Source organism: Vipera berus (genome assembly GCF_964194415.1).
Source record: "Vipera berus genome assembly, chromosome: 3".
In the NCBI taxonomy this organism is placed as follows: Eukaryota; Metazoa; Chordata; class Lepidosauria; order Squamata; family Viperidae; genus Vipera; species Vipera berus.
The window spans coordinates 17022041-17094129 of NC_138204.1; the positions used below are offsets into that span (position 1 = coordinate 17022041).

At 39.3% G+C, this 72089-nt stretch overlaps 1 protein-coding gene across 1 annotated transcript; it reads left to right on the top strand.

Annotated features, from left to right (window-relative positions):
* Positions 1 to 22575: 22575 nt before the first annotated feature.
* Positions 22576 to 53711, top strand: CBLN4 (cerebellin 4 precursor; the record flags this gene model as incomplete). The annotated part of the gene is made up of 3 exons (XM_081322440.1): positions 22576 to 22866; positions 30828 to 30944; positions 53514 to 53711. The coding sequence occupies 3 exons, from the start codon at positions 22576 to 22578 to the stop codon at positions 53709 to 53711; spliced, it is 606 nt and encodes a 201-aa protein (XP_081178566.1).
* Positions 53712 to 72089: the final 18378 nt, after the last annotated feature.

Below are 72089 nucleotides of genomic sequence, written 5' to 3' on the forward strand. Positions count from 1 at the left end.
CCCCAAGGACAGCAAAGTAAATAAATCTCAGCTAAGTAAAACTGTTGTTGGCTTTAATGTTATGCATTTGGGGGAACAATCTGTTTCATACAAGCTAATTAAAAGAAGCCTAAAATGAGTATGAATTGCAAAATCATATACCTAAGTTCAATACAAATCTTCATTACATTTGAGAGTTAATTAAAAACTTTGTTAGATACAAAGATATCTCAGTTTTCTATCTTACAGGCACATCTTGTAAAATGCTATTTCATACACAAAAGAGATGAGTAGACTCACATTTATAAACACACCAGAGTATTAAAGATTTCAACTTTGTGTTCAGCTTTAATGCAATATTTAATAGCCTACATCTTGAAATAAGTTCAGAATATATACTTATTAAAATACTTCCATTTGGGGGACTGATAAAATAAAAAAAGAAATGGGGAATGTAGTGTATGTGGGAACTTACAATGAATTGCTCTAACTGAGATAACAAAAAAGAGGAAAATATTGTCAGTATATTGCTACAATCAGCAACCAAAACTAGTATCAAAGATTATTTAGATAGGGTTCAAATATAATGCTTATATATAATGTCATTGTTTACTTTTGGCTTACATCCATATCTTATGGCATAACATTATGTCTGAATGAATCTCTATTTCTGCTTGTTTTGTTAAATGAACTATGGTTAAAAATATGGATTAGAATAGTCCCACAGCATCTGAATAGAATCTTATTTCATGGATAAAAATGAATAGCACATGATCAAATGACTGTTATTGTCTATTAGCTAATATGTACCATCTACCTTAGATGATACCACTCTAATGGCAGAAAGTGAAGAAGAACTAAAGAGCCTCTTGTTGTGGATGAAGAAGGAGAGTGCAAAACTTAGGTTGAAACTTAACATTAAGAAAACCAAGATCATGGCATCCGGCCCTCTCAATTCCTGGCAAATAGATGGGGAAGAAATGGAAGTAGTGACAGATTTTATTTTCCTGGGCTCCAAGATCACTGCAGATGGGGACTGTAGCCAAGAAATTAAAAGACACTTGCTCCTGGGGAGGAAAGCCATGGCAAATCTAGACAGCACACTAAATAGCAGAGACATCACCCTGTCAACAAAAGTGTCTATAGTCAAGGCTATGGTCTTCCCAGTTGCAATGTATGGCAGTGAAAGTTGGACCATAAAAAAGGCTGAGCGCCAAAGAATTGAGGCCTTTGAACTGTGGTGCTGGAGAAGACTCCTGCAAGTCCCTTGGACTGCAAGGTGATCAAACCGGTTAGTCCTAGAGGAGATCAACCCTGACTGCTCTTTAGAAGGCCAGATCCTGAAGCTAAAACTCAAATACTTTGGCCACCTAATGAGAAGGAAGGACTCACTGGAGAAGAGCCTAATGCTGGGAAAGATTGAGGGCAAGAGAAGAAGGGGACGACAGAGAATGAGGTGGCTGGATGGAGTCACTGAAGCAGTAGATGTGAGCTTAAATAGACTCCAGAAGATGGTAGAGGACAGGAAGGCCTGGAGAAACATTGCCCATGGGGTCGCAATGGGTCAGACACGACTTTGCAGCTAACAACAACAACACCATCTACCTACTATCTAGGGAACAAAGGAAAACAGCTTTTGTAATTTTAATTTTTTAGCAATTTGAAAGTATTTAGGTAAAAACACTTAGCCAATCTTTGGTTAGTATTAGGACAGAAGACTATGGCAATATTCCTCACCTATAGGCTAGACTGGGATTTTTTTAAAAAAAAACATAAACAACAAATCGTTTTATATCACTGGCAGAAAACTATGAGGACATGACCATAAAATGAAAAGAAAGCTGGATGTGAGAAATACATTACTCTGTTATGCATCTGGGACTGATCTTGAAATCAAATCCGGGTTGGTCACTAGGACCAGTGATTTACTCTTCCAAGATCTAAAGATTTACTCTTGATCTCAAAATGTTAGAGATATTACAAAGAAGTTTCAGGCCTGAGACTAGGTTGGGGAGTGAAGCAAAATCTCTTAAATGTCTATGGAGATTCTCAGTCATCCAGGTCATGGTTGTCCCAAAGGTGCTTTTTTCACGAGGCAACTGGACTTCCTTGTCTTTCTTTGAAGAAATTTCACTTCTCATCCAAGAAGCTTCTTCAATTCTGACTGGATGGTGGGGAATGGCAGGATTTATACTCCGTGCAGACAGCATTCTTTTAGCGAGTCGTTGAAGCCCCTGGAGCTACAGATATTCTCTTCTATTGGAATGCTTGAAGCTGCTTTAGTCAGCATGGACCAAAGTCCTGACTCTAACTCCATACTCTGTCTACCTAATCCCTAACCAGCTCCCTAATTTCTAATCTAGCTTCTCTCCTCATCTAACCAACAACATCCTTGGAAAAGAAGGGGTTCATTGGGATGCTAATGGAGGCTGGTAAGAGTGATCGACAAGATCATGCCCACTTGGAAAAGATCACCTCCCAAATAGCAGAAATTGGCAATAGTCCAGAGGGCAGGATGGCCTATTGACATTCACTGCCAGAAAGACACACAAGCCACAGACAAAAACAGGAAATACACTTACAACTTTGGCAACTTATTCCTATTTTTGCAGTAGTAATACTTTTGGCTGGTATGTGTAAGCTTAGCTTAGCATCCATTGTCCTCGTATTCAAGTAATGTAAAGCTGTTCCACTTGTGCAGAATTCTGTAGTTAGGTTAATACTGAACCCCTATGTGGAATATTGAGAGCTGAATTAAATTTTCAGATGTATTGAAATAAACCAACATCGGGGTGTAATTTTCATTAGTGCAAGAGAGAATAAAGTAAGTGCCTCTGACTGGCCACATTAAAGAAGCTGAGAGCTAGAAAAGTGAATGAATCCTAAAGTGTTGCTAGCCTTGCCACCCCAAAAGAGCTCTGATAGACAGAGTTTAATGTGGTGATAAATCTCATTGGCTGGTAGGTCATGTCAAAGTCACACAGCTGATTGCACCACTCAACCAATCTCTCCATTTCCCCATATACAGAAATGAAGTTCCAACATGTCACTTGTTAGTGTTAACACATCTAAAACATGAAGAGAACCAGTGGTGGCATTCAGCCAGTTCTCACCAGTTCGGTAGAACTGGTAGCTAATTTTTTGTTGCCCAGGCCCAGAATGAACTTCTGGAAGTGGCATCCACACAGAGAACTGGTTGTTCACATCTTTGAATCCCACCACTGAAGAGAACCCACTAAATTGATTAAGCACCTCCAAAACACTTTAATGGGATTCACATCTGATTTGTTCTTTCAAAATGATTCCTGCTTCAGTTCATGAATCTGCCTTAAAGTGACGATACGATGAAAATTCCCTGAACTCAATCACCCGTTTGAAATTTTGCAAAGCCCCATTGTGTATATGTGTTTCTTTTCAGCACATTCTATTTTCCCCCCACTAGAGGCACCTAATGCTATTGAAGGGCAATGGGGAGCCTACTTAGAGAAGCAAGTTGACGTATCCAGCCATTTCCTACTGCTTAGAGAGCATCAGAAGAGCCATGTAATTTTATTTAGCATGTAAAATGCTCCTTTGTAGTTGTAATCCCTCACAAGCGAGTATACATTTCAATGATTACCTTGCCTCATCTTCCCAAGACTAGGTATTTTCATTTTTCAACATTCTTTCTTGGTTTCATTGCTCTACTTAGGGCTAGATAGGGCCAATAACCAAAGTTAAGCTGATTTAGATGAAAGCTATTTTTTCTTATTCCTGTTAAGTTCTTCATGGTAAACGACTCTTCATTTTTATGTGAATTGTATAAAACAACAATGAACCCAAGTGATATTTCTATGATATCAGAACCCTAATGCTATAGCCCTTCCTTCCTTCCTTCCTTCCTTCCTTCCTTCCTTCCTTCCTTCCTTCCTTCCTTCCTCCCTCCCTCCCTCCCTCCCTCCCTCCCTCCCTCCCCTCCCAGCCAGTGTATATATTTCATTCTAAGAGACAGAATAAGTAAAAATATATGTGCTTCTATAAACATATTGTACTATAGCAATAAGAATTGGCAAAAGGACATAAAGCAAAACCAGATAGCACAGCTCAGCTCAAAGTTTCCTTTTTCCTGCCTGCCAAAGAATTCATCACTCCCTCTCCAAGTAGCTAGAGCAATGCAGCTCACGCAGCACCAGGTCGCCAACTTTCCTCAAAGTCCCCAAGAAAGCCACATGTCGCAAACATCAATGCTGCTTGTGAGGTTTCCCGCAGTTTAAGGTGTGTCATTTCAGCTATGACATGCGAGTGTTTCTACTTCTCAGGAGGCAGTTGAGGGTCAACCAGAAGCTCCCCAACGCAGCTCACAAATTAAAAATGGATGTCAACAGCAGAGAGAAAGAAGGAGGGAGAAAGGGAAGGGGGGCAGAGTCAGGAGGAGGGAAAACAACGCATCCAGTATCTGGAGGAACTGAAGGACCATTCTGAAAAATAAAAGGATTGCTTTTTCATTGTTTGCTACCTTTTCTTCCAGAAAGGATGCCACACAAAGCGATCATTCATTTATCTAGGAGAAACAAAAGGGGAGAGAGAGAGAGAGAGAAAAAGCATTCCATTGGGAATGTAATCAAGACTGTGTTATTATCAGATTCTCAGTCTCCAATCTATTATAAGCGCTCCTATCTTTTTCTTTAAAAAAAAGATTTTAAAGATGCATACCATTAGAATATGCCTGAGTTGTGCCCAGAGCATATTAAAGCTTCTCCCACTGATTAGGAGAGGAGAAATAGCATCCCGCACTAGCCCTATCCGTGCTAGAGATGATCCATGGGTCCTATTTTCTTCTGGCTATCCATGCAGCATTAATGGTAAATCTGGCCCTCTTTGAAATGTTAAGCTATAAGCATTTAAGACTGCATGACAGGCTGGGGGATCCTGGTCTATTCTTATTGCAAGAAAGAGTGCTTTGTTGATCTATTTGCTGGGCGAGGTTTCTTCCAGCTGGCTCCCTCACAATGTGTTCAAGCTGCAACTCTCAGAATCCTAAGAAAGCCTGGAGGGAGGAGGGAGATTTTTGAACATGTGCTGTGTATGGTAGAGCAGCATACACCAGTTAGGAAAAACACCAGATTTCAACCCCAGATTTATTTATTTTTTAACGATGGCATTGTTGATTTGGGAATGATCAGAAATGAAGGCCACAGAGCTGGAGTCAGGTGGCACAACTTGCATTCAGAGTTTAGACTCATATCAGGGAACTGTGGTCTGAAATGTGGGATAGACTGCGTTATTGGATGCCTTCAAATCATGGACAGAGAAGGACCACTTGCAGCTCAGCCCCCTCGCTGTTGATTAAATAACAAATTATTGAGGCTGACCTGGCATTTAGGAGCAACAGCTGAAAGCTAGGCCCTCTGAAGTCCTGCTGACTGGGCTACGGGGCTGAGACTGGGACTGAGACTAACCTGGGGCATAAGAAGAGATAGAGGGACAGAGGGACAGAGAAGAGCAACAAAGATGATTAGGGGACTGGAGGCTAAAACATATAAGGAACGGTTGCTGGAATTGGTCATGTCTAGTTTAATGAAAAAAAGGACGAGGGTGACATGATAGCGGTGTTCCAATATCTCAGGGGCTGCCACAAAGAAGAGGGAGTCAAGCTATTTTCCAAAGCGTCTGAAGGCAGGACAAGAAGCAACGGATGGAAACTAATCAAGGAGAGAAGCAATCTAGAAGTAAGAAGAAATTTCCCGACAGTTAGAACAATTAATCAGTGGAACAACCTGCCTCCAGAAGCTGTGAATGCTCCAACACTGGAAGTTTTTAAGAAGAGACTGGACAGCCATTTGTCTGAAATGGTATAGGGTTTCCTGCCTGAGCAGGGGGTTGGAATAGATGACCTCCAAAGTCCCTTCCAACATTATTATTATTATTATTATTATTATTATTATTATTATTATTACTATTATTACTATTATTACTATTATTATTATTATTATTATTATTATTATTATTATTATTATTATTATTATTATTATTATTAAACTGGTACAAGACATCAGCCTTGCATTGTTTGAGAATGGCCCACTTCCTGTCTCCCACTCTATCTCCACATACCTGTAATCACCATAACACTTTAGTATATCCCCATCTCCTTAAAGTCAACACCGTCCCCCAATCTCGGCTCTCCAATTCTCTGGTGGTGATCTCCCTCCAGCTGTTCTCAACATTACCAACCCAGGGCCAAGCACAGGAAGGTGCTTTAGCTAAATATTGGCTAAATATTCCGTTTTGGTTAGGCTTTAATAAAGTTTTAAACTTACAAGCTTCCCTGGGTACTTTTAGTAGGGGGATTAATGCTGAAAAAGCAAACCAGAAAGCAAACCTTCTAATGAAGCCTGGAGGAAATAGCAATTAATCTATTGCAGTAACATAACAATGCACCTTCATTACTTCGAGTGTATCCAATTTGCTTCTTGTCCATGGGACTGAAATACTCTGCAGCTAGAAGGCAGTTGCAAAGCAACAGGAATTTTAAACCAGGAATTTTATCCTTGAAGTTATCTAAAAAGCTCCTAGAGGCATTACAGCTAAGGTCCCGAGCATCCTTGCTTTGAAAGGAGATTCAGTCTTTTTCAATAGGAATTATTTTCCAAACACGTTTCAGATTGCAATTTATAGCTTGGTAATGCAAACAACATAGTATGTTTTGTAAGATAATATTCAATCATGGGAAAGATAGCTAAGGGTTAAAGTATCATTGGTATGGCAATAAGTAGGATGTGCCTACAGACTCAAATCAAAACACAGTTGGTGCCTTCAAAAGGACACTGAGTTTGCATACTTCTGTTTCTAATCACATTTGGAAAATTGTCAACTATTTTCCAGCTATTAGAAATTCTGGATTGTCAACTTTACAGTATCAAATGAGTTTTATTTAATCCTTAGTGAAAGAAGTTTTAAGCACAAGTTCAAAAACTTTTTTATTCTGGAATAAAGAGCAAAAAGTTGATTTTATAAAGTTACAAATAGACTATGATTCTAGATTAATTTGAAATAAAATTTTAGAATTAGCTATAAAGAATATGTCACATGGGAAAAATGCTTTTGTTTAGCATTTTTTTAAAAAAAAATAAGATTAGACTTCAAAAATTTATTACAATTTTAAAGATTACAATTAAAATTAAAAACTCAAATTTGACTTACTAAAATGAAGCAAAATATTTTACCTTACATGAATGATATTGATTTAAAGTGGATTTAAAAATGACAGGCTACAAGAATGATATGGAAAAAGATGTTACATCGGACATACCAAAGAAACCAATTCATATTTTAATAATTAAAAAGAGTGACCTGGATAATTTTCCTATATTGGATCTATAAAAGAGGCTAAATTTGAAGAATTTTGTAACTGGGAAAAAAATAAAAAGTTGATTTATTTGATCAAGCTTAAAATAGATGTGTTGTCATCTCTGTTAAGCCTGGAAGGATTTTTGCTGATGTCAGGACTGAAATGATGAGGCTTTCTGGATTTGTTTATAGATACTGTAAGATATAGAAAATGGAGATCATTTGTTGCATTTGACAAGATGGTACATTACTAAAATTGTTTACACTTGTTGTAAAGAAGAAGGAAGTCATTCTTTTATATATATTCATTTTCTTTTTCTTCACTATATTCTTTTTTCTTTTTCTTTTTTCTTTTTTTTTTACTTTACATTAGTTTTTATTGTTGCAAATTGTAATCTTTATTAAAATTTCTTTATAAGAGGGAGAAAACAAATAGCATGCCTTTCTAGTTTGTTTCATGCTAATGCTTTCTTTAGAGTGGAAGCAAAAAACATTAACATGAAGAAAAAAAAATGCACAAATATGCCTGCATACTATAATCGCCCAGATTCTTGAATTTTTGAACAGCTCTTTAATGCTATTCATATGAATGAAATGCTCAAATATGTATATATTATTTCCTTGGCATTAAGTGTTTTAACCATGGAAAACTCTGGCATTTTATTAATATTCAGCATCAGAAATATACCAGTCTTTAATGGTTGCCAGGGATTAGTACATTTTTGAAAATCTTTCACCATATTTCCCTAAATGAGCCACTTTCTTTTTGATACATGTCTCTAGTTATTTTCCTATCCCATAAACCTAAAATTATAATACTAATATTAGATGGAAATAATCTCTGCAAACAATAAGAAATAAAGATTATCATAGCATTTTGTGAATACTAAAAGGCACCTTCCTGATCTTTGTAAACTGCTGAATGCAGTTGAGGCACCTTAAGGAAAATGGTTTCTCTGCATTTATTGGGCATAGACTGCTGATTATGTCAAAAAGGAAGAAAAAAAATCACCATCTTATCGGTCCTTTGGATTAAACTTTATATTAACTCAGATGTAATTACTTGATTCATAACAGCAGCTCCGGATGGGACTATGAATTCCCATCTGCATCAGACTCTTCAGCAAATTGTTTTAATAATGATAACTGACTGAAGAGTTGCCTCAGTGATTGACATTTGTTGTCATAATAGATGAATAGATGGAACTGTCCTGATTGCATGAAATGCAGCATTAAATATATGCTACAATGCAAGTTGTCTATTGCTGTGTCATGCCCTCGGCCTTTACTGTCAATTTTGGTAGAGATTCTCTACTTGTCAACAGCAGCCACAGCAAACTGCTGTGATGGCAAAAGGTTGACAATTGCATAATGACATAAAACACACGTTTGCATATTTGGTTAAAATGTTGATGAAGGCACACAAGTTGTACACATGTGTGATTACTTGATCATGCACATGTTATAGTTTGCCCATTTTGGACTTTCTGCAGGCAAGAGATGAACATTGCAATTGATCTATGTTTTAATTTACAAGAACAACTGCTTGATATTACAACCTTAAGTGATATGTGTGCACAGGTGAACCATCCTTATTTTAAGAAAGTTTTATTTGAAAGAAGTGCTTGAATCATTGCTTATGAAAAAATGTCTATCTTATTAAATATTATGATTGTTGTTGTTATATTATTATTCTAATAACCTAATATTAACAAGTATATAATGCAAATTAATTTAACATTAATAAAATACAATGGAAATAAAGGTGAAAGGAATAAAATGGCACTTATGAAAACTGCCTTCAAGGAAGTGATTCCGTCAAAAAATGTCTCATGCAATCAAAGAAGATGTATTTATTGGATATTGGAAGCTCTTTATTACTTTATTTTCTCAGTACCTTCTTTCCAATGCCAATTCTTTCTGATCAATTTAGCCTTCTCTTGTAAACTATAAGGGACGCGGTGGCTCAGTGGGCTAGGACGCTGAGCTTGTCGATCAGAAGGTCGGCAGTTTGGCGGGTCGAATCCCGAGTGCCGCATAACAGAGTGAGCGCCTGTTACTTGTCCCAGCTTCTGCCAACCTAGCAGTTCGAAAGCACGTAGAAATGCAAGTAGAAAAATAGGGACCACTACGGTGGGAAGGTAACAGCGTTCCGTGCGCCTTTGGCATCTAGTCATGCCGGCCACATGACCACGGAGACGTCCTCGGACAAGCACTGGCTCTTCGGCTTTGAAACGGAGATGAGCACCGGCCCCTAGAGTCGGAAACGACTAGCACGCATGTGCGGGGGAACCTTTACCTTTACCTTTACTGTAAACTATATTATTTTGCAGTGTGCTCATGTGTGTCTCTTTCTGTGTTCTCAGCAACTGTGAAATAGAAAAGATTAAACATCATAATTTAGCTCTTGAATCTAATGTTGTCATCAATGTCTTGGACATCAATTTTAGAAGTGGCAGGTTTGATACCCCCTTGCATAGGATAGATCATTAGAAAGCATACTGAGTCCTTCTCTTGACAGGAATCTTAAACCATATGAATTCATTAGGTTTCCATATGGTGGTTCATAAGAGAAGTAATTGATAAGCTGACTGGGTTTCTTCTCCTTCCAGAATGGAAATCTTAAAGAACAGAAAATTGGATAATTAAGGCAGTTATTCAGCAGCTGATTTGTTGCAGGTATCTATAGTGGTGATGATGATGACAGCTATCTTCATCACCACCTCAGTTCCCGTGAGATCATTATATTTTACAAGATTTTGGAATTTGATGCTCTAGTTCTTGAGGATCTTGTTCATGAATACCAAGATTTTGCTAAGGTCATCTAAAATCTCAAGCAATTTTGCACTTAGGCAAATTCTTGCCTAGTTGCAAAAATGCTGAAATCTCACAAGATGAAATGTTGGTCCTCTTTAATTTTGCAAATAGTATTTTTTATTGTTAGACATCTGCAGATGCCATTTAGGAGTGCCACATTCCTGCTGGGTGGGTATGAGCTCCTCCATAACTCCTTAGTACATCCGCTTCCAGGAACTCTTCCTCAAATTTCTCTCTCATGCTCACTTCCTTCAAATCTCTTTTCACATTACTCCTCTCTTCTATGTCTTTTAAAGCAGAGGTCTTAACCTAATTCCAGTTCTTCCTTTCAAGCATTGTTAGTTAAAAATGTGTCACTATGGATTCCTTGATACTGAGTGTGGTTGTTTGCTTGTAGTCATTTCATTATCCAACTAGCAACATTGTCAGGTAATTGGGTAATCTTCTGATGATGTTACCTAGATGGACAATGAAACATTTGCAAACATCCACACTCAGAAAACACCAAGGATCCCACAGTTCAACTCTGAGCTACAAATATTTCTTCTGTTGAAATATGTAACTATCTTTGTTTATAGCTAAATATCTATAGAGATCATCAGTCATCCAAATCATGGTTGTCCAAAAAGTGCTTTTTCAAAAGGCAACTGGACTTTGTTTTTCCTTGAAGATATTTCACTTCTTATCCAGGAAGCTGAAGAAACGTCTTGTATGAGAAGTGAAACATCTTCAAGGAAAAACAAAGTCCAGTTGTCTTTTGAAAAAGCATCCTTGGGATATCTCTGTTTATGTTAATCTCTTAAAGTCTTTCTCTCTTTTTCCTCTTTTTTTTCCTCTGAAACCCAAGGCATTTATATTTTAACCTTGTAACTTAACATAATGGATTTTTGCCATGCACACAATGGAAAAATAGTACAAACAGACCTGTCTTTTTTAAAGGCATTAGTTATTTGTATATATAAATGAAAATAAGAATTAAGAATTTGGTATGGAATGCTATTAAAATTTTAGGGAGGCCTATTTTGACCTAGAAGTTGCAAGAGAACAACAACAATATGAACAATATGATCTCCTGTTAATAATAATAATAATAATAATAATAATAATAATAATAATAATAATAATAATAATAATAATAATAATAATAATAATAATAATAAGAAGAAGAAGTTGGAAGGGACCTTGGAGGTCATCTAGTCCAACCCCCTGCTCAGGCAGGAAACCCTATACCATTTCAGGCAAATGGCTGTCCAGTCTCTTCTTAAAAACTTCCAGTGTTGGAGCATTCACCACTTCTGGAGGCAGGTTGTTCCACTGGTTAGTTGTTCTAACTGTCAGGAAGTTTCTCCTTAGTTCTAGGTTGCTTCTCTCCTTGACTAGTTTCCATCCGTTGCTTCTTGTCCTGCTTTCAGATGCTTTTGAATTTCACCACTGAATTTCATTTTGTTAGATAGCGCCCAATGTTCAAGTCTGTCCAGAGTCTCCTGCATCTTAAGCCTGTCTTCTGGAGTATTGGCTATTCCTGCCAGCTTGGTGTCATCTGCAAATTTGATGAGTTCCCCATCTATCCCCTCATCCAAGTCGTTAATGAAGATATGAAGAGCACTGAGCCCAGAACAGAGCCCTGGGGCACCCCACTACACACTTCCTTCCATGTAGATGCAGTTCCATTAAGGACCACATGCTGAGTACGGCCTGTCAGCCAGCTACGAATCCATCTGGTGGTGATGCTATCTAACCCACATTTTTCTATCTTTCTGTCTTTTCTATCTTCTATCTATCTTCTATCTGTTGGTGATCACTCCAGCTGATGTGAAAAATAAAATGCTGGACTAACTTGAGTTTTGCCCTAATCCAGTAGGGATGTTCCTATATCCTTAATTAGCCTTCCTTCCTACAGGCACATTGGTCTTTATGTACAAATAAACCACAGAAAAATATTTGCTTTATTCAAATATCACTATAGTAAATAGAGTTAGGAAGTGAGGTTGTACCATGTGGCAAGCTTTATACACTTGAATCACACTTCTTTGATAATGCAGAGCCATGCTGAGGCTAGATGATCATTTATTGGGTTGATTACTGCTTTAAAAACACTTTAAAACAACACTGTGAAGACGATGAGCAATTAAGAAAGGTTTAACGTGATTGCCATTTGATTCAGTTTCTCATTGCATCAGTGTGCATATTTCTCCATTTTGGGGTATTTATACACAAAAATACTACAGGGAAAAACTGAACTGGAAAACAGTAACTGTAAAATTTAGTTTCTTAATTGGTTTGCAACTTGCTCCCAAAAAGAAATATATAATTAGGAATTTAAACACATTAGCACACTTCTATTGATCTTACAATTTCTGTGTAATGAAAATGGGAAATTCAGAATGTATCACATAAACTGATTAAGTTTGTTGTCTCTCTAATCCAAAATCATTATTCAATTCTTCCAATCAAGCAGTTGAATTCACACAATTTTTCTTTTCTGGTCTGAAGCTTGTGTGTTATTTTTTTAAAGCTGATAAATACATTGCCTCAAATAGACATTGAGATTTTCTCATAGCTGATGCATTTGCTTTTGCCTTTGCAATTCTATACATCAATATGGGTGCATATATGTGCATTTACATAGACATTTTCTTATTTTTTCTCACTTGCATTTTAGATACATTCAGCTACTTTGACTAGAAAGGTGATGTAGAAATTAAATGAAAAAAAAGTAAATGTTTTCACATTCTGACATTCTGTCATTAGAGTTACTTATAAAATAATAAAGGCAGGATAAAAATCAAATAAATAAATAAATTAGTGCTGTTTGCCTTCCAGGTCAGTATATACATATCCTTCACAGAGACATTCATTGTTTTATTCTGTAGAAGTGGAAATTATAAACAAAACCTAAGCTAGAATTGTACTAAAATTTGGAAATATCACTAGGGCTACATTAAAGAAAATGGCTTGGTGCAGTTAACACGTTGATATTTTTTAATCAATCTTTCTTTTCTTTTCATCATATTTCAAGGGATAGATTTATTTTATGCCATTGCTGACACAAGACACTTAAGAGGGAATCAATGCACATTTAGAATATAATAATATAACAACATTGCTTTTTCTTTTCAAAAATAGAGCTTGGGGCATCCTAAAATCCACAATCCTGTGATTTTTAAACTGGAAATATTGTTTATGGTGATGATCTCAGCTCCAAAGTTCAAGAATAAAAGGCTGTGCTAGCTAATTGGACTGTATTGTATATAAGATGTTAAATTAATAGAGAATTCACGCTTTCATGGAAATTCATCCCAGACATCTTTTATTATTTGAAGTGTGCTGAGCCAGGGAGAAGAATAAAGGAAGAGCTGCTGTGACAACTGATGTCACGTCAGAGAAGAGAAGACAAGGTGACAAAGAGGATCACCAGTGACATCATTATACATCAGGGATGCTAAGGTCCTTGGCAATTTGGTAAAATTGCCTTTCACCATGGCATCAAAGAGCTATAATGGCCTGATCTTCAACTCTGCAAATAAACAGTGGTATTTCAAATACCTACCTAAAGAATAAGGATAATTAGAAGGTGGAAGGAGAATGAACTAAAATCACTTTGATCTGTATTCACACAAAACATCTCACCTGACTATTGACTTGGCTTATTTTTTGGTTTTGCACAATGTGTTGACTAAGTTAACCAAGTGGGATGAATTAACATATAATTCTAAACTATCACTATCTCACCAAAAGAACCCAAACAAAGAATTTAAATGTGTTGGGAAAATGCAAATGTGAGATGTTTACCTGGCCTGGTTAAGTATGTTGTGTGGATATACCTAGTATATAAGAGGAAAACAGATTACAAGGAGTCCTTGACTTATGACCGGTTGCTTGGTGACTGTCTGAAGTTACAATGTCCAGGTCTCTCCTGCATAACTGTATTGTGGATGCTGAGCAACTGATCTGCATTTATGGCCATTTGCAGCAAACTGTAGTCACATTATTGCAATTTATGACATTTTTGTCAGAAATAGATATTTATTAGGACCATGGTATTCACTTAAAGACCCTGACATTTGCTTTACAACCATTGCAAAAAAAAAAGGTTGTAAAATTGGTCACAGTCAGGTGGGAACCCATTTTATGACTCTCGTGATTAAGACCAAAATTGCAGACTCGGTTATGGTCATAAGGGGGGCTTTTGCCCAGGTTCGCCTGGTGCGCCAGTTGCGACCCTATCTGGACCGAGATGCCCTACGCACAGTCACTCACGCGCTTGTGACCTCCCATTTAGACTACTGCAACGCTCTCTACACGGGGCTGCCCTTGAGGACCACTCGGAGGCTTCAGCTGGTGGAGAATGCGGCCGCGCGAGTTGTGATGGGGGTTTCCCGATACTCCCATGTAACACCTCTACTCTGCGAGCTGCATTGGCTCCCGGTTGCCCTCCAGGTGAGATTCAAGGTGCTGGTGATGACCTATAAAGCCCTAAATGGCTTGGGTCTGGGATATTTAAGGGAACACCTCCTGCCAGCATCAAACTCCCTTCGTCCAGTGCGCTCCCACAGGGAGGGTCTTCTCAGGGTGCCACTGGTAAGAGATTGCTGGCGGACGACACCCAGGGATAGGGCCTTCTCAGTGGGTGCGCCTGCCCTCTGGAACCAGCTGCCAGTGGAGCTTAGGACCGCCCCCGACCTCCATTCATTCCGCCGGGACCTGAAGACCTGGCTCTTCAAGCTCTCTGGCCCAGGCTGAGAATTTTAATTTTAATTTTAATTTTTAACTGGAGTTTTATTTGTTCAGGGACGGATATAATTTTTTTTAATTGTTTTTAACTTTTGTATTTTTTGTTTTAATCACCCTGTAAACCGCCCTGAGTCCTTCGGGAAAGGGCGGTATATAAATATAATAAAATAAATAAATAAATAAGTTGAGGACTACCTGCATTTAAGGCCAGTTAAGTCCTTACTTAATTTTTTTAAAATCAATCATCTAGGTCATAGTTGTCTCAAAGGTGCTTTTTTAAAAAAGGCAACTGGTCTGTTCTCCTTGAGTAGGAAGAAGACGTTTCGCTTCTCATCCAAGAAGCTTCTTTGGTTCTGCCAAGATGATGGGGGTGATGGAAGGATTAGTTATGGGGGTGGGTGGGTTGGAAGGTTCACATTTCTTTGCAGTCTTTAAAAAATATTTTTTAAAAATTATTCATTACTGAGATGAACGTAGCTCTTTATCAGCTTCTTACATGGGAAATGGTGAGAACCTGGACTTCCACTGAGAAAGGAGCTGCTTCCAAAACTGAATTGATTAGATACGATTAGAACAACCAGCCAATGTATACAAAATTCAGAAAGCACTGAACATTAAGTAAGGGCCTAAATGTAGAGATTAAGTGCCAATAAAGTCAGTAACACAATGCCCATTTCACGTTGAAAAAGACTGATCCGATCTGATAATTCTGCACTGCAGATACTGAGCTGCATATGGATAGCTATTTTGTTTGTCCTTTACTCCTTCCGAACTATAGGAAACACACTGCATATTGAATAATGGGCAGTTTGAAAACATTTTATTGGTACAGAAGGTTAATTCCAAAGAGGTAACTTCGTCATTCCACTATAATTAGAGCCTTGGTGGAGCAGTGGGCTAATGCCTCCTTAAGTAACACCAGCTGCCTGCAATTAGTGCAGGTTCGAGTCCCACCAGGCTCAAGGTTGACTCAGCCTTCCATCCTTCCGAGGTAGGTAAAATGAGGACCCAGATTGTTGGGGGCAATAAGCTGACTTTGTAATAATGCCGCTTGTGGGGGGGCGAAAGCCCTAATAAGCAGGCATATACATAGAATGAAGGCTACTGCTAAGCACATTGGTTTGTGCTTAAATTGTAAGCCACCCTGAGTCTTCGGAGAAGGGCGGGATATAAATGGGATTAAAATAAAAAAAAAATAATTACAATTCACTGGCACATTTATTGAACCCAAAGTAGAATAGGGGCTATTCTAGCAAGCTGTCTTTTTTTAAAAAAAAAAAAATTCTTCTTTTTCTTTCCAATCTTTTTTCCTACGAATATGAACCTATAAACAATTCCCACTTAAGTAATTGGGATTAGAGACAGTGGGAAGAAGAGTCAGCATTGCTTTGTTCCTTTTGTATTTGTTTCGTGATGTCGTATGCACACACAAAAAGAGTGGAGCTTGCATCATGACACTTGAGATGTTGCTTTCAGTTTGACAGAAGCTTCCGATCTTGTGGACCACGAGACTCTGCTATGATTTTAAGTTTGAGAAATGTGTTAAGTCACTTTTTTTATAGTGCCATCATAATTTTGAACAGTCACTAAATGAATGGTGGTAAGTCAAGGACAACCTGTAGCCACGAAAATGTAGTCAAAGAGCAAGAAATGCTTTTTTTTATTAAAGAGTTTTACAAAAACAAAATTTTACAATATATCCCCAAATCCCTCCCACCCCAAACCCGCTCACTTCCCCCCCCCCCACTTCCCAGAGCTAAATACAGGATTATAGTTACAATAATCATATTCTAAATAAAAATTATGCATAATATACAATTAACCAAATTCACAATGTGCTTTAACTCCCCTTTAACATAACTACAAACAACGTACCAATAACAATATCCCACTAAAATCTACTCATAAGCTAAATGGAACTTTTTAGTCCCATATTTGTTCTGAATATAATTTATCCATCTCCTCCAAACTGAAATATATCTTTCCTGTGAATGATCTTTCAAATAAGCAGAAATCTTAGACATTTCTGCAAGATTCAAAACTTTAAACACCCATTCTTCTATAGTGGGCAAACTATCCTTCTTCCAATATTGTCCCACCAGTAACCGTGCTGCTGTTATCATGTTCAACATCAAGTTAGTTTCTTTAACATCACAATCTACAACAATACCCAATAAAAACAATTGCGGAGAAAACTTTATCTTTCTCTTAAAAATCTTTTGAAAGTTCCACCAAATTTTGATCCAAAAAGCTTTTATATTTCTACAAGTCCACCACATGTGAAAATAGGTAGCTTCTAAACTACCACATCTCCAACATTTAGACTGTAAATTAGGATACATGTTGGACAACTTCTTGGGATCCAGATGCCATCTATAAAACATTTTATAAAAATTTTCTCTTAAATTTTGAGCCTGAGTAAATTTAACATTTCTGACCCAAATTATCTCCCAGGTGTCCAACGAAATTGATTCCTGAATATTTTGTGCCCACTTTATCATACAGTCTTTAACCAGTTCCGTTTCCGAATCCAATTCAATTAAAGCATTATATATCCTCTTTATATGTGCACAATTTAAATCTCTAATTTGTTTTACTAAATTTTGATCTGTAATTGTGATGCCAACCTTTTGATCTGACTTCCACCTAGCTTTCAATTGGGTATATTGAAACCAAGAGTAACTTATGTTTTCTTGTCTTAACTCCTCTAATGATTTAAGTTGCCAATCATTTCCTCGCAATCTAAGTAGTTCCTTATAAGAAACCATATCCATACTCACTCCCATAGATACGCCCTCTATCGCGTGTCCAGGAATTCCCCAAATCGGTATTTTATAATTTAACTTATAATATTTTTTCCAGACACGCAATAAAGCACTTCTAAGAATATGGGATTTAAAAGCCCTGTCCACCTTCTTATCGTAGAGCAAGTATGCGTGCCATCCGTATACCAAATCCCATCCCTCAAGATGAAGTATTCTCTTGTTAGTTAAATTAAGCCAATCACTAACCCATGTCAAGGCAACCGCATCATAATACAATTTCAAATTCGGTGCCTTGAGTCCCCCTCTTTCCCTGGCATCTTGTAAAATCTTAAATTTAACTCTTGGTTTTTTCCCCGCCCAAATAAATTTGTTAATACCCTTCTGCCATTGATCAAGGTTGGCATCCTTTTTCAATATAGGTATCATTTGAAACAAAAAGAGAAACTTTGGTAGAACATTCATTTTAACAACTGCAATTCTTCCCAGCAATGATAATTGTAATTTTTTCCAATTATTTAAGTCCCTTTGTACCTTCAACCATAGTGTTTCATAATTATTCTTATACAATTTTACATTTGAGGCTGCAATATATACTCCTAAATATTTAACCTTCTTCACTATTTCAAAACCTGTTAATTTAGATAACATATCCCTTTCACTCGTAGATAAGTTCTTAGATAATATCTTAGTCTTATCATACTATTCACCTTAAACCCAGAAACCTTACCATACTGAGTTATAATTTCCATCAAATCTATAACTGACTGTAACGGTTGGGATACTGTCACAACCAAGTCATCAGCAAAAGCTCTCAATCTATAATCATTCTGTTTTATTTTAATTCCCTTTATCATAGAGGACTCTCGAATTTTGATTAATAAAATCTCTAATGTTAAAACAAACAATAATGGTGATAGGGGGCATCCCTGTCTTGTACCTTTTTCAATTTTAAAGGTCTCTGTTAATCCCCCATTAACTATAATTTGTGCAGTTTGTTGTTGATATATAACTTTAATAGCGTGTAGAAAACCTTCTCCAAAATTCATCTCCTCAACAACTCTTAATAAAAATTGCCAATTCAATTGGTCAAAGGCTTTCTCTGCATCCAAAAATATCAATGCTGCGGGGACTTGGTTGTTCTTATCCAAGTATTCAAGCAAGTTTACAATTTGTCTTACATTATATTTCATATACCTCCCAGATATAAATCCCGATTGGTCACAATGAATCATTTGTTTCAAAACTTGCATTAATCTATTAGCCAATATTTTAGCAAAAATCTTATAATCTGTATTTAAAAGCGATATAGGTCTATAATTTTTAGGTTGAGTAAGGTCTTGATCCTCCTTTGGAATCAACGATACAAAAGCTGTCCTCCATGAAATGCTTATGATTCATAGAAGCAGGGAAATACAATTATTTTGAAAGTCTGTGAAAAAGGCTAAACAAGGAGTCTTCAGCTGAATGGATTGAATTAAAAGAGGTAAAATTATTTCGGATGAAACTGAAATATGGGAATGTTGGAATGAGCATGTCAAAGATTTATATGGGAATTAAAATGAGATGCCAAAAACTAGAATGAAAAAGAAACTATAAATATTGGGTCTCATATAAAAAAAGAAAAAAGAAAAGAAAATCATAAATGCTACAAGGACATTGAAAAATGGAAAGACTTCAGATGTAAATAGTGTAATTGGAGAAACAGGTAGATGTGGGTGTAGTTTGCTCATAGTGTGTGTCAATTGTTTAATAGTGTGTGCAGAGCACATCTGTGGCTAATGACAAAGAAAAAAGTGGATGTAAAAACTGCAGTGCTTAATTTGTTAAGTTAAAGATTTTGACAGAATTTCATCTGAAAGAATATGTCAGCCTTGCAAGGTAGTTCGGACAGGAAGCACACTTAAATGAACTAATTCTAAGTTATTATAAGGTTTCATTAACAGAAACTTGCAAGTATTTCTCCCCATGACATTTGTAGCCCAAGAAATTAGAAAGGGTCCATTCTCAGACATGTGCCATGCCCACCTTCCTTCAGCTGCCCCTTATCTGACCAATCCCTTGGCTGCAGCTCTTCCCCCTGTCTCCCATGGTCATTCTCATATATCATTGCAGGATTTGAGTGTGAGGAAAATTTGAAAAAAATATGGCTTTATGTCACATCTGTAGAAGCACAGACATGTCCCTGGAGAAGCTAGGCAGAGGCAGTGATGGCACATAAACAGGTTTAAACTTAAACCCTGGGCAATAGTGAAAAAGCAAATGATAAAGTATGATGAAGTGTGCTGCAGCTGCCAAAAAAAAGCCAACACAGTTCTAGGCTGCATTAACAGAGGGATAGAATCAAGATTAAGTGAAATGTTAATACCACTTTATAATGCCTTGGTAAGGCCACACTTGGAATATTGCATCCAGTTTTGGTCATCACGATGTGAAAAAGATGTCAAGACTCTAGAAAAAGTGCAGAAAAGAGCAACAAAGATGATCAGGGGAGTGGAGGCTAAAATATATAAGGAACGGTTGCTGGAATTGGGTATGTGTAGTTTAATGAAGAGTAAGGTGAGGGGTGACATGATAGCAGTGTTCCAATATCTCAGGGGCTGCCACAAAGAAGAGGGAGTCAAGCTATTCTCCAAAGCACCTGAAGGCAAGACAAGAAGCAATGGATGGAAACTAACCAAAGAGAGAAGCAATCTAGAACTAAGGAGAAATTTCCTGACAGTTAGAACAATTAACCCATGGAATAACCTTCCTCCAGAAGCTGTGAGTGCTCCAACACTGGAAGTTTTTAAGAAGAGACTGGACAACCATTTGTCTAAAATTGTATAGGGCTTCCTGCCTGAGCAGAGGATTGGACTAGATAACTTCCAAGGTCCCTTCCAACTCTATCATCATCATCATCATCATCATCATCATCATCATCATCATCATCATCATCGTCGTTGTTGTTATTATTATTTGAATGGTCTTGAATTATGGAATGTTTTCAGTTAATATAAAGATGACAATTAGTTGTTGCATGTTATAAAGTCGTACATGATGGAAGTAAAGCATGCACAAAATTAAATGGATTCTTTGGAATATGGTTCACTGTGAAATAGCACAGATGTGTGCTACACGTTGTGGTGATGAATGATAAGAAGGTACATGACCTTGTGGTTTTGATGATTAGAAAGAATAGGTTATAGAAAAAAGGAAAATATAATGAAATCTTAGAATGAGAGGTTTAATTAAAATTTGTTTGTGTAACTGTTGAGAAGAAAATTGAAGTACTATGATTTGTTATATTATTCAAAATATGTTTAGTAGAAATCTTAGGTATAAATGATTCAGTAAATGAATACCACCCGCTGCCTCAATCAAAGTCTTTAAAAATGTGAACTCTATTTGTGTCCCTTTCTGGAAGGAAGAATGAATAACATAGGTAAGAGAGAAAACTGTCTTGAAATGCTGTTGTTAACAATTATATTGCTATATTTTTTCTTCAAGGTATCCTGCCTTCTGTTGTACAGCATAAATAAATTAACTGAAACATTTTCAAAAAGATCCACTAGGCAGTGCCCTAGAATACAAACCCAGAAATCTCAACATGAAAGTGGGATAAACTATGTATGACTTTTGTTTCAGTTTAAACACTGTTGTGCTGTTTCTCCAAGAAACTGAAGCATTTCACAAATGCTTCAATGATCTGCAGCAATATCATGAACATTAAGAGGGTTTTCAATCAAAAATTTTGTGCACAGGTATTGAAAATATTCTAATCTTATGACTGGATGCAGTTTACTTTATCTCACAATTTTGATGGTTGGTTGGTTTTTCTGACTTTTATGCTACACGTTGATAACTCCTATAAACATTTTACATGAGACGCAAAACTCTAAATCTGTAAAAAGTTGCCACCTGATTATTCAAATTTCTGCTCAGAAACAAATCTCATTGTTTCCCTGGATTTTTCTTCCTCATAATCATGTTGAGGGTTGTCCTCTAAATACTGCATTGCAATAAGCATTTGACTGACGATTGCTCAATAGTTAAAGCTGCGAAGACGAGAGGAAAGGCCAAACGCTAATTAACACAGTGGGAAAAACATTTGCTCCAACACATGATCCTTAAAATAATTGACAAAGTTATGCTTGGAATGGTAACCTCGGAGAATGTAATTTCCGGCAGTGCTGTGCTAGACGCTCCGTATAAAGACAATTGTAGTGAGCGAGCAGGAGCGAGAGAGAGCGAGAGCGAACGAGCGAGGGCTGGGCGTGCTTTTGTATGCCGTGACGCTGGGGGAATCGTGGTAAAGAGCGAGGGAACTTCGCATTTTCAAAGCATCCTGGCAAATGAGCTCAGCCACAGTATCTGAGCCCGTTTGGAAGGCAAGTCTCAGCTATCAATAGTTGAGCTTAACGGGTAATCCCTTCAGGACAAGAATGGGGGGCAAGATGAGACGACTCATTGCTACGTCAAATGTTTTTATTTCTTCCTGATCTCGCTCTCGCTGTTTTCGTCAATAATTCACCTTAGGGCTTCCCCCCCCCCTCCCGCCATAGCTTTCTCCTCCTGGATTCTGGGAGCGGGGGGTTTCAATGGCAAAGAAATGGGCACCGGGAAGAGCTGATTTTGTCCAGGAGGTGTTTGGAAGCACATTTCCAATTGCTTTTTGAAGGCTCCCTACCTCCAGAATCAAACAGGAGGGAAGACAGACTTTGTTCGCTGGAAATGTTGGAAATTTTCAGAAGAAGCTCCTTCTGCTGCTGCTGCTGCGCTGGTAGCAAGCGGTGCGTGTGTGCCTGTGTGCCTCTGTCTGTGTAAGAGTGGCGGGTTTTTTTCCCCCTCCGCTGCTGGTAGGGCTGCTATAGCTGGCTTTGTGGCGTGGTCTGTGTAAGCGTGGAGAGAGGTGGAAGGAGAGGAACGTTGGGCAATCCGCGCAAGGCTTCGCTGTCCGCCGCTCCTGGTGCTGAACATGGGCGCTTTAAGCAGGGCGCTGTCCATGGTGCCCACCATCATCCTAACGCTGGCTCTCTCCGTTTTCCCCGTCTGGGCGCAGAATGACACGGAACCCATCGTACTGGAAGGAAAATGCTTGGTAGTTTGCGATTCCAACCCAGCGACCGATTCTAAGGGATCCTCTTCTTCTCCTCTGGGGATCTCTGTACGGGCTGCTAATTCTAAGGTCGCTTTCTCCGCAGTCAGGAGTACCAACCATGAGCCTTCTGAGATGAGCAACAAAACCAGGATAATCTATTTTGATCAGGTAAAAAGAACATACATGGGTATCTTGCTGTAAGTAGAAAGACATTCTGATGGTTTCCTCCTGACAAAAGGAGCATGTGTTTGGAGTGGGGAAGTTGGTTTTGCCTGAGTTTTATTTAAGTCGTGAATGTTTTCTTTTAAAGTGATTTCACCCCTGGGAAAGGGACTAGGTTAAAAGTGGAGGGGGAGGCAGCTGCTTACAGTCCTGAGATGAGATAGGATAAGGATAGTAGGTGGGAATCAACAGGTGGAGTTGATTTGCAAACTCTTTAATCTTCATTTGAAAGGAGTGGGCTGAAACTTAGGAATTGGAGACAGAAGCATTTGGTCCATTCAGTCACTGTTCAGTTCATAGGTTTTGTTTTTTCCTCTTAAGATGGATAGCAATTTCACACATGCTTTCCTCTGAGAATGAAGTTATTTTTTATTACTTATTGATTTCAGTTTCTACATTTCCACTTTACATTTAAAGGCTCATGGATGGTTAAACAAGTTCTGGCAGTTCCGGCTTAACAAAAAAAAAAGCCTGTCTCACATTACCACATATGTAACAGTTTTACCATTCCTGATATGCTGGAATAAATGAGGTGATATCATTTAGTGCAGGAATTATTTAATGCTTCAAAGAGGTTAATACTGAGGGAAGACTGTAAAAATCAACTTACATATGCATCCTTATACTTTATTCTTGAGAATACTTAGAAATAGCAAGGCATAAGATTTTGGTATTTTAATTTAACTTTGATATCCTGAAGAAAAGCTGGAAATTTGTTAAAAGCTTCAAAGTACAGGGAGGAGAGATAAAGTGAAGATATATAAAGAAAATCTCCAATCCTCCAGAAGCACTTCAGTTGATTTGCAACCAGATTTCCCAGCAACTTAAATGTTTTATGAGTTTTCAAAACCATTCAAATTTTCAATCTTAAATCTTTAAAAACTTTTATGAGGTTTCTGCACCCTACAGAACCAATATCCTACACTAGACTTATTCTGGTGTAGTTAAATTGATATGCATTTGGTATGTATATAGATAATGTACTAATGAAACTCAGTCAGGTCACACTAGTAGAATATGGAGGCTGTCCTTTGGAAAATTCACTGCACCTTAGTAGCATCACTGCAGAATTTTGCAACCTTGGAAGGACTTTCTGCACTCCTCCCTTCTTCCAAATCCATTCCTGAAATAGACATCAATACTTCCTTTATCTTTTAGAAAAATAGAAAAAAAAATCTATTCCTCTTACTTTCCAAGATAACATATTGCATTTTCAATTTTTATCTAATGCGTCTTAATACAATCAATCAATTTTAATAGGAAAATTAAACAAATGTGTCAGTTTTCCTACTGAAACTGATGCTGCTTACAGGATGTAATTTTGGACTGGCAAAGATCCATGCTTTGAAGGAGAAGACAGAAAGGCATTGGAGTTATATTATGCCAATTCTGGTTTAAAATCTGGTTTAAAATGTACCATATCTAATATCCTACCATCAGCTCTTTATGCATTATGTGTACCTATAGAGTTATAGATACATCATATTATTTCAAATAAGAGCTGAAGGGTTTGATTAAGCCCACAAGTTATTCTTTAGTTTTTCAAGGCATATTCTCTGACAGCCTGACAGATCTGCATTTTTCTCCAGAGTCCTAGGAATCTTGTAACCAACTCAGTCACATTGTCATTAGCCTTTTCAAAGGATCAGAAGTCAGGTATATATGTAGTGTAAGATACATGGAGATGGTGGAACCCCACGACAGCTATCTGTTTCTAAGGGGAAGGAATAGAAGGCAAAAGATCAGTATTTTCCCACTTCTATCCAGATGCAATATATATAAGAGATGACTTTTAAAAGTATATGCTTGAAGTATATGCTTCTCCCCTCTATAGTTGTGTACCACCTAAAAATACCCAACTCTTCCTGCAAAGTTTGAATTTCCTGTCTTCCTAGGAGATACCATCCACTTCTTCTCTTCATATGTTTCATTCACATCTTCACATTCATTACTGGATACATTAGGTAGCATATGTTACTCATTATATGCAAATGATATTGCTTTTGGAATTGTCATGACAACTGAAGTATATCCCTACCCTGACTGATCCCAAAACATGTTGCTAAGGTACACTCCAGTCCTATACATGTTTATTGAGAAGAAAGTCCCATTGAATGGAGTTTATTTTCCTTTAAGCTCACAGAAATGTATTTAGGCAGGAAGTCAAATAGATGGGTAAAGTGGATGATCTACCACTTTTACCAATATGGCTTTTTTGCTGACATCAAAAGATTGCAACTTGCCTTATGAGAATGACCCAAGTAGAACTTTTACAAATATTTTTTTTCTGCACAGCAATAGAAGATATGAAGCTATTCTTTGTGTTACTGGTAGTATTATATTTTAGATAGTAGAGTCAGAGAGAATGCAACATTACGCCTCATTACTTTTATGATAATACATCATTATTGATTAAATGATGCTATATGTAGTTTTTATTATATTAATAATGATTTATCATATAAAGTTTAGTCTAGTACTGGAGCTACAGTTTTGTGTTATTTTAATTTTTAGTTATCTTTATGTCATCTAAAGAAACTGTTTTGGACAGGAGGGTTGATAAATTTATGCTGTAATATTTATTCAGAAGACTCAATCCTTTTCCATCCTTTGCAAATGATCTGAGAGGGTTTTCTCTTCCCCTGTCTTTCAGATACTGTATGTTGGGCTACATTTCTCGTCAGCCCCTTGCAGTACGATTAGTGGTCAAAGTTTAATGGGTGCTATGGTCAAAAACTTTCAATGGCATCAAATTGAGAAAGGCTACTGAAGAATATAGGCCTTATATGCAAAGCACATGTTAGGTGGCTGTTATTCCATCAAAGTTTATTGAGAACTTCAGATGGTGATCTGTTTATATATATATAAAAAGGATTCACTACTGTGTGTAATTTAATTGAAAGGCAAACTAAAATGTGCAATATGCAAAGCAGATATTTCACAGAAAGTTACATTTAATTTGAACAGTGCCCTCTGATAAAAGATAACAGGGCAGAGGTAGAGGGAGGCACATACAAAGCAGAATAAAATGATAAAGCAATTTTAAAGGCAACAAATTATGAAAAGGCAAATGATACTATAAAAGGTCCAAAGCACATCTAAGGTGCTAGGGGAAGCTGGAAAAGACATTATATTAGATTCTCTGATAAATTTGTGGCAGAAATGAAAAAAAACTGCATGAGCCATACTATAGTTCAGGTTTTTATAATTTCTTCTGTACTATATAGAAAGCCTCTGAATTCTACATTTTTGTTAAAAAAAAGTGATTTAATTAAGTGGGACTCATTCCCCAGTTAATAGAGGATTGCAAAACTGGCCAGGCTGTTAATAACAACAATAATAAAAAACTGTCAACATTAGGCACATTGAAGTCTAGAATAAGGTTACTAATAAATACCTCAGAAAACTGAAGAAGACCTTAAGGTCCAAACTCAGTGGTGGGAATACTATCAAGACAGTTAATACCTAGACAATTCCAGTCATGCAATATGTAGGTGGAATAGTGGATTTGACTCAAACTGAACTGGAAGCCCTGGATAGAAAGACCCCGCACCACCACCAATAATCTCAATGAATTATACGCTTCAGTGATGTTGACAGAATTTACTTATCAAGGAATATAGGTGGGCATGGAATGTTGCAACTGAAGAAGGAAAAAGGACGTTGGAAGACTATCTGAAGAACAGTGTAGAAGATAAGGTATGATATCATGAATGCTTACAATGAACACCAAAGAGACCAAACTGGCCCATGTGAAAGACCAAATGAAGAAGAGAAAACAGACATGGCAAGGCAATTATATGCCATATTATTATAATATGAGATTCAAGGTGCTGGTAATGGTTTTCAAAGCCCTACATGGCATGGGTCCGGAGTACCTTAGGAATCACCTGCTGCCAGCGTCAACTTCCCTCCGCCCAGTGCGCTCCCAAGGGTGCCGCCGTTCAGAGAATGCCGTCTGGTGGCTCCCAGGGGGAGGGCGTTCTCTGTGGGTGCACCTGACCTATGGAACCATTTACCGGTTGAGCTCCGGATGGCTCCCGACCTTCGCTCCTTCTGACGCGACCTAAAACCCTATCTGTTTGAGCAATCCAGTCTGGTCTGACGGGTTCTGTTGTAATTATTGTTTTAATGTAACTTATCTTCTGCATTTGAGCATTAGGGTTTAATTTGTTTTCAATTTCTGTATTTGTGCATTTTGATATTTATGTCACTGTTCACCACCCTGAGTTCTTAGGGAGAAGGGCGGTATACAAATCAAATAAATAAATAAATAAATAAATAAATAAATAAATAAATAAATATGGCAATTATATTAAAAAAATAGCAAGAAAATGCGATAACAAGACCTGGAAAGAGCTAAGAGCAGGAGAGTTGAAGAAAGAAACAGAAGGGCTGAATCTGACTGCAGAAGACCATAGCTTAAGAACAAATGCATATAAAGCCAGAATTGAGAAGCCAGCCACAGACAGCTAATGTCATTTCAGCAAAGAAGCTTAATAAACAGTGGACCACCTAGTTATGTGCTGCAAGAAGATCACACAGATTAATTACTAACAATGACATGACAAAGTACCAACAACGGTGCATACAACTTGACTAGAAGCAAGAATTGGTAGGACCATAGAATAGGCAAAGTAACAGAAAACGAAGAAGCTAGAGTGCTCTGGGAGTTTTGAATTTAAACACACAAGCATCTGTCACACAAAGCCCTAGGTTTAAAATTATTAATAAGAAAGACAAAAATGTCTGGATAGTGGATGTTGCAAACATCTGAAGACAGCAGAATAGAAGAAAAAGAACTGGGGAAAAAAATCACAAAATATAAAAACCTGCAAATAGAAGTAGAACAACTATGGCAAAAGAAAACAAAGATAATAGTAATAGGTGGTCTGGATGCAATCCCAATACTTCTGGAGTACCACATGAACACCATTGGCATTAACAAAATCACCATTAGTCAAATGCAAAAGACAGATTTGCTTGGCACAGTTTACAGCCTGTAATATTACAATACCTTTACCACCAACAAGGAGCAACATCTGTCCATCCCAGGTCCTTCAGAAGGACTCTTTAGGTGGATAAAAATATATCTGTCTAAACATCTATGTGACAAACAACAACAACAACAACAATAGTCACCTTGGATGCAATTCCTAAACAACTTGAGCACCAGTTGAGCACCATCAACACTGACAAAATCATCATCAATCAATTGCAAAAGGCAGCTTTAGTTGGAACAGCTTGCAGCCTGAACTAATACCTTTAACAAACACCACCATCTGTCTATATGAGGTCTTTGGTAAGGACTTAATAGATGGACAAAAATGCCAAATCATGTCTATACGTCTGTGGCTGTGGCTGACTGTGTGACTATAATAGTAATAATAAAAGAGTTAGGGAGGAGAGATTGGCTTAAGGGCAGCAAAGAACAGAAATGCATGTTTCTTTATGAACTCAGCTATCATTTTTGTAAGCAATAAGGATTATGAGATTAAGCACAAGCTTAGTGGGAAAGGTGGGGTTTAGGTTAAGGTTGTAAGGCAGGGGTGTCAAACTGCCGGCCTGCAGGCCAGATGTGTCATGCCGAAACCGTGCCCACCCCAGCTCTGGCAACGAGGAAAAAGTTGTGACATGGCGCAACACGTCACGTGACATGGCGAGTTTGACACCCCTGTTGTAAGGAATAGACAGAGAAATGATATTCCTCAGGAAATGTAGACAAGAATTCTAAATAGTTCTACTGCTAAATTAGATATTTTCCTCAAAAACAGATTTAATTCAAGAATTTTTGTATTGATAAAAAAGTCATGATAGTTACCCATTGCTTATTTGTATAAAAAGTAAGACATAGTTATAGAACTGGGAGAAGAAACTTTATCCTTTCTATTTAGAAAACACCCATATCAATGCAGGTCTTTTAAACAGAAATGCTGCATGTCTACCTCTGCCTCTTAACCTTCATTTTAATATAGGGTTGGCAGTGTACAATCTGAGAACTACAGACAGCCTTTCAAACCATTTGTGGATTATCTAGAGCTATGGTGGCACAGTGGTTAGAATACAGTGTTGAAGGCTAACTCTGCTAACTGCCAGGAGTTCGATCCTGACTGGCTCAAGGTTGACTCAGGCTTCCATCCTTCCAAGGTTGGGAAAATGAGGACCTAGATTGTTGAGGGCAATATGCTGACTCTGTAAACCACTTAGAGAGGAATGTAATGTACTATGAAGCAGTATAGAAATCTATTGCTATTGCTGTCTAATCCTAAACTCTAAAATACACAATTTAAAACAAAGAAACAAATCAGCAATAGCAACAACAACAACATGCAGCTCTGCCTATTTTACATATAATCTTACCCATTCCCAAATTAAGTGGGATTCAACATGTCACTTCAAGACATGTAATCTGCTCCCTTAGGAATAATTTATGTCATGAGAGCATCCTGGAACTATATGCATGTTGAAAGAAGACTGCAAAAAATTGTGGAATGGGGTGTAAATAAGGCATGAATGCACACTGCTAGTTGTGACTGTCAGTTGTCACATACTGTATATCTATATCATATCTCTCTCTCTCTCTCTCTCTCTCTCTCTCTCTCTCTCTCTCTCTCTCTCTCTCTCTCTCTCTCTCTCTCTCTCACACACACACACACACACACACACACACACACACATCTATCTATCTATCTATCTATCTATCTATCTATCTATCTATCTATCTATCATCTATCTATCTATCTATCTATCTATCTATCTATCTATCTATCTATCTATCTATCTATTATCATCTTCGCCTATCATCTAAAAATTCCCTTCTTATCACTATAGGTGGCATGTATCTTCCTCCATCTTGAACCCTCTATCAGTGGCCTGGGGGTTTGAGGGTTCTGCACAATACCTTAGCTGCTCCTAACTCTGCACTCTTCTGAACAGAGAGCTCTGAGGTTCTTGGGATCAGTTGGAGACACCCTGCCAGCTTAGGAATCACAGCCCAAATGCTTGTACTACCACTGGGAACACTTTGATCTTTACATTCCACTACTTCCTCTCTAGTTCCTCCTTCAGACCCTGGTACTTCTCCAGCTTCTCATATTATTTCTTCCTAATGTTGCTGTTACTTGGCACTGTTATGTGCTGAGTGGTTGGCTCTATATCCAAGGTTGTAGGGAGCTGTACACATTAGGAACTATAAATTTGGATTGGAGCATGTTCCAGATCAATTCAGTGTAGCAAATACCTTGCACTGCACCATCAACAGCTGAAGGAAACTCTGTAATATTCTCATTCATTGGACAAATAATCTTGATGGTTCAGAAGTGTTGTAAAGCTTGATCCACTTGCTTGTGTAACAGAAGTTTGTGGGCAGCTGTTTATTCAACAGTTGGCATTCATTGTGCTTTTGTTTATATCTGCCTGGCTACTTTGGTGAGGCTTACATAACTAAACCACTTAAAGATTTGTGCTACAAATGTTTTTTAGCTACCTAAGTAATTTAATTCCATGTGATGAGATGACTCACCTGCTTGAAACTCAGCAGGAACTGTAGTGGAACTAAGCAGCCTCTCAGCTAGTTGTACAAAAAATGTCACATGATTCTAAGTATACTCAGAAATAGGTTCCTGTTGCTTTCAGTAATGCCTACTCTCAACTAAGCATGTGGAGAAATTAAAGAATTTGAGAAAGGAATTTCTATTCCTTTAATTGAAAATAAGTGGGTTTTATTCAAATAATAATTGCACACATTACATCTTATTATGAACTTGTTGGAAGTAAAATCTGATTATTTGCATACACTTGCATACATTGTCAGATGAACAATGTGCAAAATCTGAAATTAAACTTGGGTTCATTCATTGTTTTCCATTGCTTCCATTAATTACTGGTTTCTTTTCTTTTATTTATAGATCCTAGTAAATGTGGGCAATTTCTTTACATTGGAGTCTGTGTTTGTAGCACCGAGAAAAGGAATATACAGTTTTAATTTTCATGTAATTAAGGTCTACCAGAGCCAAACAATTCAGGTAGGTTGAATTAAAAAAAAATAATCTTTGGGGTTAGTGTGGTTAATGTTTCCTTCCTTCCTTCCTTCCTTCCTTCCTTCCTTCCTTCCTTCCTTCCTTCCTTCCTTCCTTCCTTCCTTCCTTCCTTCCTTCCTGTCATATTTATATTGGATATCAGCTTTAGTCTAAAAGCATGTTGTAGGTTATAAAAAAATACAACATATCATAAGAATGCAGTATAAACATGAATGAAACAATAGGGATAGCTACTGGACCAATACCAATAGATTTTAACTGAGAATTCAGATTACAGTCTTACATGCCCATTCTAGATTTGGCAGCTTGCTCAAAATGACCGATTTGAGTTTCATGTCACAATTTCTTCATAATTCACTCATCAAAGAGCATCAAATACCAGGAATGCAATGTAGCTGAAATTAAGTTGGCACAGTTTAACTAATTTTGAAATCAAAACATTTAAGTTAAAATAAATTAAATTAAAAAGTGCTTGGCTTTAGGCAATGCATTACCTTGACTGCCTGACTGATTGATGTATTGGGAAATGTTAAAAAAATATTATAATGAACAATGTTGACAACAGCCCACCTATAAAATGAGTAGCAACAAGTTTTTCTTTTGAATGTACAGAGAATAAAATTAAGAAAGTATTATTTTTAAGCATCTATCAGAAGAAATTTATTTAAACAATTGTTTTGTATTATGCAAATAATTCCTTTGAATCTTTAACTCAGTCTACTTACTCCATCAGCTAGCAGATAGTATCACAACCAAGCATTTTTTCATGTTTCCTAATAAGGTTCAGCTCATTGTAAACAGGAAAAGTGTGCCCTACATATAGATAATTATATTCTCTATTTTTCATTGGCAACTCCACCTAGTATGACTCAGTAAAATGTTTTGCTGGGACTTACAGATGTGATATTATGATTATTTTTGGCACTTTTTAGCACATAGTAACTTGAAATATCACCATGATAATCCTTGTACTGAATGATTGGTATATTTAACCCACTCAGATGCAGTGAGTTGGACTAAGACTGGCAAATCCTACATTGAAGTCCACCTACACATAGAAGCTCATTGGAAGATCTTCTACTAGTTACCATCTTTCACCTGATCCATTTTATAAGGTTTCTGTTCAGGTGCACTGTTTTAAGCTACTCGAGAATAAAAGAATAACAGAGCTGGAAGGGACCTTGGAAGTCTTCTAGTCCAACCCTCTGCTCAGGCAGGAAAACCTATACCATTTCAGACAAATCACTGTCCAGTCTCTTCTTAAAAACCTCCAGTGTTGGAGCATTCACAGCTCCTGGAGACAAGTTCTTCCACTGATTAATTGTCCTCACTGTCAGGAAATTTCTCCTTAGTTCTGAGTTGCTTCTCTTCCAAAACAATAATTCTACCAGACAAACTTAAATCTATACACAAGAGAGCTCATGAGGAAAGAAAAGTCCAAAGTTTCCAAGGCATGATTCAATTCCAAACATGGTGTCAATCTAAAGTGAGGCAGGAATCACAATGATCAGAATACACACAGCTAGAAACCAAACACATTGTTACCAGCACCATTCCCCTTCATCTGCCATGCTAAATAGCCAGCTTCCAGTGCAGCCCATCAAGAAGGGCAAAGCTTTCTCCTCTTGAGTAATCTGGCTGACCTTCTCTGTTCCTGCCTTTTCTCTGCCCTACGTGTTCTCAAATTAGGTGCAGAAGGCAATTCCTCCTATTCACTGACCATCTGCAACTGCATGCTTTCCCCAGCTGGAACCTCAGCCAAATCCCTTCTGTTCAGAGCCATCAATTAATCCAGCTTCTGATGTGCCAGGAACCAGTTCATTCTTGAGGTATCCAGGGAATGATCTGGGGGAGTCAACACACACATACCTAATTCCTTCAAGCATTCATCATATGTTTTAGCCTCCAGTACTCTAATCATCTTTGTTGATCTTCTCTGTACTCTTCCTTGAGTCTCAATATCTTTTTTATATTGTGGTTACCAAAACTGGATGCAATATTCCAAGTGTGGCCTTACCAAGGCATTGTAAAGTGGTACTAACACTTCACATGATCTTGAAAAGTAGTACACACATCCAAAAATATATTTTAAAACATTATCCAGAGAGAATGTCTATATCTAAAGCCATCAGACTCCAAAAACCTAGAAAGACCTGTTGAGATTCTTGTTTCTTTTGTTGTTCTTCACCTATAGACAGACATCTTGCCAAACTAAAGCAGACTATTTGTACCTTAAAACGTAAACTCTGGAAACTATTAGAAGCAGCTCTTTTCATCCTCTCTCTCCCACACTGCACTTTTCTTGCTCCTCTGAAATGTACTCCTGCCTCCTGGGAAATCAGAAAACATTTCATCATAGGCATGTTATTTCTTTTTGTAGCTGTGTACAGTAACCTGGGTAACTGTGGAAACTCCCAGAATTCTTAAAAATGGCCATTCTGAGTAGGGAATTTTAGGAGTTGAAGTACATGTTTGTCCAATTAGAAAACACTGCTTTATAGGAAAAGATGAAATAACAAAAAGGCCATCCCAATGTAGATATCTTACAGAATTTGAAAAAAACCTACCACCTCAATATGACACAGGATTTTAAAAGGTCAAAATGCAAGTGTTGGAGTCTGAAATGCCATTGAAAAGAGGTAGATCTTTAGCTGGTATTATAGGAAGATCAGTGAATTGTCAGGCAAATTTCCTGGGATGGGTGGTATTCAAGACAGGAAATGCCATAACTTAGAAGAAATTCTAGCTTGTAGTCATTAGCCTTGTTTCACCGACAAGAATTATTCCAATAGTTTCTCCAAAGTGCTTGAGGGCATATATGTATGTATGTATGTATGTATGTATGTATGTATGTATGTATGGAACATTCCTTTAGCTTTATTGGCCCTAAATAATCATAGTATTTAAAGTTAGCACCAAAGCTTTGAACTAGGGCCAGAAATGGACAGGACATATTTGGCATAACTGTGGTGGTATCACAATTTTATATGAAATGTCATTGGATAATGATAAATGTTCTCAGGAACAAATTTGTAAGCAAAGATATGTAGGGTTGAGTCATAACAAATCTATGGCAAGGGACCAGAAATTATTATAGAAAATAACATTAGGACTTCAGATCATTTCCTTTGAAATGGGAAGCCAGTTTTCTAAGATGATATCATGTACTTTTGAATATTTAGAAGGCACAGAATGACACCATGTTCATGAAGTTGGTTTGTTTTGGCTCTTGGCCAAAAGGACTTGCCTCTAGAAGTTGAGGGTGCTCCATCACTGAAGGTGTTTAAGAAGAGACTGGACAGACACTTGTCTGAAATGGTATAGGGCAGGGGTCTTCAAACCTGGCCCTTTTATGACTTGTGGATTTCAACTCCCAGAATTCCACAAGTCATAAAATGGCCAGGTTTGAAGACCTCTGGTTGCTTCAGCAGGGAGTTGGATTGGAAGACCTCCAAGGTCCCTTCCAACTCTGTTATTCTGTTGGTTACTCATGTGTAGTTCATTGTTTTCCAGGAGCCATGAAGTTATAAAGACAATGATTAGACTTTGAAGGATTGCTAGAAGTTTTTTTGTGTGATGGAAGTTTAAAAGCCTCTTTCACTTCTACTTCAAAACCCTTGCAGACGATAAACATCACAGTGAAAGAGATACTGAATACTAGTTGTGGGCTTCAATTTTAAACTCCTTATATTTCTGCAGCCAACTGCCTCTTTTTTTCCCACACACAAAAAAAGCAAGATGAGCTACGATAAGGAGGTGGAACGGCATCTGGGGAAATGAATGGTCAACAGAGCATGCCTCTTCTAGGCTTATAATGCCTATCTTCATTTCACTGAATATATTACTGCAATAGCTTGAGAGCAATTTCGTTGTAATCTGCTTCTGCATTGCCTGAGCTCATGAGTCTGAAGCCTATGCCTCAGAGACAGTTAGAGTTGAAGTTAGCAAGGCATGAAGCCTGGGAATAGAGAATTCCTTTATGAAAATATTATGCAGGTGGCTGTAACAACCAATTTTGAGGAAAGGGTGGCTTCTATCCTTTGCAATGGGAGAAAGAAAGTTGGGATTTAGAAATCATGCACACAAACACACACACAATTTGACTCTTAGTTTTGTAGACGATGATGCTTTTCTATCATTAAAACTTGTGTGACAGCAATAAAGATATGTTATATATTCAAGCTGAATCTTAACTTTTCTCTGAGGGTGTCAGGGTCTGGAAAGAGCTTTTGCAGGCATCTGAGGGCTACATTGACAGAGGCTACAGTTCTCCTCTGGCCTTTTATATATTGCCCTTATCACTCCCAGTTTCTCATTTTCAAAAAATCAAAATTAAGAATCAATATGAAGGGCAGCATGCATTGATAGAGGGTGGTCTATGTGTTGGGGACAGAATAAACCAGGGGGTCTTCAAACTTGGCCCTTTTATGACTTGTGGACTTCAACTCCCAGAATTCCTCAGCCATGCTGGCTGAGGAATTCTGGGAGTTGAAGTCCACAAGTCATAAAAGGGCCAGGTTTAAAGACCCCTAGAGTAAACTGACATGGATAGAGATTCACTGTGAATTTGTATACTTTCCCCCATGCATTCTTTAAAATGCATTGCTTAAAAATGACAGCCAGTTTGGTGTACTGGTTAAGATGCTGGTCTAGAAATCAGGAGACTTTGAATATCTAGTCTTGCCTTAGACATGAAACCTGCTGCGTGACTTGGGAGCCAATCATTAGGAGACTGTGAGTTCTAGTCCTGCCTTAGGCGTAAATACAGCTGGGTGACAATGGACCAATCACTAGGAAGTCTGTGTGTTCTAGTCCCATCTTAGGCATGCATGTGAGATAGGTGACTTTGTGTCAGTCATCCTCTCAGTTCAACCCACCTTACAAGGTTGTTGTTGTGAGAAAAATAGGAGGAGGAAAGTATCTTTGACACCTTAAGTTGCTAATAAAGTAATAACAGTGGAATAAAAATTGAATAAATAAATAAAATAAATAGAACCTCTGGGAAGTCCTCCATCCCCCTGGTATTGCATCCCTGAGACATCAGCAGCATAAATTCAAAGACAGCAGCTAAAACAGCACAATGAAATCTCTATCTCCTTTTTCCTTTACAACTCTTGTAAAAAAAAAAAGTTGGGACTTTGAATACCCTTCTTTCCCAGTCCTTATTATACTCTATAGTACTGAATGCTAGGAGAATAAATGACAGCCTTTAGAATGACTGGGAATCTCTACATACAATTCTGTAAACCAGTTTAATTATTTTTTTCACTCCTGATGTTTGTGCTTTCAAAACTACTTTTCCACAGAGGAAAAGAAATAGGATTCATATATATATATATATATATATATATATATATATATATATATATATATATATATATATATATATATATATATATATATATATATATATATATATATATATATATTTCCTTGCCGAGAGAACAAGTGTTCAGGGCAGGCATTTTCCAGCTGGGGCTGAAGGGGTTAAACAGCATTTCCCATCCTTACTCTAGTTCAAATCAAGAAATTTAATAGAATATAATCTCCAATCTGGGACTCAGCATCATCATAGAACCCATTTTAACATATGTAGGGACGCAATGGGATTTGTTAATTTTCCAGATGATTATCTGATGATTGAATAAATATGTATTCAAAAGATCAATTAACATACCATACAGATGCTCATGTTTCCCCTCAGTCCAACTCCAACTACTCTCCCTGTGCCTGAAATTGTGTTGTTATTGGTCACAGCTAAGAGGTGTATATAGTTCTTTGCACATGAGGATTTCAAACATGAAAGCAATAGCAATGCAAGCAAATTCCTTACAATTATTAATATTCTCACACTTCAGCCAGTGAAGGATGACTTTATGCAACCTGAAAATTAGCCCTCATATAAAAACTCATATGAATCTTTAAATATTTAAATATTCACAAGGGTGTGTTTTTAAAAAAATGATTGCTAAATTCTTTATTTTTCTGTTTGTATAAATACATATATGATATGTATTTTTATACTGTGTTTTTAAATTTGTGCTAGCTGCCCAGAATCATGTTAGTGAGATGGGCAGGCTTATCAATCAATCAATCAATCAATCAATCAATCAATCAATCAATCAATCAATCAATCAGAGACCCTGGAGTTAGTTGCCACCAATTCTAATTCTGAATGTGACAAAAGGAGAATGAGAAATTAAAAATTAAAAATTAAAATAAAAAGGAGAATGAGAATTAAAAATGAGAAAAGTCCTATGAATAGTATTTAATTCTATGAATACAGTCCATCTTTTTTCTTGCCCCCTCCACTTCTTCATTCTGGGTTATATTTAGTTCCCTAAAACTACATATGCCATTGGCTTCATCTTTCTTTCCAGCAATACCTGGAAAATTACTGCAGTGAATTTGCCTAGCTGTTTAGCAAAGGAAATAACATTTGTGGAATATAATGATTCCGAGGGTCTAGCCATCTTTTCCCTATATGCCTAGGCAGATCCATGCAATTGAATTCACTTAGTGCTTTGCTATGTTTTGATTTTTGGAATCATTTTGTGTTTTTCTTATAAAAATAATTACATTTGACATAGTAATAACAACTGTAGCAGACAAATATTCCATGGGCAGTGGCCCCCAGAGATATGGTCCATTAGCCGAATTTGGCTAATGAAGTTCTATAAATACTGCCTTCCCTACTCTACTTCACCTCAGTGGAATGATTACATGAAACTACTTATTGAAGTGATGGATTGCAACTTCATTAACCTCAGAAGGATCTGCTAAAGAATGCATAATTAAGAGCAACTAGCATTAGTGAAGGATTGGTAATTCCTTGAGATCCCATTGGGTGATTCTATCTATAGATAGTCCTTGACTTATGGACACAAATGGGATGAAAACTTCTGTTGCTCAATGATGTGGTTGTTAAGAAAATCACACCTGATTTTAAGGCCTCTTTTGCTGCAGTCTTAAGTGAACCACATGGACAATAAGCAAATCTGGCTTCTCCAATGGTCTGTGCTCATTAGAGGCCCCCTGGGAGGGTTGCAAATGTTTGATGGCAAATGTTGGAGACCCTATCTTAATGCAGATGATTTTATAGACTGGATAAGGAGACAGAGAAAAAAAAGTTGCCTCACAGCTCCAGACACATCAATATGCTGATCACAACCAATAAAGTTTTCCTGCCATAGAATTTCACTATCTGAGATCCTATCTATGTCTATCCTGTACAATCAGCTAGAATGGGCGCGTTGATCAAACAATGTCACCTGAGAAGTCCAGGGAAGTATGACTTCTTGGTCATGTTGGCTGCCTTTGGCATCTCCCCAAAGCACTTCTCCAGATAGTAGCATGACCTCTTCTCTGATTATCTTTAAAAAGTCTTTGAAAAATATGCTGTTCCTCCAAGCTTTGCATTAAAGTGGATGCCAGCTCCTTTAGATTTCAGGCGAATGTTTTATTTCATGATGCACATTGTTCTTTTCTCATTTTTGTTTGGTTTCCATTACTTTTAATGCTGTATGCAACCCAAAATCTTCTGAAGTTGGGTGGCCTTCTCCATTAAATAAGCATGTGGGGATGAAACAGGCTTTCCTGAACCCATTTCAGGGTTTCATTTGGGGATATGCTTTTATGTCTCATAAATGACTTGTCCTAGAAATTAAGCTTTATTAGTTCGCTTGGATAGTTTTGAAATAACTGACCATGGTATCTTTTCAGGCCATCAGAGTTGGGCTTTGGATGCTCAGTTTCACAATAGTCTCAGTTCTTACCATCAAAGATGTGCTTAGAAAGAGATTCTTGGAATCATGGAAAGAATCAGAACCCAAGATCACTGCCTAATCTTAATAATAGGCAAAATAAGGGTAAATAAATTAAACCTAGATAAGATAGAGATTCTGTTAATAAGGAGAAAATCACACACCAGAAAGAGCAGGCTTACAGCTGGAAATGCTCCTTGATGTCCAACTGTCATTGGATACGCAGGTGATGGCTGTGATGAGAAGCACTTTTGCACCATTTTTGCTAATTATGCCAGCATGGTCCTTCTTGAACTGATTGGATATAGCAACAGTTATCCATGTCTTGATTATATTCTATCTTGACTACTGCAGGGTGTTTTCTGGGAATTTACCAATGTTTGGAAATTGCAACTGGTGCAAAAGTGCAGCAGGCAAGCTGCTGGTTGTTGATTGGTGCAAGATACTGGAATCCTATAATACGCATACTAAAATGTCTCTTGGCTACCAATTACTTACCATGCCCAGTTTAAATGCTGGTGTTGACCTTTCAAGCTCTAAATGACTTTGGGCATTGTTGTGTATTTACTAATTGTTATTACATTAAGTTAAACAGAAGTTACAGAGCTGAGGTAAAACCGCGGCAGCTTTTGACAGCTGTCAAAAGCTGCCGGGCGAAACCGCGCAAGCGCCAACCATTGACAGCTCAACACGCGCTACAGATGACAGCTCCGAGCTGTCAAAACCAAACGAACCCGATTGGCGGCGACCACGGCGCGGGAGCAGACTCACCCCGGATTGGTCGATCCGCCGGCAGCTGTCAGTATAAATAGATGTCATGTTCCCTTGTTCTTTGCCTGGTTCAGAATAAAAAGTTAAACTGTTAACTAGCTGTCTCGCCTGCTTCTTAGCTAAAGCACTGGCGACGAGGATGGGATGCTGCTTGCTTAGCTGAAGTCACTACCTAAGGGGAGAAGAGATTTTTTCCCTTAGCTGAGCTGGTCACTTGCTGAAGTCACTGGAAGTCAAACTTCCATTCAACGCAAGCAGCGGCACCTCAATTACAGACAGCATGACGAACCACGGCCACATTCGAGAATTCGATACCCGCCACCCAGAAGGCTGGGAATCGCATCTGGGCCAGGTAGAAGGGTACCTGGTAGTTAAGAAGATCACAGATGACCGGGCCAAGGCGGCCGCCCTCCTCTGGCTCAGCGGCCCTGCTGTTTATGATGCCGCTGTGGGGATCTTCACCCCGGAGCCGGTCGCCACCATCTCCTATGCAGACCTCACTGAGGGGCTGAGTAAATACTTCATGCCCCTCAAGTCAGAACTCTACTGGAGAGTGAACTTCGCTCGGAAACTCCAGCTTCCTGACGAGCCAGCAAATGACTTCATAACCAGGGTCAGGCATGCCGCACGTCGGTGCCGGTTCCCGGATTTGGAAGACCGAATCCGGGACCAGATTGTCATAGGGCTCAAGGACGAACGGCTGAGGAAGAAGCTGATCGCCAAGCCTGAAATGACAATGACCGATGTGGCTAGAGAAGTCATCGCATACGAAGACTGCCACGGAGACGACCGACGGGTACCGGACAGCGGACCACGGGGGTCCGTGCACCAGGAAGACGGCAGGTTCAGCGGTTCTGAGGACGACGACGGCCCCACAGATATAGACGCGGTGCAACAGCGGTTCGAGAAACTGAGGATGCAACGCAACTACAAGGGGGGCCCTGCCAACAATCAGAGGGGGGCCAACTTCCCGACTAACAGGGCGAAGTGTGCCAGCTGCGGGGGAAGCCACCCTAGGGCAACGTGCCGGTTCCGCAGTGCCAAGTGCCACGGGTGCGGGAAGACAGGCCACCTCAAAGCAGTGTGCTGCAGCCGGAGCCGGGAAAACCTGCACGACCTGGAGGTGACAGCCGAAGGTATGGCCCCATATACACTCAGAGCTAGGCACAGCCCCAGAACCCCAGTGTCCAATGTAAGGGGGAGGGCGGAGAAACATACAGTCCACAGCATTCTTAAGCCCAAAATCAAGGTGGACGTACGGATTCAGGGAATTCCCTGTGAGATGGAGGTGGACTCTGGGTCCTCCGTCTCACTAATTTCATGGCAAACGTACAGGGACATTTGTAACCGAAGTAGGAAAGGGCCCGCCCTTAGACCCACCAAACTCCGCCTAGCCGACTTCCAGAAAACGCCCATTAAACTCCGGGGAAAAGCTTCCGTCCCCGTAGAGTTCAAAAAATTTAAAGGATCCCTTCCTATTTTGGTGACCCAAGAAAACAGAATAAGCCTGCTAGGATTAGACTGGTTCGAGGCACTAGGAATAGCGTTGACAGGTGTCAACGCCATTCAGCTGTCAAAATTGGAATCCGTCTGCCGACAATTCGCGGACGTTTTTGACAGCTCACTAGGGAAATACACGGGACCGCCCGTATCACTTAAACTGAACCCAAATGTGGTGCCTGTCAGAATCAAGGCCAGAAGGGTTCCCTTCGCCTTGAGGGAAAAAATAGAAGCGGAGCTTGACAGATTAACAAACTTAGGGGTCCTCGAACCGGTAGAAGGGGCCGAGTGGGAGACTCCCATAGTGACCCCAGTTAAACCAAACGGCCAAATTAGATTATGTGCCGATTATAAAGCGACCCTCAACCTCGCTTTAAACGCACATGCCTACCCGGTCCCGGCTGTCAAAGACATCCTCGCGGCCATTAAGTCAGGCGCCATATTTGCCAAGTTAGACTTGGCGCAGGCGTATTTACAGTTGCCTGTCACCCCTGACACCGCTTTGGCTCAAACAATAGTCACCCACAAGGGAGCATTCAAAATTAACCGCCTTCAATTTGGCATCTCTGCAGCCCCGGGAATCTTCCAGGAAATCATGGAGAAAACACTTAAGGGAATTCCCGGGGTCTGCCCATATTTTGACGACGTCCTAATTGCAGGGGAATCAGAAAATGACCTGGCTGGCAAACTAACCAAGGTACTCCTAAGGTTCAGGAAGGCCGGTCTCAAATTAAAAAGAGACAAATGCTCCATCGGGGTGCCCTCAACAGAGTTCTTAGGGTTTAAAATAGACGCTAAGGGAATTCACCCCACGGACACAAAAATTAAAGCTATCAAAGCAGCACCGACCCCCAAAAACAAACAAGAACTTCAGGCTTTCTTAGGGTTAGTCAACTTTTACCACACCTTCCTACCGCATAAAGCCTCCATTGCAGAACCCTTACATAGATTATTAGACAAGGGCAAACCCTGGACGTGGAGCCCTGAGCATGATAAAAGTTTTAACCTCCTAAAAAACTTACTCTCCAGCAACACAACGATAGCCCTGTTTAACGATCAGCTGCCCGTATGTCTCGCCTGCGATGCCTCCCCGTACGGCATCGGAGCGGTCCTAAGCCATTTAACTAAAGAAGGAATACAGACCCCTGTAGCGTTCTATTCGAGAACGCTGTCAAAACCTGAGCGGAATTACGCTCAAATCGATAAAGAGGCTCTAGCTATAGTAGCCAGCGTAAAAAAATTTCATGATTACCTGTATGGCCGACCATTTACTATTTATACTGATCATAAGCCCCTGTTAGGACTCTTTACAGTAAACAGGCTAACACCACAAATATTGTCTCCCCGCATCCTAAGATGGTCTACATTTCTATCAGCCTATTCATACAAACTAGAATACAGACCAGGAAAAACCATGGGCCATGCAGACGGCCTGAGCAGACTGCCGCAACCAATTGTGGACCCAGACCCAGCACCAGCTGGAAGAATACTGGCTATCTCAGAGCTGCCAGAATGCCCCTTATCTGTCAAAGATATCTCCGCGGCTACCACGGCAGACAAAATCCTAGGCAGAGTCCTAGGCTATGTCACAACGGGCTGGCAATATTCACCCCGGGAACCACAATTCCAACCTTACTTCTTAAAACAAAAAGAATTATCCACCCATCAGGGATGTCTCTTATGGGGCAGCAGAGTAATCATCCCTGACAAACACAGACTTAAAGTACTAGAGAGCCTCCACGAAGGGCACCCGGGCACCGTCAAAATGAAGGCTCTGGCCAGGAGCTATGTTTGGTGGCCGGGTATAGACAAACACATTGAGGCACACGTAGCTGGCTGCTATTCCTGCCAGCTAGTTAGAGCAGCCCAGCCACAGGCGTCCATACATAGATGGGAAACGACAAAGTCACCTTGGTCTCGCATTCATATAGATTATGCAGGTCCGTTCCAGGGACAATCATTCCTAATTGTCGTAGACAGCTTTTCAAAATGGCTAGAAGTGGCGCCAGTAGCCAATACAACTTCCTCGGCCACTATACAAGTTTTAAGGGGCTTATTCGCCACACATGGCCTCCCTGATGTTATAGTTTCCGATAACGGGCCCCAATTTACCTCCTACGAATTCCAGAGTTTCACAACGGCGAACTCTATTAGGCACACCACCTCGGCTCCCTTTCACCCATCGTCGAACGGCTTGGCAGAGGTGATGGTAAAATCAACCAAGGAGGCACTACGCAAGATCATCTCCGGCAACTGGCACCAAAGACTGGCACAATTTCTTCTCTCCCAACACACCACGCCTTGCACAACTACCGGAAAGTCCCCAGCAGAGCTTCGCTGGGGCAAAAGATTGACCACCAGACTGGACCGTCTCCACCCAGACAGATCCCCTCCAGACCCAGAACTGCCCCTCCATCATAGAACTCTCAACACTGGGCAAGCTGTCTGGGCTAGAAACTATGGGGGAGGGAACAAATGGACACAAGGGGTGGTCATCGAACAAACAGGCCCCTTGTCATACATCATTGACATTGGACAAAATATACATATCCGCAGACACATAGACCAATTACGCCAACGCAGTCCTCAAAATATAGGGGGAAGGGGTGACGACGAAATACCAACTGAAGCACCGGCGCAAAGACTGGCACGACAAGACTCCCCTGATCGGAACATACCATTTCAACACCCCACTCCAATCAACGCAGATCCAGCAGAGCCAAACCCCCCACCCCCGGAGCCAACCCAAGAAGCGCCAAGAGAACCAGAACATACTACCGAGGCTACCCCCCGGCGCTCCGAGAGATTAAGGAAACCTCCCACATACCTGAAAGACTATGAATGGGGAAAACCAAAAAAGAAACAGTTGGGGTAAAATCAACTCAATCAGAGGGAGGGGGAAGGGGTGTTGTGTATTTACTAATTGTTATTACATTAAGTTAAACAGAAGTTACAGAGCTGAGGTAAAACCGCGGCAGCTTTTGACAGCTGTCAAAAGCTGCCGGGCGAAACCGCGCAAGCGCCAACCATTGACAGCTCAACACGCGCTACAGATGACAGCTCCGAGCTGTCAAAACCAAACGAACCCGATTGGCGGCGACCACGGCGCGGGAGCAGACTCACCCCGGATTGGTCGATCCGCCGGCAGCTGTCAGTATAAATAGATGTCATGTTCCCTTGTTCTTTGCCTGGTTCAGAATAAAAAGTTAAACTGTTAACTAGCTGTCTCGCCTGCTTCTTAGCTAAAGCAGGCATGTTTATTTATGAGCTTGCTTCTCCTTGTTATTACAGTGTGAGAGGCTCTTTTGAATATGCCATCGTTGCCAGAAGCTTGACTGCTTAGTCTGAAGACAAGGGGCTTCTCCTGTATGGTTTTCAGCAATTGCCTCTCACTTTCTCTCAATGTTTAAGAAAATGGTAAAATGTTTTGTTTAGCTTTGATCTACTGTTTTTTCTAACAATTATTTCTCATGGTGGTTTGGCTTTAAATTTTGTTAGGTTTTGCAGTCTGTTTTTTTTATGGGAGTGAATTGCTCTGAGAGTTAGAATAAACAGAAAGGTGGGATACACATCCATGAAGAAAGGAAACAAATCTTTGGGAGATTACATAAAGTCTCTATGCCAGGGGTGTCAAACTGCCAGCCCGTGGGCCAGTTTCATCATACTGAAGCCTCACCCACCCTATTGCCGGCAATGCAAAAAGAGTCGTGATACGTCACAACATGTCACGTGACATGGCGAGTTTGACACCTGTGCTCTATGCAATTGTTTGCTGCAGTTGGTGAACAGTTTCCTTGAGCGAATTAGGAAAGGACCAACTCTGTGCTTTCTTGCATTCCTGCTCCCTCTTCTTAAAATGTGCTTGGAAGTTATCCTTCCTCTGTAAATTCCAGATCCCACATATGGTTGGGCACTATTACCTCCATCACTTTTTTAAATTTAATTTTTTTCAAAAAAATTGATCTTACCTTCTCTTGATTACTGTTTTGCTTTCAAAATCAATGCTTCATGACCTTCTTCAGCATTATCCTAGATTTTGATATCAAATTGTTTGGTTTCTAGAATAACAGAATAGAATAAAATAATTGTCATTATTGTCATTTTGAATGTACCCTGATTGGCATACATTAAAATGAAATCTCACTGCATTCAGCTCTCAAAGGGTCACCACCTCTGATATACATTACATAAATATGTCAAAAATAAATAAATACAGAATTATGCATATACCCACTTATATTATATGACACAGAGAAACAACAGTCTAGTTTGGGTTATGTACACATGTGCATGGCGAGAAAAACAAATCTTGTGAGTTTACCAGATGGATGGCACAGGAAAAAAGCTATTACAGAATTGGGTAATCCTGCTAGAAATACTTCGAAACCTCCTCCGAGAGGGGAGCAACAGAAACAGACCATAAAGTGGGTGTGTGTGGTCTCTAACAATGCTTTGAGCTCTAAGCACATAGGGCTTATAAGCAGTATCCCGAATACCCGGGAGCGAGCTTCCTATGATCTTCTCTTCTTACCACTCTCTGTATGGACTTTCTCTCTAAGGCACCACCAAACCCGACAGTGATGCAGTTTGTTAAAATGCTTTCAATCATGCCTCTGTAAAAAGTGACCAGAACAGAAGGAGAAAGATGTGCTCTCCTCATCCAATGCAGGAAATGCAGATGCTGGTTTGCATGCTTCACTAAGGATGATGAGTGGAGAGACCAATTCAGATTGTTAGTTATCTGCACTCCCAGATGCTTAATACTGTTGACCACCTCTACAGCTGCATCCTTGATACTGAGTGGAGTATGACTATGCTGGCTCTTTCTGAAATCTACAATGATCTCCTTTGTTTTATCAACATTTAGAACCAGGTTACTTTTATTGCACCGGTCCACCAGAGCCTTCACCTCTTCCCTATAAGTGTCAGAATCCATTTATATCACATTTCATAATTGTATAGGTAGAACAATGTGCTTATTCTGGGGATTCTGCCATCTCTCCGAGGGGGGGGAGAGGATGGTTACTAAAGCGATCTTCAAACAACAGGGAATGTTTTAACTGGGGGAGGGAGGGGGACAGACAGGTCTGGATTGCATCTTCATTTACAACTGAAAAGGAAAGCAATAACCATAAAACCAAGGAGAGTTCCCTTTCCCATGGAAGGCCCTGACACCTAAGCAACTGATGAGAGCCTGACCAAATGGATGAGGGGAGGGGCTGAAATGGGAATGCTTTATATAGGATTGAAATGTAACTTTGTTAGATTCCGTCTTGTATTGCCACAATCGATTCCATCCTAGTAAACATTTTCCTTTTGGACTAAACTTGTATCCAAGAGTTCTTATTTCCTAAGATGTGGATTGAGGTGGGTCCTGACAATAAGCATCTTCATTGTCTTCCGAGATAAGTGCCTTCTAGTGCCTTGACTCTTGTGTTTCCTTCTGCATTATTAAAGTAGAGATATTGGCCCTCCTCCTGTCATTTGGTACTTCACCTTTCATCAGGATTTCTCAAATATGTGAGGTTCAGTGAGACCATTAGCAAGTTCTTTCAGTACCTTAGTATGAGGTTCAGCTGGTTTTGGGTCTATAAACTCATTCAAAGTAAACAGATCTCACCATACTGTATATATATATTTTATCAGTCTCACACTTTGTTCCTGTCTTTCCATCCTGCTTGTCCTAGTTTCCAGATAGAAAGCATCTCTTCTGCTGAAGACAACTTAAGGGACAACAAGAATTAAGTAGCTCTGTCTTATTTGTAATCTTTTAATATTTCTCCATTTTGGCTGAGTAGTTAGTATATTGATCAATTTCTCTTCCTTGAGTTTTGATCATATTTGAGAAAAAACTTTCTGTTTTTCCTATCATCCGTTATCAACTCTTAGCTCTGGTCTCTCTGACAATGTCAGGACAATTCTGGGTTAAACTTGTGCCATTCTTTCCCCTTTTTTACCTCCTTGGTTGCTTTCTGGTTTAATAAGAGATGGACTATTTTCTGCAGCCCCATTGGCTTCTTTTGCTGCCTAGGAAATAATGTCAAACAGAAAGTTTGTTGTGCTCTCTGTCATTCCAGAGTGCAGAACACAAAGTAATGGATGTTAAGTGCAGTTGTTAGAATGCAGTATTGCAGGCTAATTCTGTCCACTGCCAGGAGTTCAATCACAATCGCCTCAAGGTTCACTCAGCCTTCCATCCTTCCAAGGTTGGTAAAATGAAGTCCCAGATTGTTGGGGACAATATGATGACTCTATAAACCACTTAGAGCAGGGGTCCCCAATCCCCGGTCTGTGGACCAGTACTGGGCCGTGGCATGCCAGCAACCAGTCTGCACAAACAAGCAAAGCCCCATCCATGGGATGCAGGCAGCACATGAAACCACGCACCCCCCGGTCTGTGGAAAAACCTCTCTCCACAGAACTGGTCCCTGGTGCCCAAATGTTGGGGACCTCTGACTTAGAGAGTGCTGTAAAGCACTATGAATCGGTATATAAGTCTAAGCGCTATAGCTATTGCTATTGTTATATAGCAGAATGTACAAAACAGGGGGATCAACCTTATTGACCTACCTATATTTAAGAGTTTTATCATTATTTATATAATTGCATAATTAAGAATTTATCACCTCCACAGTAATGTAAACCTTAAAGTACTACATATAGAAATTGGAAAGAAATTCTCAAATATTCCAAGACTACAGTCGAAAAATGGATGTAACTTTCACTAGAAAAAATTGCAGGACAGAATTAGGTATTCATTGTCTAGTTTCATTGTCATCTGATGAATTTAGATTCATTATTATTAGTTTGCATGTCATGGACATTGGCTTCTCTAATTCCTTTTTTTATATAGCCCACTGATGCTGTATGTTATGTCAGTTTGTTTAATGGTTTATTTTCCCATTTTCCCACTTTGTAAAATAAAGTTTTCTCACCTTTTATACTTTCCTTTTTTTAACCTATTGGCATCATTTCAAAAAGATGTATGTCTTTTCTAGTCTGTATTGTGTATTTCATTTGAACTTCTGTTATGTTGTTTTAAAATATTTTCTAAGCTCCCTGAAGCAGTCTTACATTTCTCTCTGTTCCTTTTATATTTCATCTAGCTAAACTTCTCCTTTTAAATGAAAATAAGCCTCCATTTGAAATTAAATATGATTCTTTTGAACTTTCTGGGCTGTTTTCCAATTCCCTAGGATTGATTGATTTGATTGATTTATTATATTTATATGCTGCCCTTCTCCCTAAGGACTCAGGGCGGCTCACAACAATAAAAACTAAAAAAGAACATGAAAATACAAAATTTAAAAAAGAATTAAACAGTAGATATGTTCAATACATAGTAATCTAACCCCATAAAACCAAATTTAAAACCATAGTCAGTCCAGGTCCGATTGTTGGAACATCCATGTCTTCAGGACACGGTGGAAGGATCGAAAGTCAGGGGCCTTCCGCAGCTCTGGAGGCAACTCATTCCAGAGGGTCGGCGCACCCACAGAGAAGGCTCTCCCCCTAGGGGTCGCCAGCTGGCATTGCTTAACCGACGGAACTCTGAGGAGGCCGACTCTGTGGGAGCGAACCGGGCGATGGGAGGTTGACAATGGCAGCAGGTGGTCTCACAAATACCCCGGGCCTAAGCCATGTAGGGCTTTAAAGGTAATTACTAGCACCTTGAATCGCACCCGGGGGACAACCGGAAGCCAATGAAGCTTGCGCAGGAGTGGAGTAACATGGGAGTATCGAGGAACTCCCATAAGTACCCGCGCGGCCGCATTTTGCACCAGCTGAAGCCTCTGGGTGTACTTCAATGGCAGCCCCATGCCCTTGTCACCTCTCTCCTGGATTACTGTAACGCTCTCTACATGGGGCTGCCATTGAAGTACACCCAAAAAGGGGCGCAACTGGCGCACCAGGCGAACCTGTGCAAAGGCCCCCCTGGTCACAGCAGTTAAATGTTCTTCCAAATTAAGCTGTGAATCCAGGAGGACACCTAAGTTGCGAGCCCTTTCAGAGGGGGGCAATACCTCCCCCCATCAAAAAAGATGGAACATGTTGGACAATACAAGATGCAGGTATCCACAGCCACTCGGTCTTGGAGTGGTTGAGCCTGAGCCTGTTCCTTCCCATCCAGACCCGTACTGCCTCCAGGCACTGGGACATCACGTCAAGGGCATCACTGGGTTGGTTTGGGATGGAGATGAACAACTGGGTATCATCTGCATATTGGTGATATCTCACCCCAAAACCACGAATGATCTCACCCAGCGGCTTCATATAGATGTTAAACAGGAGGGGGGAGAGAACCGACCCCTGAGGCACCCCACAAGAAAGGGGCCTCGGGGTGGATCTCTGCCCCCCTGCCAATACAAACTGCGAACGGCCCGAGAGGTAGGAGGAGAACCACCATAAAACAGTGCCTCCCACTCCCAACCTCTCGAGCCATTGCAGCAAGATACCATGGTCAATGGTATCAAAAGCTGCTGAGAGGTCAAGTAGGACCAGGACAGAGGAACAGCCCCTGTCCCGGGCCCACCAGAGATCATCTACCAGTGTGACCAATGCCGTTTCCATGCTGTAACCGGGTCTGAAACCGGACTGGTATGGGTCCAGATAGTCCGCTTCATCCAGGAATTGTGGAAGCTGACATGCCACAATACTCTCAACAACCTTCGCTACAAAGCGAAGGTTGGAGACAGGATGATAGTTATTCAATGAGGCCGGGTCCAAGGCAGGCTTCTTGAGGAGGGGCCTCACCACCGCCTCTTTTAAGGTGGAGGGGAAGACACCCTCTGTTAATGAAGCATTGACAACTGCCTGGAGCCAGCCCCCTGTCACCTCCCCGGCGGCTGAAACTAGCCAGGAGGGACATGGGTCCAGTAAACAGGTTGTAGCGCTCAGTCTGCGCATAATCCTGTCCACATCATCCAAAGATACAGGGTCAAACTCACCCCAGATGGTATAACCGAGACCTGCCTCTTCCACTCCGCTGGATTCCACCCAGTCGGAGTCCAAACCAGACTGGTGCTGAGTGATTTTGTCCTGCAGAAACAGGATGTTCTGTTTGCTACTATTTCACTATTTCATGGAAATTCGGTGATCCTAACAACTTGTCCCCAATTTGGGACTAATTTAAGATTATATCAAAAGTCATCTTCTCTGCTACTCTTGCTGCTTGCTTCTCTGGCAGTTGGTCCACTGAACCAAATGAAACTTATTTCTGGGAAATAAATACAGAAGCTTGCAAAATTAGTATAGCAAGACACAATAATTCATCAAATCTACAACAGTTGGGAAGAGCCCAGTTCTATGTTGATCATGTGCATGTCTGCTGTTTACCTTCTAGGAATGATATAAATTTGTATTTGGCCAGTTAGTTTAAGATTTACTAAGGTAATTGATTCTTAAGGTATTTTCAGTTTATTTTCCTTTGGTAATTCAGAACATAAGAAACTGATTTACATCGAGTCTATCAGTTCAACTATTGCTGGCAAACCGCAGTGCCTGGTTGGTTTTGGTTGAATTTTAAAAAACTAAACAGCGTTAGATCTCATTAGATCTTTCTTTCTTCTCTTTCCCCCTTTCCTTTCCTTTCCTTTCCTTTCCTTTCCTTTCCTTTCCTTTCCTTTCCTTTCCTTTCCTTTCCTTTCCTTTCTTCCTTTCCTTTCCTTTCCTTTCCTTTCCTTTCCTTTCCTTTCCTTTCCTTTCCTTTCCTTTCCTTTCCTTTCCTTTCCTTTCCTTTCCTTTCCTTTCCTTCCCTTCCCTTCCCTTCCCTTCCCTTCCCTCCCTTCCCTTCCCTTCCTTTCCTTTCCTTTCCTTTCCTTTCCTTTCCTTTCCTTTCCTTTCCTTTCCTTTCCTTTCCTTTCCTTTCCTTTCCTTTCCTTTCCTTTCCTTTCCTTTCCTTTCCTTTCCTTTCCTTTCCTCCAATTTATATAGCCACCCATCTTGGAAGCAAGCAACTCTGGCCAGTGCAATTCTGGGTAGTGTACAACAAATCTAAAAAAAAAGAATAAATACATGAAAAATATAAAGTCCAGAGTAAAACAAAGAATAATAGACAAAGGGCTATTAAAAATAAAGGAGCCACATGCATAATTCTGTGATTCAAATTTTTTCTAAGTTCTGGTTTGCTTGGCTATAGTTTGTAAAATGAAATTCAGTCAGCTATGCTTACACAATACACTAAGACTAAGTTTTACAAATTATTTTGGCTGAATTTCCAGAATATGCTAAACCTATATATGGGTCACTGACAGAAGTTATTTTTTTCTTCCAAAACTGGGGGACTTTGTGGCTTCCTAAACCAGATTTGCTATGGTTTATCTATGAATTGTCTTCTATTGATTTTCACTGCATTAATGATCTTTGATTAAATAAAGATATCTACTGTGTGTGTGTGTGTGTGTGTGTGAAAACATGTACAACCAAACAAATGACAAATAAAACAGATAGATATATTTTAATTTTAGACTTGTATGTATGTATGTGTTACATTCTACTGAGGAAACTTTTCCCTGCATTATCTTTATACGCAATTTATAGCAAAGTGTGTGTGTGTGTGTGTGTGTGTGTGTGTGTAAATTTTTTGGATTGCTAACAAAGAATTAAAAAGAGACTAATAAGGACATTTCAAACTCATTTGTTCTCATCAGTCAGCCACACCCTTCTGAGATTCGAACCTGGGCCGATTGCACATAAGGCAATTGTTCTAACCTTTAGGCCACAGGCTCTTTCTCGCTTTGTTAGCTGAGAGGCAAGGGAGATATGTGTTAAGTGTTTGTTAAGTATTTTAGAATACCTTGCTAGGCCCCAAACACGGGACAAATCCTATTGCCTGTTTCAGCCTAACCCAAGGCCATCCACAGGCTGTAGTCACAACAGTGACAGCTCATATTTGTGTAAATTTTTTGGATTGCTAACAAAGAATTAGGGATACTAATATGGCCATTTCAAACTCATTTGTTCTCATCAGTCAGCCATACCCTTCTGAAATTCGAACCTGGGCTGATTGCACACACACACACACACACACACACACACACACACACACACACATATATGTAAGTAAAGATTCCCCTGCACATGCGTGCTAGTCATTTAGTCATTTCCGACTCTAGGGGCCGGTGCTCATCTCCGTTTCAAAGCCGAAGAGCCAGCGCTTGTCCGAGGACGTCTCCGTGGTCATGTGGCTGGCATGACTAGACACCAAAGGCGCACGGAACGCTGTTACCTTCCCACCGTAGTGGTCCCTATTTTTCTACTTGCATTTTTACGTACTTTCAAACTGCTAGGTTGGCAGAAGCTGGGACGAGTAACAGGCGCTCACTCTGTTATGCGGCACTCGGGATTCGACCCGCCAAACTGCTGACCTTCTGATCGACAAGCTCAGCGTCCTAACACACTGAACCACTGCATCCCTAATATGTGTGTGTGTGTGTGTGTGTGTGTATGTGTTTGTGTGTATGTATGTATGTATGTGTGTGTGTGTGTGTGTGTGTAATTTATCTATGCATTTCATGAACATATTAATAAGAGGATTGTTTTGCAATTTTTCAAATTTCAAAAACCCATGAAAGAATGATTTTTTGGGAAAAATGTTGATGCAGCAAAGAATTGAAACTGATAAAGGAGAATGTTTGTCACTCAGGATTAAAATGAGGGGTTGATGCTCTCTGAAGATCTCTTCAGAGGTGCTGAAATTGTAGTTCCAAAATTCCTTGCCAGCACATGATTGGAGAATTCTGTCAATTGAGTTCCAACATATTCCCTTTCTAATCTACTAGAAATATTTATTTTATATATTTCTACCCCACTTTTATTACTTTAACAAATAACTCAAGATGGTGAACATATCCAACATACTTTCCACCTTCTATTTGGCGCACAACAACCCTGTGAGGTAAGTTGGGCTGAGAGAGAGTGACTGGCACAAAATCAGCCAGCTGTCTTTGACAGATAAGAAAGTACTTGAACTGATGGTTTCTCACTTTCTAGCCTGGTGCCTGAACCACTAGGCCAAACTAGCTCTCAGAAGAGATTCTAGGGTATGGCTACTCTTCCCCTTTTCCCCATCTTGCTTATGTCTGCCCAGTCTCTTAATTTTGGCTTTCCTCTGATGGAATTTACTGCTTCCCCTCTGGGAAACTCTATACTGCCAAACTATTCATCAGACTTTTAAGCACCGAGCCACAAACACGGTGGGCACATGTGTGCATACTCCATTTCCACGGCAGACGCACATGCCCATCGCTAGCACAAATGGAGCTGCACGCACATACTTGCTGGCTGCTTGCGCAGAACCATCACTTCTCCATCCCCCACCGTTCTGCAAAGCCAGAATGGTTGGGGAACATTCAATTTACCTAATTGTTTATTCTTGCTACTTCTGAAAAGATGTGAAATTGGCAAACAGCCTGTAGACTGCACTGGCCTTCTAAGGAATTCTTCCATCAACATTAGTAGTATGGGATGGCTATGTCTTAACTTGAGGTTTTTGAGACTTTTTATTTTTGGTTTTTGGCAGGTGAACTTGATGCTAAATGGGAAACCAGTCATTTCAGCTTTTGCTGGGGACAAAGATGTCACTCGTGAAGCTGCCACAAATGGAGTCCTACTCTACCTAGACAAGGAAGATAAAGTTTATCTTAAGCTGGAGAAAGGTAACCTGGTTGGCGGATGGCAGTATTCCACATTTTCTGGCTTCCTGGTTTTCCCCCTGTAAGATCAATCTTCTTGTGACTTTCACCTATGTGTGGACCAATCATTGCTTCTGTTCTCTGAAGACCATCTTCTCATCCTCTGGATTGATTTTTTTTCTTGGTTTCTCATGGGTGAAATCTGGATTCTATTGTATGGCATTTTGACCCTGTTTGAACTCATCCTGAGATTTCAACGAATTTTGTGTGTTTAAATACGGGACGTTGGAAGCAAGACTTAAAAGCAGACAATACGTATCTATGCTTGATGTTACAGAATGAAGCTGCCTGCAAGGTTCATTCCAAGTTCCTTTACTGGACATATTGGATTTGTGGGAGAAGTCAATAATTATATTTGCCTCTTCCCTCCCGTCCCCCAATTCCATTTTGAAAAGACTGGCAACCAGGTTTATAATTTAAGAATTTCTGGATCAAAACTTCCATCAAGATTAACACATAGCTGCCAAAGAACTGTTCATTAATATATAAATTATATCTTTCGTCCCCTTATGCTAAAAATTAACACAAATTCATGCTGTTCGGTTGCAAAAAAGAGTTACCGATAAGCATTTGACTTCATTAATTTTCGTGTACTCTGTTTCTGGAAGAGTCGCACATATGTTTTCCTTCAAATAGTTAAACTCAAAGAGGACAGCTCTCTGAAAATCTGTTGGTCAGGGTTGGATGTTCTCTGAATACTAAAGGAATTTGTATACTATGGAAAGGATTTTCTGTTACAGGAAGAGTTTATCATGCTAACAAAAATTGCTTACCAGAGTTAAACAGAATCATTTAGGCAAACCTCTGCAAAACAACCTTGTTCCTTTTTTAAAAAAACAAAAACAAAACAAAAACAGAAACTCAAACCACATAGTCTTACTTTTAGTTCAATTATTGATAGTAGCTATATCTTAAAGAAAATCAGTCGAATGCATTCCTTAGATACAGCTAAATTTATCAGGTGGAGATGGAAATCCTTCCCTCTTATTTTTAAATAATATCTGTTTCTCAAGCCTTCCGTCCTTTTCCAAGTGTTATCTGGTTTTGCCTTAACTCCGTAAATGTATATAATGATGATAACTCTCAGGGGCATTGTCTAGGCAAAGTTAAGCCCTGCCCAATGTAATCCTAGGCATATATACTCAGAAGTATGTCTGCTGAATTCAGTGGGAGAAACTCCCAGGTATATGTGTAAAGGATTGCAGCCTTAATGTCCCATTGATTTCAAGGAGAAAGATTCAAACTTCAGGTTATTTTTTTTCTACTGAAATTAGAGGGACTTAAATATGCTTAACTCTGGGTGCAGTGCCCCGTCTTTTCTTTAGCAAATATTCAGTCCAAATAGCCAGTACCTAAGCTTGGTGCAATATCTTCTGTCTTTTTGTAAAGGCCATATGACTTCATAAATTTATTTATTATGTTGCTGTTACATAATAAAAGTCAATCTATGTTACTGTATTTTGTTTTACCTCTGGGCTTCTGGATGATAACATGTTTAAAAATTAGGTATTAATAAGCATTATTTTATGCAAACCTTTAAAACCACAACAACAATCCCTGTAAAAGGTAGTCTACATAGGTTCTCAATGACTGAAAAAGATTCAGAAAGCAATCAGCATGAAGTCAAATAAATGACCAATTTCAATTCACAAAGCAACTTTAGACTGTGAAGTGGTTTACATCCATCTAATTATACCTTCATGCACAGCAATCCTGTAAATTAAGTTACTCTGATTTCCATTATACAGATTAGGGAATGAAACTGAATGGCTGTGATTTAGCCAAAACTGAACAATAACTCTAAACAAAAAAAGTGGAACTTATATGTGTATTTTCTAGACTATTGGTGTCCAAATCTCTTTTTCTTATCTACAAATGGCCATGATATTTTTTTTCACAGGTTGACCATGCTGAAGTTAGCTTCCAGCCATTATAGCTTCTTCGGAGGAGATAAACTTTTCCAGAAAGTCTGGCTTAACGACTTTCTCCACCTCCTCCCTTTTAAATGTTGTTGGTTGTGGAATTGTCTTTGTGTTAATCATAGAAATGTCCCCAAGTGTTTAATGTTTCAAGTGATGGATGCAGAGGTTTTGAGGACTTATTCGGAGAAATGAAAAACCTTTGGGGGCTTGATTTTATCTTTTGCTGATATGGCAGACTTGGAGTCAAAGAAATAGTAATTGCTTTATAGTTCCTGAAGTATATGGCAGCTACTTGGGGGGGGGGGACTGGGAAACAATTGAGAGGTGAAAACATTATGTACCTCAAGAAAAGCAGACAATGTTTTAATTTTAAAAGATAAGAAAACCCCCTCTCCTTTTACAGTATGGGTAATTTGCTATATCCTTTATATCAAGGGTGGGTGATTAATTTTTCCAAGTGGCCACATGAGAAACTGGGACTGTTGTGGAGGGCTGCTGGCACCCCACTCCTTGCCAGTGCCTGAGGACCCCCCCATCACCCTGCTGCCCCACCCTGCTGCCCTTCTGCCACTGTTCCCCACCACTTGGCATTTCCTCATTCAAGTGTGGTGCACAGTTGGGGGGGTGGTCTTTTTTGATTTATAACTCCTGCTCAATGAGTAGGAGGTAGCTGTGGACCGGAAGGCCTTTACACGGCTTCATCTGTACCCCAGATGTACCCTTTCCTAGATTGGGGTTCCCTTCAGATATCATTCACACCCTAGTCATCAGACTTCAGCTGGTCCAGCATGCAGAGCAGTGATGAATGTGCCTCAGTGTGTCCATGAAACACCTCTGCTTTGAGAGTTGCACTGGTACCAGTTTGCTCCCAGGTAAGATTTAAGGTGCTGGTCACCACTTATGAAGCCCTACATGGCATAAGTCCTGATTACTTGACAGACCCCCACTTTTCCATATTATCTGTCTATCTAGTTCAGGGGTGTCAAACTCAATTTCATTGAGGGCCGCATCAGCATTGCGGTTGCCCTCAAGGGGCCGGGTGGGTATGGCCAGGGTGGGCATGGCCTACTGGGTGGGCGTGGCTAGAGTGCATGTGGCCTACTGGGTGGGCGTGGCCAGCTCTACATCGTTCGCATCAAGGATGCCTATAGGTCCTGGGCAGGAGCGGGACAGATCTGAGGGTCTCTGGGCCAGGGCCAAGGCAGTGGGGGCCGTTCCCTCCCTGTTTCCAGGATGGCTTCGCGGGCCGCATGAAACCACTTCGCGGGCCGGATCTGGCCCCCGGGCCTTGTGTTTGACATGTCTGATCTAGTTGATCTGGCAAGGTGGGCATACTCCAGATTGCATCAATTAAACACTGCCACCCATTGGGACCCCAGCCACGTGCCTTCACTATAGCAGTGCCCTCTTCAATGAAGTACCTCTCAAGATGTGAACAGCCCCCACTCTACTCTTTCATAAGTTCTTGAAGATATGGCTCTTTGCCCAGGTCTTTGGTAAGGATGAGCAACACCCCTTTTCTTCCTTTCCTTTTTTCCAGTCCACGTTTGTTTTCTTTGTCATCTCTGTACCTTTGTTCTGTATGGGTTTTGTCTATTTTGTATCGTTCCTTTTTTAATGCTTTAAACAAGCTAAAATAGAGTGACTGGAAGTTGGCCAGCATAGAAATTTAATATGGGCAGCTCATATATTTAATACATTAATATTAATAATCATAAATCCAATGGACCAGAACAAACACAGACAATAAAATGAATATTTTTTAATTGATCTGCTCAACCCTGCCTTTTTCAAGCTTATAAAGGATCTGCTGCTATAAATTGCATCTTTCATGAATAGGATAGCTATGGTAATCTCTAAAGTTACCTTGAAAAGCGTGAGTACTGCTGTTCTACCTTTTGTAGCAAGCAGATAGTTACAAAAGGTCATGAAACTTTGGAATGGATTCTGATGTTCCTTCCAAATGTCTGCCAAATATGGTAGGTCTAGAAGTAGGAAGGAAAGTCCTGATTAAATGTTCCCTGGTTTGAAATCAATGCTGACAATAGGTATATTGCAGTTGCCTCTCATTTTCTCTCTTTCTGTTTATTCTGGCTTTTTCCTTAAACTGCAGGAGTCAGCAAGTAATGACTTCCTAAAGCCTTGGATGGGGTTACTCCAAACATAGGTATTAAACAGCACCACTCAGTATTATGGGAAGATTATTAAATGGCACAAGAAACAATCATATTGACCCTATTTACTTTACATTAAGCTAGTCTAAAGAATTCTGCCAACCTAGCAGTTCGAAAGCACGTAAAAATGCAAGTAGAAAAATAGGGGCCACTACGGTGGGAAGGTAACAGCATTCCATGTACCTTTGGCGTCTAGTCATGCCGGCCAAATGACCATGGAGACGTCCTCGGACAAGCGCTGGCTCTTCGGCTTTGAAACGGAGATGAGCACCAGCCCCTAGAGTTGGAAACGACTAGCACGCATGTGTGGGGGAACCTTTACCTTTACCTTTAATCTAAAGAAAAGAAGAAACAGGGGTGACATAATAGCAGTATTCCAGTATTTGAAGGGCTGCCACAAAGAAGAGGGCAACAAACTATTCTCCAAAGTACCAGAGGGCAGGACAAGAAAAAATGGTTGGAAACTGACCAAAGACAGAAGCAACCTGGAATTAAGGAGAAAGTTCCTAACAGTGAGGATAATTAACCAGTGGAACAGCTTGCCTCCAGAAATCGTGGGTGCTCCATCACTGGAGATTTTTAAGAAGAGACTGGACAGTCACTTGTCTGAGATGGTATAGGTTGGGGTAGGCAACCTTGGCTCTTTTATGACTTGTGAACTTCAACTCCCAGAATTCCTGAGGCAGCACAATGCCTCCTTAAGTAACACCAGCTGCCTGCAATTAGTGCAGGTTCGAGTCCCACCAGGCTCAAGGTTGACTCAGCCTTCCATCCTTCCGAGGTAGGTAAAATGAGGACCCAGATTGTTGGGGGCAATTAAGCTGACTTTGTAATAATGCTGCTTGGGGGTGTGTGTGAAAGCCCTAATAAGCAGGCATATACATAGAATGAAGGCTACTGCTAAGCTTGTAAGCCGCCCTGAGTCTTCGGAGAAGGGCGGGATATAAATGGAATTAAAATAAAATAAAAAATAAAAAATAAAAATAAAAGAGCCAAGGTTGCCTACCCCTGGATAGGTTCTCCTACTTGAGCAGGAGGCTGGACTAGAAGACCTCCAAGATCCCTTTCAGCTCTATTCTATTCTATAATTTAGATTGGTTTGCTCATTATTTTATTCATTTATTTAATTCTAGTTTGTTTTTCTATTATAGGTCATCCTTGACTGAGAACAATTCATTTAGTGACCATTTGAATTTACAATAGCACAACAGACTTGACCATTTTTCACACAACCATTGCAGCATCCCTGTTGTCACGTCATCAAATTTTGGATGCTTGGCAACTGGCATGTATTTATGATAGTTGCACTGTCCAGGGGTCATGGGATCACCTTTTGTGACCTTCTAATGTTCAAAGTCAATGGGGAAGCCAGATTCACTTAACAATCATGTTACCAACTTAACAACGGCAGTGATTCACTTAACAACTGTAGTGAGAAAGGTCATAAAATAGGGCAAAACTCAATAACTGTCTTGCTTAGCAACAGAAATTTTGGGCTCAATTGTGGTCGTAAATCGAGGACTACCTATATAGAGAATTCAGGAAAGCCACAACTCAATATGAGAATAGAATACTGCTGTCTACCAGATGAGGTACCCATGAAGGAAAAGGACAATATTATCTGTTCTTACCATTTTAACTGATTTTTGAATTTTAGGGTTGTCATTTCTTTCAGTGCTATTGTAACTTCAAACAAACAACTAAACAAACTGTTGTAAGTTGAAGGCTACCTGTAAATGGTGTTGGGCATGAAAATAGTTGATATCTATAAGATGGTTATGCAAATACTGGTTATAACCCTGAATCACCATTTGGGAGGCATTATGGTGGTAGTACCTTTGTAGGTAAAGGTAAAGGTTCCCCCGCACATGCGTGCTAGTCGTTTCCGACTCTAGGGGCCGGTGCTCATCTCCGTTTCATAGCCGAAGAGCCAGCGTTTGTCCGAGGACGTCTCCGTGGTCATGTGGCCGGCATGACTAGACACCAAAGGTGCACGGAACGCTGTTACCTTCCCACCATAGTGGTCCCTATTTTTCTACTTGCATTTTTACTTGCTTTCGAACTGCTAGGTGGGCAGAAGCTGGGACAAGTAACAGGCGCTCACTCTGTTACGCGGCACTCGGGATTCGACCCGCCAAACTGCCGGCCTTCTGATCGACAAGCTCAGCGTCCTAACCCACTGAGCCACCGCGTCCCTTTTAGTACCTGTAGACTTAAGAGCCATGGTGGCACAGTGGTTAGAATGCAGCATTGCAGGCTAACTCTGTTAACTGCCAGGAGTTCGATCCTGACTGGCTCAAGGTTGACTCAGCCTTCCATCCTTCTGAGGTCGGTAAAATGAGGACCCAGATTGTTCTGGGTAATATGCTGACTCTGTAAACCACTTAGAGAGGGCTGTAAAGCACTATGGAGTGGTATTCAAATCTAAGTGCTATTGCTATTTCTGGAGGAAAACACAGATAGCATTTCTAAGAAATGACACGGTATGATTCTGTCTAGTAATAATTTAGAGAAATATCTTGTCCGGCCACTATAGATTCTTATTATATTTCAGCCATGTACATATTTTTCTTTCCTAGTATGGGTCTTATTTTGCAGCTTGGCTAATATATTGCCTCCCTCTAACCACAGGATTTTACATCTCTTTTGAAGCCATCTATGTGTTGCTATTGTTTTCAAGAAAAACAAATATGTTGTGCTTGGGGAAAAAGTAGAACTGATTGGCAGACTTCTTAAAATATGAAGGGGAAGAATCCAGAAACAAGTTTAATTTGCCATTCAAATTACTGAATGTATGTTTGTATTACAATGTTTTACGTAACATAAGTTGGTAAGATGACTCTAGTAGTCAGCTTTGGGTTCTATCAACAAAATGCCTTCTGGAAGGATTTCTTCTAACTTTATGTGTTCTTACTGATGATAGCACAGAGGAATATTGGTCAGAAGCATCACAGTGTTGTTGGGAACCATCATTTCACTTTTAGTCCTTGATTTAATACATTATTTGTTCCTTGAACACTGGGGGAAAAGTGCTGGTTAGAAAGCAGTAAGTTTTGAGATGGCACTAAAACCTTGGCAGGTACTTGTTGATAATACATACTGATTTTGGACTTGACCATAACAAAGAAAGAAGATCCTAAAACAACATGTCAACATTATGCTACTTTTTTGTTCTTATACTTCATTCCTCTAACATTCATTTAACTGTCTGATCTTGTAGGCTGAGTGTTGTTTATCATACAAAACCTCTAGTACTGCAGTCCCCAATCTTTCTGGCACCAGGACTGGTTTCGTGGAAGACAATTTTTCCATGGACCTATGGGCCTTTCCATGGTTTCACATCGTGGTGGGATTTAGCCGGTTCACACTACTTCTTCAGAACCGATAGCTAATTTTTTGTTGCCCGACCCAGAATGGACTTCCGGAGGAGGCATCTACACAGAGAACCAGTTGTTCACATATTTGAATCCCACCACTGGTTTCACATGCTACCAAGTTCCCATGCACATGCAGAAGAACTTGCGTGGCCCAGTTCCTAACAAGCCTTGGACCGATACCGGTCCATGACTCAGGTGTTGGGAAACCCTGCTCTAGTATTTAAGTTCTGCACATTTTATTCAAAATGGCAGCCAAAGAGAAAAATATATCAAGGTGACTTTTTTGTGATATTTGAACTCTGAATAGGAATAATCTCAGATATAAATTTGGGGAAATCAATCATTTTTTCCTAGAAAATTTAGTGCATAGAAAGATAATGCTAATTGAATTTAAAGGGATTGACATATTTCTGAAAATAATAATAGCACCAATTATAATATAGTAATGACACATTTGTAATTATACCTAATCATATTTTATTACCAAGTTCCATAAGGTTATACAATAAGTAAAGCAGGATAAATGAGTGAAATATGACACATGTCATTTTTTAATGTTATAAGAATAGGTTTATAGAATATAACATCCCAAATAAAAAAAATTGAATGGGCTTTATTATACAGGTGAAAGGAATTGGTGGAAAACCATACCTTGTGCAAAGTTTAAATCTACAAATGAGAAACTCATTTTATATACTTCACATTTCAATCACTTATGAAGAAGTACATCTAAATATATATATTTCCTTCCTTTGATTCTAAAGAATTTAGATTCTTAGATATCACAATTCCAAATAGATTTGTAAGTAAAACAATTCAAGCTGAAAAATTTCTAGCCTGTTATAGAAAAATGTGTCAAAATAAATATATTGATTGTTTGGAATTGAAGTGCAGGCTAATTCTTGCATTTTCTTTAAGCTGCACAAAATATTCTGCAGTTTTGACATCCAAGTTGCAGATAAATACTGTACCTATTTATGGATTAGAGATATTTCCCCCAAATCCTTTGTAATAAGTGTCACGATTTATTGATTTTTTAAATAATGTTACTTTCCTTGTTTCTACCACTTTTTCCCTCTAGTGCTTTATAACTTTTTGGATCATTCACAAAGAATTTGGAAGCTTCCTGTGAATTTAAAAGTGCCAAGACTAATTTCATGAATGTGGCCACTTTTCTTTAACTTCCCATCGTCCTGTGCGCTCCCACAGGGAGGGCCTTCTTAGGGTACCGCCGGTTAGGGAATGCCGGCGGGTTATCCCCAGGGGAAGGGCATTCTCTGTGGGCGCGCTGGCCCTTTGGAACCAGCTTCCCACAGAGCTTAGGACCGCCCCCGACCTTCGCTCATTTCGTAGGGACTTGAAAATTTGGTTTTTTGAGTTGTCTGGCCCAGACTGAGGGGTTTTAATTTTTAATTAATTGGGTTTTAGTTAAGTTCAGGGATTAATTTAATCTTAGTTTTAATCGTTTTTAATTGTATATGATGTATTTTAACTTTTAATTTTCCCTGTAAACCGCCCTGAGTGCTACGGGAATAGGCGGTATATAAATTTAAATATAAACAAACAAACAAACAAACAAACAAACAAACAAATAAATAAATAAATAAATAAATAAATAAATAAATAAATAAATAAATAAATAAACTGAAAGCAATGCTTCCTACTGCAAATGCTTGGGATCACATAGTTATAATGCCAAAAGAGAGGCCACTGAATGAGAACATGGATTTAGTGATTAAGTATGCTGTTTTATAGAGAGCAGAGATTTTTTGAAGGGTAAGTAGAATACAATCCTTTATCTGAAGACATTTAGGTTTTGAAAAACTGCCTAGTCCAAGTTTGCACTGAAAATATAGAACCGAAGAAGAGATCAGATCTTTAAGTCAGTACTTACAATGTGAACTCTGTGGTGAGTAGACATGTAGGTTTCCCACTGTGGGGAAAAGAGATTGCATTTTGATATAATTCTGATTATTTTAAAATTATCTATATCTATATCTATCTACTGTATATCTATATCTATCCACACACATGCATACACATACACACTGTATGCAAATCTTTTGTTTCTGTTCTCTCTCTCTCTCTCTCTCTCTCTCTCCCACTCCCTCCCTCCTTCCCTCCCTACTCCAAGGGAAGAATTATAGTAATAGTAATAATAATAAGTTGGAAGGGACCTTGGAGGTCATCTAGTCCAACCCCCTGCTAAGGCAGGCAACCCTATACCATTTCAGACAAATGGCTGTCCAGTCTCTTCTTAAAAACTTCCAGTGTTGGAGCATTCACCACTTCTGGAGGCAGGTTGTTCCACTGGTTAATTGTTCTAACTGTTAGGAAGTTTCTCCTTAGTTCTAGGTTGCTTCTCTCCTTGACTAGTTTCCATCCATTGCTTCTTGTCCTGCTCTCAGGTGCTCTGGAGAACAGCCTGGCTCCCTCTTCTTTGTGGCAGCCCCTGAGATATCTTGACAAGCAAACAGCCAACCAGAATGGCAAAAGAACATGGGCAGAAAAATGTCTTTTTCCAACACCATAAAATATATATTTATAAAATACCCTACAGAGTTTCTTCCCAGAGCTACATTTAGAGAGAAGTTTACACTAATTCCCAAAAGGTTTGGCTGGCCTAAGGCTTCACTTTCTGATATTTAATTTTTTATTAAGTTTATTAGGATATAAAATACAAAAGAAAATGAAAATCATGGGAAAATGGAGGAGGAAAAAGAGAAGAGAAAAAAGTGTCGGGAAAAGGGGGAAAAAGAAAGAAAAGCATTGACTTCCAACTCTTTTTAGTGCAGTAATATAAGATAATAACATTGCAGTCTCAACTTTTACTTTCTATAGCAACCAACTTAACTAATCTGCAAAAACCAAAGTCAAAGTTTCATTATTCCTTAATCTCAAACACAAAACCCAGAAATGGTTTCCAAGCAGAAACATGTGGACACAAACACAAGTTGGAGGTGTTCTTTTCTTTAATTGAAGCAATCAATTTAGCCATCTCTGCTGTTCCCATCAGTTTTTCCAATCAATCATCCTTTGCGGAAATTAAAGTATCTTTTTTGGCCTAAGGCTTGACATGAAGCATCTCTATAAATGAAAATCCAGCCTCTTGCAACCAGCCCTATCCTGTATTATGCTCCTTGTCTTTGGCAATAGATCATGGATTCCCATCTTTCAGCTGCCATTGTTTTATCCCTCTCAAATATTTGTTTTGGAAGATACATTTTTCAGCAAAAGCACAGTGCATGGCATTATGATTCATATTTGAGATGAGACTGAATAAGTTATTCAATGGATGCTGCATTAGTATATTTATACAATGTTATCCATGCACAAAGAGTTCCTTGGAGAAAAGATATTGTCTCAGCTACAGAGCTAATATGTAATTTATCTATTATCCCTTAAGCATTAAGAGAAAAGGATTACAAAGCAGAATGATAAACTCAGATCCTCTTACATAAGTGATGATGAAGACAATAAAAGGACAACTGGATTTCATTCTGTTTGAATGAAAAGTTGTGATCTATGACACTTGAGTAAAAAATCTTTGTTATATCACTTTGGAAAGAGAAAAAAAGCTGGCCATTTTTTTTCCTTTAGATTTTTTTTTAATTTCCTTCTTGTGGTTTAGCTGAAGGTTTTTTGTGTTTTTTTTTAAACTGATTCAAGAATCAAACAAATCTTCAGAAAGGCACGTTCTTTAAATTGACTTGAAATGAATATTTTTTTTATCTGATGAGGTAAAGCAGTGACTTTTGGGGACTGGGGAGAATTAGAAGCTTTACTTATCCTGAGAAATGTATTAACTGCAGGCTTATTACTTATTAGAGGGATGTGGTGGCTCAGTGGGTTAGGACGCTGAGCTTGTTGATCAGAAGGTGGGTCGAATCCCGAGTGCCACGTAACAGAGTGAGCGCCTGTTACTCGTCCCAGCTTCTGCCAATCTAGCAGTTCGAAAGCACGTAAAAATGCAAGTAGAAAAATAGGGACCACTACGGTGGGAAGGTAACAGCATTCCGTGCGCCTTTGGCATCTAGTCATGCCGGCCACATGACCACGGAGACGTCCTCGAACAAGCGCTGGCTCTTCGGCTTTTAAACGGAGATGAGCACCGGCCCCTAGAGTTGGAAACAACTAGCACGCATGTGTGGGGGAACCTTTACCTTTTACCTATTACTTATTGGTTGCAAGAAGGGCAGGCGGGTTCTACTTTTCTGCTTCTAAATTGCTTTTACAATTTGCATCTGAATCCTGCATCATTGGGTGCATCACTGCTCTGGATAGGACGACTAATCTAGTAATGCAAACTAGCTCAGTTCTATTTTGGATGAGGTTTTTGTTTTTCCCTTTTTCTCTCACCCTTCGCTCGCAAAAGCCCCCCCACTCACACTTGGCTCACAAAAGTCTCCATCGCTCTCACTCACTCCTCCGTCTCTTTCAAAGGCACCTCGTTCAGTCTCTCCCCCACTCACTCTGTCTCTTTCAAAGGCCTCTTGCTCACTCCCTCACTTACTGCCTCATCGCTTCCAAATGCCATTTGCTCATTCACATACTCACTTACTGCCCCGTTGCTTCTAAATGCTTCCAAATGCTTCCAAATGCCATTTGCTTATTCACTCACTCACTGCCCCGTGCTTCTAAATGCTTCCAAATGCCACTTGCTCACTCACTTACTGAGTTTGGAAGTGATGGGGCAGTAAGTGAACAAGACACTGGGTGGCCCAATGCAGCACTCCGTGGCTGGGCCGTCTTCAGCTGGTGTCAAGGACGGTGCCAGAGGCCGTCAGCTGTTCAGCATCGGAGACTGCTGCCTTGAGGAACACAACTCTGGGTCGGGGTTCGGAGCAGATCTGGGTAGGGGCTCAGCATGGGCTGTGGCGTGGCAACTGCAGGGAGGGGAATCCCCATGGCGGCTGTGGGGAAGAGAATCCCTGCAGCCTGTGGCTCCAAGCCACAGGGGTGTGGGTGCAAAGGACAGGCAGCGATACCATAGCAAGAGGGGGTTCTTACAGACACCGGCATCGCTCCCAGTTCCGGCACCTTTTTTTTTTTTTAGAAAAAAAGCCCTGCAGACCCAACATATCACCATCTGCCACAGTAGATGATGATATCATGATGAGGATGATTACCTGCATTGTGTACATCTTATCATTGTAAGATCCACCCAGTTGATCAGATGATGAGTGGAGATTAGGTTAAAATTCAACTGATATCTCTGAATTGGGCTTAACCATTGGTGACTATATGAATAATTGTTTACCGTTTAACCTGTTTCTGGTAATAATCTTTGCCTTTTCCAGAAACATTATAGTAATCTCTTGATCACATTCATCCTCCTTATTTGTTGTCTTTCCATTCATATGAGTCCCTCAACTGTGTCAACACTAGGAGTTTATTTTCCTTAGTGTCTTATCTGCTCATGGCCCAAAATATGTGGATTTTTGCTTGCTGATCATTTCCTCAAGGGGGCTATTATATTTGTTGTAAAAACAGCATTTTCTTGCAAAAAAATTGATAAGCAAACCAATTTTCTTGGTTTAAAAAATGATAAGCAAACATGTAAGAGTGAAACCCTATTTTTGGATTATATTAAGATTATTGCAAAAACAACTTTCTTGAGATGATCCCCAAAGTTATTCTAGTTTAGCCTTTATCCAAGTGAGACATCCTAAACATCCTAAAGTTTAGAAGGAGAGATGAATGTTTACAGAATCACTCATCCAAAACAACTGTCTACATTTACAATTGGTTATTGAAGCTTCATCACATTCTCCTGTTCTTCAGCTTTAACACCTTCCTCTGTGCAAAAACCAGTTGGGATGACCAATTCATGGCCAAAAGCTTTACTGATTACCAATGTTTTTGGTAACTTTGCAGCACAAAAGAGAATAAAATAAGAAAACATCTGGTATATTAGTCCCATACAATTTAAGAATCATGAAACTGATATAGGTGTCATACTCTGCCACGTATTTGAAAATATCCATTTTTTGCAGTCTCATGTGGGCCATAGGATCGTCTCTAATGGATCATTGAAAATGTTTTTTTGCTTAATGGAACACTTGCTGTAGTCAATGAAAATAGCTGAAAGAACATTTCCACCACCATCTTCAATTAGGATATGAGCAGGTAGAAGAAAAGATGTTGACTTACTTTTTATCTGTCTACTCTTTGACCAAAATGCCTTCCTAATGTTTTATACAGGTTTCAAATTACATTTGGCTCAAAGATTGGAGTCTCCATTTCTTACAATTACCTGGATCCCACAGAATTCAGCATAACATATTTTTCACTTCAAGGTCCATCTCTTGAAGCAGTTTCTGGAGAGAACATTTTGATTGGCTGTTTTGGCTGGATTTGTAAAAGTGGTTATGGTGCAATTCCAAATAATAAGATCTTTTATTTGCATCTTTTTGTGCAATCTGGACCATCAGAGTGATGCCTGCTTTTACTCTGAATATTTTAAATTGGGTGTTCTGAACAGATAGTCTTTCATATAATAAATATAATAAATATAATATAATATAATATAATATAATATAATATAATATAATATAATATAATATAATATAATATAATATAATATAATATAATATAATATAATATAATATAATAATATAATATAATATAATATAATATAATATAATATAATAATATAATATAATATAATATAATATAATATAATATAATATAATATAATATAATATAATATAATATAATATAATATAATATAATATAATATAATATAATATAATATTATAATATCATATCATATCATATCATATCATATAATATAATATAATATCATATCATATCATATAATATAATATAATACTATATCTGTATTATCTATCATCATCTATCTATATATCTATATTTATCTATATCTATCTATATATCTATATCATCTCTCTCTCTCTTTCTATATCCATATCTATATCTATCTTGAGTTACTAATAAAGTAATAAAGGTGGGATAAAAATCAATTAATCATAATCATAATAGTAAAGTTGGAAGGTACCTTGGAGGTCATCTAGTCCAACCCCCTGCTCAGGAAGAAAACCCTACACCATTTCAGACAAATGGCTGTCCAGTCTCTTCTTAAAAACTTCCAGTGTTGGAGCATTCACAGCTTCTGGAGGCAGGTTGTTCCACTGGTTAATTGTTCTGACTGCCAGGAAGTTTCTCCTTAGTTCTAGGTTGCTTCTCTCCTAGCTTAGTTTCCATCCACTGCTTCTTGTCCTGCCTTCGGGTGCTTTGGAGAATAGCTTGACTCCCTTTTCTTTGTGGCAGCCCCTGAGATATTGGAACACCGCTATCATGTCACCCCTAGTCCTTCTCTTCATTAAACTAGACATACCCAATTCCAGCAGCCGTTCCTTATATGTTTTAGCCTCCAGACCTCTAATCATCTTTGTTGCTCTTCTCTGTACTCTTTCCAGAGTCTCAACATCTTTTTTACATCGTGGTGACCAAAACTGGATGCAGTATTCCAAGTGTGGCCTTACCAAGGCATTGTAAAGTGGTATTAATACTTCATGTGATCATGATTCTATCCTTCTGTTAATGCAGCCTAGCATTGTGTTGGCTTTTTTGGCAGCTGCAACACACTGCTGATTCATATTGAAGTGATTGTCCACTAGGACTCCGAGATCCCTCTCACAGTTACTACTATTGAGCAAGGTACCCCCTATACTATACCTGTACATTTGGTTTTTCTTGCCTAAATGTAGAACCTTACTTTTTTCACCATTGAATTTCATTTTGTTAGATAGCGCCAATGTTCAAGTCTGTCCAGAGTCTCCTGTATCTTAAGCCTGTCTTCTGGAGTATTGGCTATTCCTGCCAGCTTGGTGTTGTCTGCAAATTTGATGAGTTCCCCATCTATCCCCTCGTCCAAATTGTTGATGAAGATGGTGAAGAGCACTGGGCCCAGAACAGAGCCCTGGGGCACCCCAATACACACTTCCCTCCATGTAGATGCGGTTCCATTGAGGACCACATGCTGAGTACGGCTGGTCAGCCAGCTACGAATCCATCTGGTGGTGATGCTGTCTAACCCACATTTTTCTATCTTATGAAGTAGTAGTTTGTGATCTACTTTATCAAATGCCTTACTGAAGCCCAAGTAAATTATATCAATAGCATTCCTCTGATCCACTAATTTTGTCACTTGGTCAAAGAATGCAATAAGATTTGTCTGGCATGATCTGTTTTTGACAAACCCATGTTGACTTTTAGTAATGATTTTGTTTGCCTCTAGGTGGTTGCTGATTTGTTGTTTGATTATCTTTTCCAGAATCTTCCCAGGTCTTGAGGTCAGGCTGATAGCTCTGTAATTTCCTGGATCCATTCCCCCCCCCCCCTTTTTTTTGAAGATGGGAACTACATCAGCTCTTTTCCAGTCCTCTGGTAGTTCCCCAGTGCTCCAGGATCTTTGAAATTAAACAAACAAACAAACAAATGAATAAATAATGCTCCTAAGCTGAAGCTAAACAAAATCCCTCCCAAAGACCCTAATCTTAATTTGTGCTGCTTGATTTCCTTTTATTTCTTCAGCCATGGCTTCTTAGCAGAATATATATATATATTTCTCCTTTACTTACACAGATGTTCCTGTTTTGGACGTTGTGCCATTACAACTGCTGCTGTCTATAATATCATCTTGTCAAGGTCTGGACTGTTGCCAGGACCACCAATATCACATGCCTTTGTTTTCCTTTGAGTGAGCAAAGTCATTGATCTAGTCAGTGATTTAGCTACCCATACTGCCAAGATAGCAATGTTAATTTAAAGAACAGAGGTCTGGCTGCGGATCTTTGCTTGGAGTGCTACTTTGGCAGCCAAGTAAGCTTACATTGGCTCACTGGCAAAGATAAATCCTAACTCACGAGGTTCTTGTAGAAATTTCTTTCTTTTTTTTTATTGAAAAGTTTTAACATACATTTTCTCTTTAACAGTCCCCCCTCCCCCTCCCCTCTCCCTCCCTCCCTACCCCTCTCCCCCTCCCCCCCCCCCCGACTTCCCAGAGCTAAGTACAAGGTATAAAAACAAAAAAAAACAATCATAAACATCCATATGCTAACAACCATAAACTCTAACATCTATCACTCTCTAGCTTATATAGGATAATACAAACCTTAATAATATTAAATATATATAGAGAAAACAAGAAAAAAAAAGAAAAAGAAAAGGAAGACTTATTCAAATGCTACATGAAACTTTTTAGTCCTATACAGTATTTGTTCTGGATATACTCAATCCATTTTCTCCATTCCATAATATAACGTTCTTGCGAGTGATCTTTCAAATAAGCCGAAATCTTTGCCATCTCTGCCAGGTCAGAAACCTTTAAAGTCCATTCTTCTATGGTCGGCAGTTCCTCTTTCTTCCAATACTGACCTATTAAGAGTCTTGCTGCCGTAATTAAATTCAACATCAGCTTAGTGTCCACAACCGTAGCATCTGTAATTATTCCCAACAAGAAAAGTTGCGGACAACACTTTATCCTTTGCTTGAAAATCTTCTGCATATTCCACCAAATTTTAATCCAGAAGGCCTTAACCTTTTTGCAAGTCCACCATACGTGAAAATATGTTGCATCTTCATCACCACACCTCCAACATTTTGGCTGATAATTCGGATACATACTTGCAAGCTTTTTAGGATCTAGATGCCATCTATAAAACATTTTATAAAAGTTCTCTCTTAAATTTTGACCTTGTGTAAATTTTACGTTCCTCACCCAAATCTTTTCCCACGTATCCATTGTAATAACTTCTTGGATGTTCTGGGCCCATTTTATCATACAGTCCTTAACAAGTTCTGTTTCTGAGTCAATCTCTATCAATGCAAGATATATCCGTTTAATATGTGCTGGTCCCTGATTTCTAATTTGCTTTATCAGATTTTCATCAGTCATTTTAAAGCCAATTTTCTGGTCTTCTTTCCACCTGGCCCGTAGCTGAATATATTGAAACCAAGTTTGAACAATCTCTTCATCTCGCAAGAGGCTATATGGTTTCAAACACCAGACATTTCTTTCCAAGCTTAAAATCTCTTTATACGTAGTCACATCATGTTTAAAACCAACATTTATATTTTCTATTGCGTGTTTTGGAATTGCCCACAATGGTATCTTACAGTCTAACTTATGTCTATACTTCTTCCAAACTCTCAGCAATGCCTGTCTTAAAATATGCACTCTAAACACATTATCTACCTTCTTATCATACAACAAATATGCATGCCAGCCAAACAGCAAATCATGGCCCTCAAGATTTAATAATCTCTCTTGTGTCAAATTAATCCAATCACTTATACCTGCTAACGCAGCAGCTTCATAATATAATTTAAGATTAGGCATTTTAAGACCACCTCTTTCACGAGTATCCTGCATAATCTTAAGTTTAACTCGTGGCCTTTTCCCTGCCCAGACAAATTTATTGATACCTCTCTGCCATTCCTCCAAATTAGAATCTTTCTTAAGAACCGGTATCATTTGAAATAAAAATAAAAATTTAGGCAGGACATTCATTTTCACTGCTGCGATTCGCCCCAACAAAGACAATTGCAATTTTTCCCAACTCTCCATTTCTTTTTGGATTTTTCCCCATAATTTTTCATAGTTATTTTTATATAGTTTTGTATTAGAGGGCGACAAAAGCACCCCCAAATATTTGACCCTTTTAACAATCTCAAATCCAGTTAACCCTTCTAAAAGGGCCTTTTGCGATGCTGTCATATTTTTAGCCAGAATTTTAGTTTTTTGTACATTAACTTTAAATCCAGAAAGTTCTTGTAGAAATTTCTAAGGATACTTCAACATCTTTGGTTTTCCACCACTTTGGGAACAAGTCTACAGTAGATCTGATTGTCTCTCATTGCACTGCTTTTGTGGAGAAACTGAATTCAGTTAATTCTTCTTTGGA